The sequence below is a fragment of the Capricornis sumatraensis genome, chromosome 8 (assembly GCF_032405125.1).
Source record: "Capricornis sumatraensis isolate serow.1 chromosome 8, serow.2, whole genome shotgun sequence".
In the NCBI taxonomy this organism is placed as follows: domain Eukaryota; kingdom Metazoa; phylum Chordata; class Mammalia; order Artiodactyla; family Bovidae; genus Capricornis; species Capricornis sumatraensis.
Genome location: NC_091076.1, coordinates 93,664,776 through 93,736,092, shown reverse-complemented (window position 1 = coordinate 93,736,092; position 71,317 = coordinate 93,664,776). Strand labels below are relative to the sequence as shown.

The following is a 71,317-nucleotide window of genomic DNA, read 5'->3' as shown; positions in this document are numbered from 1 at the left end:
AATTAACACTATGACCTGCATGCTTGGCTCCCTTTACTCTGCTTTATGGCACAGCCCTTATCACCTGCAAACATACTATATATTTTTAGATGTATCATATTCACATTTTTCTGATTAGCATCCCCTACCTCCGCTAAGCATCATCCACATCAGGGCCAGGATCTTCGTCTTTGCTTCATTTTGTCTTTTGCTGGACCCCAGTCATCAAGCAACTCGCATAGCACTTGGCACACAGTAAAGGCACGATAAATATTTGTCGAATGAATGAATGAATCACTGTGCTTGGCACCAAGGCTGGCCTCTGCTAAATGTCACTGGCATCACTGCAGCTGCTGTGGTTGTGGTCACAACTTTCCAGCCTGAACTGCTCACGTCTCGAGCTGCATCCAATCCTGAAGCCACCCAAGACTTCCCTGGTAGTCCAGTGGTTAAGAATCTGCCAGCTAATGCAGGGGGCATGGGCTTGATCCTTGATCAGGGAAGATTCCACATGCTGCGGGGCAGCTAAGCCCACGTGCCACAACGACTGAAGCCGCATCCCTAGAGCCCACGCTCCGCAGCAAGAGAAGCCGCCGCAATGTGATCAAGAGGAGCCCCTGCTCGCCGCAACTAGAGAAAGTCCATGCGCAGCAATGAAGACCCAACACAGCCAAAAACTAATTAATTAAAACCAAATAAAGTCATCCAAAGTCAAGCTGCCTGTCCCTTCTTCTGAAACTTGCCTGTGTGCCCTGCTCCTCAGACCTCCCCATCCTGGACACCAGCTGGGAGAAGCGACAAAGTGTCAAGATTTCATTTGTAATTCTTGGCTGATGAAGTGTCAGAAATATTGGAAAGGCAGAGTCATAAATCTGATCCTAATATAGCATTGAGCTTATTAATGAAGAATAAATCACCGAGGGAAACCTCCCCGGAGTGCTTCGCCGGGGCCTGCGGGGAGGATGGCATATTTATGTGCAAGCGTATCAGGTCTTTTACTTTTTCAGATATATGGCCAAGGCAGATTTGTCAGGGCAGTCGCCTTAACATTCACCAATTATATTTTTTCTAGTAAAAATTAATCTCTTCTGTAGAAACCTCCTAAGCATTTATTGGATTAGGACCACATCCAAATATTAAAAATTAAACATATACACACATGGAACAGCACACACCACTGTGGGCCTTTGGCAGGTCTTGAAATAGAATGACTATACCCCGGCACCCAAGGTACTCCCCCAGCGAAAAAATCAGATTGAAGGGGCTGGAGAGGTCCACCTTCATTGCAATCAGGTGGGGAAACCAAGGCCCAGACAGGGGACATGCCTCACTCATGGTCATAGTCAGCAAAATCGGCCCAAGGCCAATAAATGAGACAAGAAACTCTGGTCTTTATTCCAACCCCTAAAAGATGTCCACATCCTAAGGACTAACCACTGGCCGTCCAGAGGTTAGGACTCCACTCTTTTACTGCCAAGGGTGCCGGTTCAATTCCTGTTGGGAAACTAAGATTATGTTGGGAAACATGCAAGCCACATCAGTTCAGTTCAGTCGCTTAGTTGCGTCTGACTGTGACCCCATGGCCTGCAGCACGCCAGGCTTCCCTGTCCATCACCAATTCCCGGAGCTCGCTCAAACTCCTGTCCCTCGAGTCGGTGATGCCATCCATCCTCTGTTGTCCCCTTCTCCTCCTGTCTTCAATCTTTCCCAGCATCAGGGTCTTTTCCAATGAGTCAGTTCTTCACATCAGGCTTCCCCATGCAAGCAGCATGGGTGGCTGAAAAAAAAAAAAAAAAAAGTTCAAAAGATGCCCTAATCCCCTCATTGCCCTAATGAGCATATGTTACTTACTACATGGGAAGAGAGACTTTCCAGGCGTGATCAAACAAAGGATGGGGAGAGTATCCTCACTGGGTGCAATATCCAAAGGATCCTTGTAAATGAAAGAGGGAGTCAGGAGAGTCAAGAGAAGTAAGAACAGAAAAGAGGTTAGAATAGTGCGGGGCCTTCTAGAAGCCAGAAAAGGTGAGGGAGTAGAGGCTTTTTCTTTTTATTTAAATAACCAAGGTTTATTTCTCACTCATGGTACGTGATCTTCGTGGGCTGATGGGATTCCATCCTATGCCTTCATCGTTCTTCCTGCGAGCTCAGTTGCTCAGTTGCTCAGTTGTGTCTGACTCTTTGCGACCCTGTGGACTGTGCCTGCCAGGCTCCTCTGTTCATGGAATTTCCCAGGCAGGAATACTGCAGTGCATTGCCATTTCCTCCTTCAGGGGATCTTCCTGACCCAGGGATTGAACTCACATCTCCTGCGTCTCCTGCACTGCAGGCAGATTCTTTACAACTGAGTGACTTGAACGACAGCAATCACAAACCGACCTCAGTCTTAGGAGAAGAAGCCACTCTCCTCCAAGGGTTATCACTACATGCCCCCCATCCCCTCCTCTTTTCTGAGAAACTAAGGAAACAGTGACTGTTTCCAGGGCATCCCCTCTCCCCTAAAACGCACCCCCCGCAGGGTCCCCTGTTCTCAGCCACCAGCCCCCGCCACCCCTCCTGGCTTCAGGAGCCACAGAGCCGGAAGGCTTCTTCTCGATGGCTCTCTCCAGCCTGGGTCCTCAGGGACAGGGAGGTGGCTCAGGGAGCTCCCAGGAGAGCTCCTGGGAAACAGACCCAAATTGAGGGGAAGAGGGAAAGTGAAAATTTGTGCAAAAGAGGTGGGCAGTGGCTGTGGCGGTCATTCTCGAAGTCTAGCTGGTGGCCTGCCTAGCCTGCCTGGCAGCTTACTGAAGCACATATTCCTGGACTTCTCTCTTTTATTAAGGAAAAGGTGTGAGCTCAGCCACTCCAGGCTGAGCCCTACCCATTTGGGGAAGTTATGCAACCTCTCCACCTGCCGTGTCCCTGCCATAAAGTGGGAGTTCTGATTTGCACATAATGGGAATACTGAGGATTTATATACATACATAAAGCACAGAGGCAGAGTCTGTGGGTACCCTGCCCATATCCCTTGGGGTCCCATCATCTTGGAACCCAAAGGACCTAACAATTTTTAGAAAACTTGAAAAAAAAAATTTATTTGTTTTCGGCTGTGCTAGGTCTTCGCTGTTGCACCGGCTAGTTGCGGTGCATGGACTGCTCATCGCCGCGGCCCCTCTTGTTTCGGAGCAGTAAGTAATCAAGGCACGAGGGCTTCAGTAGTTGCAATACGTGGGCTCTAGGCACAGGCTCAAAAGCTGTGACACACGGGCTTAGGTGTTCCAAGGCACATGGAGTCTTCCAGGACCAGGTATCGAACTCATGTCTCCTGCATCAGCAGGCTGACTCTTTATCACTGAAGCACCAGAGAAGCCCCAAAGGACCTAACTTGTGACTGTCTGAGGGCCCAGAAGTGCCACAGCATGAATGCTCCCAGCTCCCTCAGCACGCTCATCCAAGGACAGAATGGACTTGGTGTATAACTACTCCAGCTCCCTTGTCCTTCAGGCAGATCGCTCTGAGGTATGGCTCTCCCACTGGCTCCCTGAGTCCCCCAGCGAGATTAAACCCCCATCACCCACAGCGTGATAACATTCTCCAGGTTAAGCTGCCTTCCCTTCCCTGCCTCTCTTTTCCACTCTCCTGCTGGAACTGGCTATGCTGCTGTTGCTGCTAAGTCAGTCAGTCGTGTCCGACTCTGTGTGACCCCATAGACGGCGGCCCACCAGGCTCCAGTCCCTGGGATTCTCCAGGCAAGCATACTGGAATGGGTTGCCATTTCCTTCTCCAGTGCAGGAAAGTGACAAGTGGAAGTGAAGTTGCTCAGTCGTGTCCAACTCTTCACAACCCCATGGACCGTAGCCTACCAGGCTCCTCCATCCATGGGATTGGCTGTGAGTACCTCTCAAATAAGGGCTTCCCTGGTAGCTCAGACGGTAAATCTGCCTGCAACTCAGGAGACCTAGGTTCAGTCCCTGGGTTGGGAAGATTCTCTGGAGAAGGGAATGGCTACCCACTCCAGTATTCCTGCCTGGAGAATTCTATGGACAGAGGAACTTGGCAGGCTACAGTCTATGGGGTCGCAAAAGTGGGACATGACTGAGCAGCTAACATATACACACACACACAACTCTCAAATAAACAACTTGCCCTGATTCTACTGGCAAGGAGTCTCTGGGGGACTCCAGGTGGAGATAAGCCCTAGGATAGGGTCTGGCAGCCAGGAAGTGAATTCTCCTTGGCTCTCAGTGTGGAGATCAGGTTAGACCAGACCAGGAAAAGTCAGTGTAGGGCCTTGGGCTGTGCTGTGGCCTGGAAGAACAAGGAGAGGCTGGCTGGAGGAAAGCCACTGTGGTCCCCACACTTTCCTTTCTTAGATCTGAGCATCTGCCTGCAAGCGAGCTGAGCTATACTCCCAACTCCAATAATCCCTTCTCTCTGGATGCCAAACCCCTCCATCTGAAATTACCCTTAACCAGCACTGTCTCTTGCCCCATCTCCTTTCTTACTTCCTCCAACAAAGCAAACACTCCTTAGAGACGTCTCGCCTCCAAATCTTGAAACTACCACGTGAAGCCCCGGCTGCCTGGGGCCCCAGCCACATGAATCCTAGTCCCAGGGGCACTGAAGTCACCTCCCCAAGAAATCCCTATGATTTCATCTTCTACTTAATCTTTATTTCGCCTCATACTTTTTAGAACTTCAAATAATTTCTCATTTGTAGTAACTAGGAAGCCATAAATCGTCCCTTTATGTCTGAGGAAAATCAATTGTTATTTGACATTTTACCTTAATATTCCCGACTTCCTTCAACTGTAATAAAGCTTCCATCTGCCTTTTATTTTACAGGCAATTAGTAAGTCACCTTTTAAAAATTTCTCCACATTTTCTATCGAATGAATGCCAGGATCGAAAGGGGAGAGCTGTTTTATGGGATTGAACTCACCGAGCAGAAGGGGTTTATCTGTAGCCTTCGAGGTACCAACACTCGTTAATGGGTTTTATTGATTCGGGGGCTTTTTAACCCTTAGCAATAATACAGGTGTCACCCGCCTGTGGCACTCAGGAGGGGGCTGGGGAGCTGGGGCGGGCAGGGAGAAGCCGGCACTGTCCAGAGAAACCCTTTGAAATGGGATCTCTCCCGGCCCAACTACACTCTCAAAGGTAAATCACAGCCCAGACACCCTCTGTTTTCAAAAGAGAAAGTTTAGGGATTTTTTCCCTCAAATTACCCAGGGGAATGTGAGGCTGCTGCTGTCCACCACACCGCGCCCCCCCCGCCACCACCACCATGGGATCAAAGGAAAGAGACCTATCGTTGGGTCTGAGGACCTGGGCGTGGTTCCCAGGGTGCCTCTTAGAGCCTTGGCCAGGTGATGCCAGGAACTCCTGAGGCTCAGCCTCCCCAGCTGCAATGTGGGGAGAAGACTCTCCTCCCTGCCCCCTCCCGGGGCTGCCAGGGTCTGCCCACCAGACCTCGTTGTGAGAAACACTTGGAAGAGCATGGAAGGTGGAAGAAACTATACAATTAACTAACCAGAACTATGGGCACAAGTAGGAAATCTCAGTCCACAAACCCCAGAATGACACCTTCCTTGCCTTTCCAACCTCCCAGGTGGCGCTAGTGGTAAAGAATCCATCTGCCAACGCAGTAGATGCAAGAGACGCGGGGTTTGATCCCTGGGTTGGGAAGATCCCCTGGAGGAGGAAATGGCACCCCACCACCAGTATTCTTGCATGGGAAATCCCCTGGGCAGAGGAGACTGGCAGGCTACAGTCCATGGGGCTGCAAAGGGACACAAGTGAGCACATGGCTGCCTTTTGCTTTTCTAGAACTTGCCCTAATTGCTGCTGCACCTCCTTTCTACAGGGCCTTTCCCCAGAAGATTCTCCAGAACCCCCAACAGCTTCCCCTCTCACCCCCAGTGTCCTTTCCTGCAGGCCATCCTCTGACCCCGAAGTCCAAGAGGCCTTTCTTGGTCCAGACTAAAAGCTAGAAGCTTTAGCATGGTTAACAAGAAATAATGAAGCAAACAGAGGAAATGCTCTTGGTGGCAGGTTCCGAGTGTTCACTCTAAAATTATTTCAGCATTGCTAGATTCTTGAGACCTTTCCTTTAAAATGTTGCAGGGGGAGAAAGGCTCAGTCTGAGGCAAATCTTCCCCAGGTGGAGGGCCTGCCTGTGATGGGAGGAGAAAGAAATTGGTGTGAGAAGAGGAAGAGGAGGGCAAGAGCTTTCTGCATTCAAAGGAAGCTGCTTGCAGGAATCACTATGTTATTTGCAAGATCAATGCAAAATGAAAATGCAAAGTCCTTTCTTCATGCTTGACTAAGACTATCAAGACAGCAACAGAAGAACATGAAACGAGAAGTCAAGGCCCTTTAAAGGCAGGGCCCACCCGTGAAGCCCTGTCTGCTGGGATGAGAGTTGTATTTCAATCAGCTCTTTTCTACCATCTCTCTATGTCTGATATTTCTTTTACATTTTTCTTATTTTTATTTTTTATTATTTATTTAAAAAGACCCAGCTGTTCTGGGACCCAGCCCAGCTGCACGTGGGCTCTCTCTAGTTGCAGCAAGCAGGGGCCACTTGGTAGTTGCGGTGCTCGGGCTTCTCATTGCAGCGGCTTGCTTCTCGTGCTGTGGAGCACGGGCTCCAGGCGTGTGGGCTTCGCTAGTTGCAGCACGTGGGCTTAGTTGCCCCATGGCATGCGGAATCTTCCCAGACCAGGAATCAAACCCATGTCCCCTGCATTGGCAGACAGATTCTTATCCACCGTACCACCAAGGAAATCCTCCATGTCTGATCCTAAAAGAACAACACTCTGACCTAACATCTGATGCAAGTGGGTAAGCTGGGGCCTCTTCTAATAATAATAAGAGCTAATACTCTCTCAGGCCTTGCCATGTGGCAGACACTGATTCAGCACTTGGCATTGTATTAACTCATTTAATCCTCCCAACAACCAGAAGAGACTGGACTCCAATTTCACAGATGAGGAAACTGAGGCAAAGAGAGGGTAAATCTTGCTTCAGTTCTCAGAGCTGATAAGTGGTGGAGACAGACAGACTTTGGCAGCTTGGCTCCAGAGTCATGCTTTTAATAACTCCCCTCTGCTGCCTCTCTGAAAAGATACCAAGAAAATCTCAACAGTGACAACCTCCTCACTGGAGTTTTTGCTTCTCAGCATTTCTAGCCCAGTGCTTTTCAAATACAATGTCACCACACACCATCTTGAAGTATGTCATAGGTGTCATATTACTAGTTCTAAAGTTCCTAAGTCTGTGAAGAATTGAACTTGCTCTTCATAGTCCTTGAGGTAGATTCTTAGGGATGCCAGTAAATGTCATCACAAGGTGTGGCAGGGCAGGAGTAGCAAGAATTGCAGCTCTAGCTTCGTTATTACAGGATGGGAGGAGTGCTAAGAGGAAGCCGCTCTCAACACTCAAGCTATCCTAGGGACACCACTGACACCTGGTGGCCACTAGTGGAATTACAGGCCTAGTGTCCGGGAACAACAAGGCACGTTCTTTCTCCATCCACTAGCCAGGGAGAGGAACTATATTCCTAACTCCAATAATTACATCTCCCTTAATCCCAAGCCCAGTAGTCTGAAATTTTCCCCAACCATTACCTTCTTTAATCCATCTCCCTTTTTCTAGTTCCTTAAACACAAAGCAAATCCAACCGTTTCCACACTTCAGTTATCTTGCCTCTAAATCTTAAAACCACCATGTGAAAGGGCCCTAAGTACAGTCGCAGAAGGAAGCAGGCTATCAGCTCTGTTTGACTCGGAAGGAGCTCCTGGGGAGGGGACCCTTAAGGATGGGTTAAAAATTAGCCAGGAAGACAACAGGGGAAAGAAACCCCTGGCAGAGGGGACAGAAATGAGCCAGGCTTTGTAAGAAAAAGATACAAGGTATATTTTGTACCAGGATGCACACTATGATTATTATATCATTTCACCCTCAAAAACTACCTTGCTCACCTTTTAATACGAGGAAATAAAGATTCAGGGAGATAAGCTTACCCTCCCAAAGTGGTCAGATATCTAAGTGGCAGGGCGAGCTTGTCTGATGTGAGTTGTAGAGGATTTGAGCTAGTACAGATCAGGAAAAACTCCAGATCACGCAGGAAAAATAATTAACATTCAGTGTGGCTTTCAAGTGTCCTCATAGTCCTTGGTTCTGATGCCTGCCCAGTCTTCAGAGGCACTGCCAAGACCATGAGAATCCCACCAAGGCAGCTGGCACTGGCTGTGCTGTGCGTCCATGCAGGACAGAGGAGGCTGCAGACACTGAGATTTACGACGGCCACGGCCTTCGTGACTTAATGGTCAGGAGTTGAGCTATTTCATCTCATCACACCATTTTGCCTAGAAATGGCTGCAAACCTGCCTTCCAGGATGGCTTTCAGTCATGAGAGGGTGACCTGTGTATCTACTAAATCATATTAATACTCAGGGCAGCAGGGCTGCGCTTCCTTCCCTCTGCAGTAGCTTTCGCCTTCTGCCAGCCATGTTCTTCTCTGAAGGAGAGTCTCTTTGGGCCAGCAATGCTGAGAAATGCAGAGGAGGGGCAGTTCGGCCACTCTGGTGTGACCCAACCTTGGGCGGGCCGTCTGGCCTTCAACACACCCAGAGCTAGGGAAACCCTCATGGAGCAGCAAATTGCCTTGCAACCCCTCCCCCACCATCTCTAGACGCCTCAAGTCTCTGTCAAGGATTAACATAAATCCCCTCCCCCTTCCCTCCCTTTTTTCCTCCTTCTCCCCCTCTCCACCTCCCCCAGCCTCACCCAGCTACTCCCCCTCACCCTCCAGGCCCTTCCTGGGGTGGGACCACTCGTGGAGCAGTTCAAATGAAGGCATGACCCCTTCATCCCAGGGGGCTCAGTTCTTGAACAAGACCCTCCAAAAGATCTTGTGTATAAGGGGGTTCCCTGTGAAGTGAAAAAAGTGAGTCACTCAGTTGTGTCCGACTCTTTGCGACCCCATGGACTATACATTCCATGGAATTCTCCAGACCAGAATACTGAAGTGGGTAGCCCTTCCCTTCTCCAGGGGATCTTCGCAACCCAGGGATCGAACCAGGATCACCTGCATTACAGTCAGATTCTTGTCAGGGGGTTCCCTGTGTTCCCCCTTAAACTCCCTCCCAGGTACAAGCGTGAGAACTCTTCTCCACACCTGCCTAGGGGTCCGAGACTTGCTTTAGCACTCCAAGGGTCCAGGTAATGGGGTGGAGATAGAATAACTTCCCATTCTGGGTGCAGCCTTGGTGACCCAGTGGCAGGTCCCTGGGCACAGACTGTGGGGCTGTCTCTGCTGTGGGCATTGGCTGATGAGGACTCTGGTAGACAGTGTCCTCAATGACTCTTTTCACTGTCCACTCAGTAGCACTTCCTGACTCAGGAGCTTCATGAACCCCTTCCCCAGATTTGTCCCTAAATCTGGGGTCCCCTAGCATCCCCTTGCTTACTCCTCCCCTCACTCACCCCTGAGGTCCCACCTTACACTTGCTTGGTCCTTCACAGAAAAAACTTTCCTTCATTTTTCTTTCATGATATATCTTGATGGCCCATTAAAAATCAAATCTAAATCACCAGCTACAGACAGCTGTTGTTTTTGTTTAGTTTTACTCAGTTATGTCTGACCCTTTGCGACCCCATGGATCGTAACCTGCCAGGCTCCTCGGTTCTCCAGGCAAGAATACTGGAGGGAGTTGCCATTTCCTTCTCCAGGGGATCTTCCTGACCCGGGGATTGAACCCACCTTTCCTCCATCGCAGGCAGATTCTTTACTGCTGAACCACCAGGGAAGACCTGAGACAGACAGTTGCTCTTCTTCTAAAAATAGAGAGGACTGGTCTTCAAATCCTCCCTGGAAGGAGAGAAGCGTTTGTAACCAACCTTGTTGGACTCATGTCTTCCTTTCACCTTCAACCCCCAAAATAATCAGTAAATTAAAGGAAGGAAACTAAAACAGGCCAGTTTCCATAGTGAGACAGAGGATGGTTCTCCTGGTACCAGTGGGCACTTCCCACTGCTTTCTGCGGGGTTTGCACTCAGCAAAGCGGGTGATGTAGTTCTGGGATTGGTCAGCAGGGGGAGTACGGAGCCCGTGGGCGGCCGGCGGGGTCGCAGTGGGACCAGGCCTAGGCTTTCAACCCCCAGAGCCCTGGACCAACGGGACCCGCGGCTCCTCTCCCTTCAAGGCTCCTTGGAGCCAAAATTTGTGGGCAGGTGGGGGCCAAACATTGCCAGGGCGTTTCTCTTCCTCGGGGAACCTGGGAGTCCCTGGACAGCGCCACGGCGCTCAGGCCGACTGCGGAAAACGGAAAACGGGATACCTTCCCTGTGCCTGCCTCCAGAGATCTGGTCCCAGTTGGTGATGGAAAGGCTATTTCCTCTGTTTCCCGATCTGTGAAATCCCAGGGTTAGCACGCCTGAGATCCCTGAATCCCTGAAGGCGGTGTATGTGGAGGGGAGGGCACTTGTCATCAGCTGTCTCAGAAAACCCAATGGAAGAAGTTCATCTACTCTCTAGACAGTTGCCCAGAGTGACCCACGTGCCAAGGGCTGCCCACCTGGCAGACGTTGGTGCTTTCTGTGATCCCGAACTAAGAGAAAGGTCCCCAATGATCAATACAGGAGAAGAAATTAAATGCGAGTACATGCAGCTCCTTTGATAAATGTCAACTCACAGAGTCCATGGGAGCTGGGGGCGGGGGTGGGCGCTGGTGTTAGTGGTCAGCCTTCCCTTCTAGCTCTCCCAGTCCTGCTTGTGTTTCATGCCTGGCTTACTCCTCCCGCCCTAAGGAGAAATTGTCACGAGTCTCTCTTAGCCTGGTATTCTGTATCCTCCCCACTCCTCCCCCGCCAAAGCCATCAAACCTAATTACCGGAAACAGGGCTTTATTCTAAGAAGAATGAAATGGGGCTGGAGGGTGAGGCCTCATAGGTTCTGCTTCCTCTGGAAAAAAAAAAGTCAGAGTGCTTGGGACACGGTGGCAAGGGCCCCCGTGGCTGTGACTTTGACCAGCCTCCCCTGGTCAAGGAGGGACTCTTGGTGCAAACTCTCTTCAGGGCAGGGACAGGGACTCGGGCCTGGAAGAGGACAAGTGCACAGTGGTGGGAGCTGGAGGGACCACGTTGTGGCCTGGGACCTGAGCGTAGTCACTGCTGCGCTCTCCTTTGGTGAGGAAAGAGGCACAGACGTCCCCCACCGGGCCCTGGGGCAGCTCTGCACCGGCTGCCTGGGGCCTCAGAGCCTCCCTGGAGTCAGGGGGGTGGGGGAAGCCGCCTGGGAATCCTGTTCACCCCAGGGAAGCAGCAGGTCTCGAGACCTCTCACCTTGACCTTTCACCCCAATCTGACCTCTCTGAGGTAAAAATGAGTGCAGGGGGTGGGGTTCCCTGTTAGAGGACAAAGGGTTTTAAACCAGAGAAGTCAGCGCCCTGAAGGTAATGTTGGCAGCCGTCTCCTCGAATGGCGGGCTTACAGGAGCTAGGAGGCTCCGAGGTGACCCCTGTCCCAGAGCAGCAAGGGGGCAAAGCCAGGCCTCGAACCTTCTTTTCTGATCCCCAAGTGAAGAAAGAAAAGCAGACGCATTAGCTGCATCCAGAGAAGCACCAGGCAGACACTCATCCCTGGGGCGGTGGCGGAAGGAGGGTCTGCTCTGCCCTCCAGCCCCTCCTGCCTGGGGTCTGATTGCTCTGCAGTTCAGTGACCTGTTCAGTGACAAAAGGCAAGGGGGCTGGGCTGCTCCCCACAAACACAGGTGTGCCCCACCGCTGGATTTATGAGAGCCCCAGACGGGGGCGGGGGCCTGAGGCACTCATTCAAGGGGCTTTCTGCCATGCCGCAGGAGCGTTCCAGCAGCAAATCCCAGAGGTCCACTGAAGCCAGAGCTGCTTCCCGCGGGAGTGTGAAAGGACACTGGCCTCCCCGCTGCCATCCCCTCCTGCTCCTGCCACCACCCTCTGCCTGGATTCCGCCATAGCCCAGCCCCCCATCATGCCCCCTACTCTGCCACGCACACACACACACACACTGCCTGGATTCCGCCATAGCCCAGCGCCCCATCATGCCCCCTACTCTGCCACACACACACACACACACACACACACGCACACACACACACACAACTTCAGCATCTTCTGCGCCCTCTGACTCCTCCTCCCACCCCACCCCAAATTCTCCATTCTGACTCTCAGCGACTCTTCCACCATTCTCTCTCCTTGTTTTCCACCAGAACCTTCCCTTCCGGTTTGTTCCTGTTCCTTGTTGCCCTGACTGTAGGATGCCCAGTGCGTATTCTTGTTTGTTCTTTCCTGTCCCTCCTGACAGGCAGCTCCACCAATTCCTGCTCATACACTTGCCTCCCTCCTCCGAGCTTCCCGAGTCCTACATCTCCCTCCAACCCCAGTGGGCTGGGGTCCCACTCCAACCCCAGCCTCCCTTCCCCTTCCCAGGCCAGCCCTGCCCTGAGACCTCTCTCCTCTGAACAAAGGTCCTGGCACCCTTTCCTCACCCCCTTGGCTCTTCTTCCTCAAGACCTGGCTGGATCCCCCAAGAACCTTCTGCAGGAGCTCCCAGGCCAGGTTCTCTTCTCTGATCTCCTAGGGAGGTGCTCAGCACCTGTCTGTGGGTTGACAAGTCTTCTCTTATTTACAGTCTTCTCTGAGCAACACAGGGAGAATGAGCTAGATTCTTTGAAATTTTCACTCTTGAATTTTTGGAGGCACAAGTCTGCTTCGAAAGTGTGTTTCAGGAGAGGCAGGCCCTTCATCCTGAGTGTGGCCCCCAGCCCTGTCCTGCTAGGCCATTTGTCCTTCCACAAGACCCACTCTGCTCACCCATTCTCAGCAGCAAGTCTCAGTCTCCACCAGAGACTTGTGAAGGCATAATCTGCACTTAACAGAGCTGCCACCTTCCCTCCTCTGGACTATGAACATCTTCCAGGCGAGCCTCCTTACCCCCACCATAACCCCTGACCCGTCACTGTGGGCCCCATGTGTGCACCTGGCTTTGATGGTGGTGTAGCTACCATACTGCCTTAAAGTTCAGAGAGATTTGGAGACTTGCCATGGGCCACCCACTCAACAGGTGGCTCAACTCGGGAACAGGGCATGGCTCAATAAATACATGTTAAATAAATGATCAAGACACCATTGTTCCTGAAATGTGGCACATTTACTCTCGGAATGACACTTCCTATCCCCTGCCATCCTTTGCCAGGACCGTACCCGCTCCTGATTGCCCTCTTCCCTCTCCTTCATATGGCCATGCCAGGCTCATACCTCCATGATGACTTCCGGGACCGCTCCAGGACCAAATGACCTAGCAGGCATCCAAAGCCTATGGATGCCACACTGTTTAGTGTGTGTCTTATATACTTGTGTGTTTTATGTCCTTTGTTATTGTTTTAGATGTGTATGTCTCATCTCTGAAATCAGACTTTGTGGCAGGCAGTCGGAGGGACCAGACTAATCATTTTGTATCATCAGGTGTTCAGGGTGGTACTGAGTCCCTGGCAGCTTCTCCATGGAGAACACCCAGAGCAGCTTTGATTTCCATTTTGGAACAAGACAGGTCGCAATGTGTAGTGGCCTGCCCTGTGTACTCCTTCTTTCCACCAGCTATGTCCCTGACTACGTTTGTCCACCTTGCTCACTCTGTTCCACCTTCTTACCATTCCTTGAGCTCTCTCTGTGCTCCTCTGCCTCAGGGCATTTGCACAGGCTGTTCTCTTGCCCCTGATTGCTCTTCTCCTGGATTCAAAACCCTCTCTCCCCCTCTCATTTCCGTCAGGTCTCTGCTCATATGTCACCTTTTCAGAAAGGTCATCCCTACCCACCCCTTTGTAAGACAATCAGTCAGTTCAGTCACTCAGTCATGTCCAACTCTTTGCGACCCCATGGACTGCAGCACGCCAGGCCTCCCTGTCCATCACCAACTCCCAGAGCTTGCTCAAACTCATGTTCATCGAGTTGGTGATGTCATCCATCCTCTCTCATCCCCTTCTCCTCCTGCCTTCAATATTTCCCAGCATCAGGGTCTTTTCCAATGAGTCAGTTCTTTGCATCAGGTGGCCAAAGTGCTGTAAGACAATACAAGCCCTCAAATGCCTTCCCGAGTAAAAGCAGAGCAAGCCCAAAGTTTAGGACATTCCCCGTGGAATGTCAGGGACAGCTAGAGGGACACCCTGCTCAAAGCCTGTGTGGCCAGTGGGGACCACCGTGTGGCCTGTGAAATGTAGGGAGAAATTGTTAGCTTAACCCATGTCTGTACCTGTTGGTTGACAAGATCTAAGGAAAAGTCTAGTAACAAATAAACACCTTTAAAAAGGAGAAAACCTTCATAATTGTACACAGTTGGCAGAGCACTTTTCCCCACATGATCTAATCTAGGTTTTAGCCGTTATCTCCATTCACTAGACAAGAAAACTGACCTTAAATAGACTAAACCACAAACCCAAGTTCAGGTGGCTTGCCTGAGGCAGGCCAAGCATTTGCACACAGGCTGACCCGGCTCCCGGTCTGGTGGCCTGTGCACACTGCCTGCGCTACCCACACTTGCCCTGACGTGCTGACCATCTGGGTGATTAGTTATTTGATTGTTTCAGATTCTTAGTTGGATCAAGTCCTGAGAATTCCACACCCCGACACAGAACACTGGACGTGTTGGCTCACGGCAGCATGACGGTTATCATCACCTTGCTGCATGGAACCGCTCTCGGCAACAGCACCAAAAGGGGTTTGTCCAACACAGAGATCTGACCGTGCCACTCCTGTCCTTACAGCCCCTCGGTGGCTCCCTGAGTCCCGCCTGTCCCCTGCCCCACCCCACCTGGCCCTGGAACCTAGTAGGATGCGAATTCTTTGCTCCATGTTAGAGACTGCACCTGAGGCAGGTCCTGTGCCAGGCGCTTTGTTGGGCCTAGGCAGGTGAACAAGGCAGACGCAGGCCCTGAGCGCATCTGCCTCCCAGCTCTGCCACTGGAAGAGGACACTTGGGCCTGTAGAGTGGACAACTGCCCAGCCCACTGGCTTTCATATACCTTCCATTTAAAATCCAGGAAACAGAAGCTGGGACCTACACAAGCCTGGGCTGCTTTGAAGGGGAGAGGTTCGGTAACCCACGGGGAGCTCTCTTCCCATACTCTCTGTCTTTATGCAGCTGTGGGGCCACAGACACCACAGGCACGATAGGCGCTTGACATCCCAACCCTCTCGCATCAATCTAGGGTCAAAAGCAGGTCCTCACACTCTGGAAGAGTGGCTTAAGCTTGAGCTCATTGTGTAGAATGGTCTTCTCTCATAGTTCAGTCAGTAAAGAATCTGCGTGCAAGGCAGGAGACCCAGATTTAGCTCCTGGGTTGGGAAAATCCCGTGGAGAAGGAAATGCCAATCCACTCCAATATTCTTGCCTGGAGAATCCTCTGGACAGAGGAGCCTGCCAGGCTACAGTCCAGAGGGTCACAAGAGTTGGACATGACTAAACCACCACCACCATTGTAGAACGGGGCTTCCTTGGTGGCTCTGAGGTAAAGAATCTGCCTGCAATGCAGGAGGTGCGGGTTCCCTCCCTGGGTCAGGAAGATCCCCTGGAGGAGGAAATGGCAACCCACTCCAGTATTCTTGCCCAAGAAATCCCATGGACATAGGAGCCTGGCGGACTACAGCCCATAGCGTCTGACGCGACTGAGCGTACCTTGCAGAATGCACTGCAGTTCTGCTTATAACCACCAGATGGAGCCCTAATGACCAGAGTTCGTTCCTCTGCGAAAATGTTTCAACCTTACAAAGCCCTTGAAGCAGTTTTTTTTTAAACTTCCTTTCCTTGTAGGTGTAAGCTCCTCTAGAGATTATAAGGCAGGACCCTTTGACCCAAGTGTGAGATGTTTTGAAGGTCTAAGAACTGGGACATTAACTGTTTGTGTGCCGAACGTGGGAGTTGGGCCGTGGATTAAACTGACAGAGGAGATGAGTGGTGTTACTGTCTCAAAATAATACCAACGAAACTAATTCAAAGGCTGAGGACATGCATCACTGTGTGCTTGTGTGTGTGTGCATGTATATGTGTGTGTGTGTGTGTGTGTGACCAGAGAGCCCATGTACTGTGCATTGGAGTTTCAGAGCTCATCTCTGTGTCCAATCGTCTGAGAGCGTTGAGTAATAAAACTGTTCCTTAGAGGGGTCATAGAGGGCGAACATTCATATGTTCGACCCCTGGGTCGGGAAGATCCCCTGGAGAAGGAAGTGGCAACACACTCCAGTATTCTTGCTTGGAGAATCCATGGACGAAGTATCTGAATCAAGTGTTTGTGGCTGTGCTGTGTGTCTGTCCCTGCTTTGGTATTTCTGCTCAGATGACGGGGGCTCTGCCCTAAGTATGTGTGTGTGTGTGTGTTCTCAGTCCCATGTGACTCTTTTTGACCCCATGGACTATAGTCCACCAGGCTCCTCTGTCCATGGGATTTCCCAGGCAAGAATACTGGAGTGAGTTGCCATTTCCTTCTCCAGGGGATCTTCCTGACCCAGGGATCGAACCTGCATCTCTTGTGTCTCCTGCATTGGCAGGTGGATTCTTTACCACTGTGACACCTGGGAAACCCCGTAAGGGTGAGTAGGTATGTCCACTAGCTGCTCTGAGAACACCTGTCATGAGCACACATGCGCTGAGCCGCTCTAGATTGGATGTTGTGTGACGGGTGGCTGCATGTATGTGCTCCTGTCGGGACTCAGGGCCTAGGCAGGAGGTGTGCATGTGTGTCTGCATGTTCATATGTGTGGCATACCCCCTGTGACCTGCCTCTCCTGGGGCTCAGGGCAGGCCAGCTAGCTCTCTGGCCATTTGACTTCTTCATGACACCATGTCCTCCCGGGCTGCCACTGTCCTCAGTCAACATTGCACCTGCCTTTCCCCTGGGCCAAGGATTCCTTAGGGGAGATTGTTTATTTCTCCAATTAAAAGAAGAAGGGCCCTGGGAGACTACATACTCGAAATTACCAAATTTTAATATTCATAAAGCCATAAATCTCACAAGATGATGATGTCTCAGCTACCTCCCCAGCCTAGGTTACTCCCAGCCCTGAACTAAGGAGTTCACTGCCTCCCCAAACTGGGCTGGGGAGATCTGAACTTTTCTTCTCTGTGGCCAAAGAGACCTCATGTGTCTTTGTTTGCAAGTGTGATTAATCTTTCAGTTCCTATAGGTCTTTTCTGCCTCAGTGTGGTATTTGGGAAAGCCCCTTGGACTGCAAGGAGATCCAATCAGTCCATCCTAAAGGAGATCAGTCCTGGGTCTTCATTGGAAGGAGTGATGCTAAAGCTGAAACTCCAATACTTTGGCTACCTCATGCGAAGAGTTGACTCATTAGAATAGACCCTGATGCTGGGAGGGATTGGGGGCAGGAGGAGAAGGGGACGACAGAGGATGAGATGGCTGGATGGCATCACCTACTCAATGGACATGAGTTTGAGTGAACTCCAGGAGTTGGTGATGGACAGGGAGGCCTGGCGTTCTGCACGTCATGGGGTCACAAAGAGTCAGACATGACTGAGAGATTGAAATGACTGACTGACTGACTGACTGACTGAGGGCAGGAGGAGAAGGGGACAACAGAGGATAAGATGGTTGGATGGCATCACCGACTCAATGGACATGGGTTTGGGTGGACTCCGGGAGCTGGTGATGGACAGGGAGGCCTGGCGTGCTGCGGCTCATGGGGTCACAAAGAGTCGGACATGACTGAGCGACTGAACTGAGCTGAACTGAGGAAGCAGAGAAACCGGATGCCAACACCCCATCCCTGGCTGTGTGATCTTGGACAAGGCCGCTAACCTCTCTGGGTCTCAGACTCCTCCATGGTAAAATGAAACTGCTGTATCCTATGATCAGAAATGCTTTCTTGCTCCGATGCTGTGAGATCTGAGATCCTTTCAGTAGGACCTATACAGTGAGTATAGGAGTCAGTATTATCCCCATTTTATAGGTGAAGGGCAGCAAGATCCCTCATGAGTCACTGCTCTCTCCACAAAGCTGCCCTGAAATGGGCAAAGAAGGAAAGAGCAACAGGAACACAGACATATGCTCACCACCACAGGCTGCAGTCTTCTAGAACATCCCCAAATAGCCAGGAGGAAATTGATGAGAACTCATCTCACAGCCCTACACGGTAATTATTGGTGTTCGTAATGATGCCCCAAGGCATTACGTTCCCCTGAAATGCCTTTGGAATCATCAAAGAAAGATTTAACCTTGCTTGTGTAATTGCTCTCTGAAATATCTTCTGTTTTATTCGCTTGCTTGGAAAATTGATAACCTATGGATTTTCAATTAACTTTAAGTTACGAAGAATATTCCGTTTACCCAAGTATCCCGTCCATTTACTGTTCCCTTTTAGGAGTTTATTTTCTATCTCAGGCTGAATCTCCCAAATATGACAGAGTTTGGGGGTAGAAAAATCATAGAGGGGTTACTGGAGTCCTTAACTCCAGCCCTTTCTAAGACTGTTGACCTTGCAATCATTCAGCCTCTCCCAGCCTCGGTTTCCTCACCTGTAAAAGAAAATGGATTAATGCCAGCCCTGCTCCCTCATGGCCATTGCTAGAATCAAGTAGGTTATGAGTGTGTTGGTAAACCTCATGTCTGTGCAAACGAGAGATACACAGGAAGCACTTGAGAATTGCTTGTTAAGACCTCGGGCTCAGCCAACAAATCTGCTGTCTTGGGCAAGGAGCACTAGACAGGCTTCCTGGACCCATGGTTTTCCCAACAGTGACCTGTGCAGCCCTGGGCAGGTCACTAGGCCTCTCTGAGCCTCAGCTCTATCATCTGTAAAATGGAGAGCAGGCAGACTTGGAGGAGACCAGAGATTACAAATTGGCAGTTTAAGAATCAAATTGTGCCCACAGGACTTTTTGTTTGTTTGTTTTTTGACCGAATCACTCAGCTTGTGGGATCTTAGTTCCCCAGCCAGAAACTGAACCTGGATCGTGGCAGTGAAAGCGCCGAGTCCTAACCACCGGACTGCCAGGGAATTCCTGGACTAGGAGTGTTTTAAATTTATCACCAATATTTAAAAACTGAGAGATCCTACAACTATCTCATCAAAAAAAAAAAACCCGAACAACCTTCCCAAAAGTGAGAAAAGGACCTGAATAGACATTTTCCCAAAGAAGACATACAGATGGCAACAAACACATGAGAAGATGTTCAACATCATTAATCAGCAGAGAAATGCAAGTCAAAACCACAATTAGATACCACTATACACCCATCTTCCCTGGTGGTTCAGACAGTAAAGAATCCGCCTGCAATGCAGGAGACCTAGGTTCAATCCCTGGGTTGGGAAGATCCCCTGGAGAAGGAAACAGCTACTCACTCCAGTATTCTTGCCTGGAGAATTCCATGAACAGAGAAGCCTGGCAGGCTACAGTCCATGGGGTCCCAAAGAGTTGGACATGACTGAACGACTTTCACTTTACACACCTGTCAGAATGGCTCTCAACAAGAAGACAAAAAATAACAAGTGCTGGTGAGGGTATGGAGAAAAGGGAACCCTCATGAACAGTTGATGGAATTGTAAATAGGAACAGCCACTATGGAAAACATTATGGAGATTCCTCAAAAAATTAAAAAAAGGACACCCATATGATCCAGCAATTTCACTTCTGGGTATTTTCCTGAAGAAAATGAAAACACTAATTCAAAAAGATACACGCACCCCATTATTCATTGCAGCATTATTTACGATAGCCAACCTGTGGAAGCAACCAAAGTGTCCATTGATAGATGAATAGATAAAGATGTGAAACATATATATATATATATATATATATACATACACATAATATATTCATATATATAGCTCTTCCCTGGTGGCTCAGTGGTAAAAAATCTGCTTTCAGTGCATGAGACACACGTTCACTCCCTGGGTCAGGAAGATCCTGGAGAAGGAAATGGCAACCCATTCCAGTGTTCTTGCCTGCGAAATCCCATGGACAGAGGAGCCTGGCAGGCTACAGTCCATGAGGTTGGAAAGAGTTGGATACAATTTCGTGACTAAACAAGAACAACAAAAACACACATATATATGTGTGTGTGTATACACACAGAGAGAGAATATTCAGTTCAGTTCAGTCGCTCAGTCGTGTCCGACTCTTTGCAACCCCATGAATCTAACGAAGCACGCCAGACCTCCCTGTCCATCACCAACTCCCGGAGTTCACTCAGACTAACGTCCATCGAGTCTGTGATGCCATCCAGCCATCTCATCCTCTGTCGTCCCCTTCTTCTCCTGTCCCCAATCCCTCCCAGCATCAGAATCTTTTCCAATGAGTCAACTCTGCATGAGGTGGCCAAAGTACTGGAGTTTCAGCTTCAGCATCATTCCCTCCAAAGAAATCCCAGGGCTGATCTCCTTCAGAATGGACTGGTTGGATCTTCTTGCAGTCCAAGGGACTCTCAAGAGTCTTCTCCAACACTACAGTTCAAAAGCGTCAATTCTTCGGCGCTCAGCTTTCTTCACAGTCCAACTCTCACATCCACACGTGACTACTGGAAAAACCATAGCCTTGACTAGACAGACCATTCCTGGCAAAGTAATGTCTCTGCTTTTCAATATGCTATCTGTGTTGGTCATAACTTTTCTTCCAAGGAGTAAGCGTCTTTCAATTTCATGGCTGCAGTCACCATTTGCAGTGATTTTGGAGCCCCCCAAAATAAAGTCTGACACTGTTTCCACTGTTTCCCCGTCTATTTCCCATGAAGTGATGGGACCAGATGCCATGATCTTCGTTTTCTGAATGTTGAGCTTTAAGCCAGCTTTTCCACTCTCCTCTTTCACTTTCATCAAGAAGCTTTTTAGTTCCTCTTCACTTTCTGCCATAAAGGTGGTGTCATCTGCATATCTGAGGTTATTGATATTTCTCCTGGCAATATTACTCAGCCATTAAAAATGAAATCTTGTTGTTTGTGACAACACAGATGGATCTAGAGGGTATTATGCTAAGTGAAATAAGTCAGACAGAGAAAGACAAAACAGAATCTGTATGATCTCATCTATATGTAGAATCTAAAGAGCAAAACAAAGAAAACCAAATGAAAAGAGACTCATAGGTACAGAGAACAAACAGGTATTTGCCATTTGTTTGAAATAAGTACAGGGGATTAAGAGCTACAAACTTCCAATTATAAAATAATTAAGCCATGGGGATACGATGCACAGCATAAGGAATATGGTCAATAATATTGTAATAACTTTGTATGGGGCTAGATGGAGACTTATCATGATGATCATTTCAGAATATATACAAATGTCAAATCACTATGTAGTGCACCTGAAACTAACATGATATTGTACATCAACTATACTTCCATTAAAAATTAATAAATATAGGGACTTCCCTGGTCCAGTGGCTAAGACTCCTCTCTCCCAATGCAGGGGGCCCAGGTTCAATCTCTCGTCAGGGAACTATATCCTACGCGCTACAACTACAACCTGGTGCAGCCAGATAAATAAATAAGCACTTATAAATAAATAAATATCAATACAAACTGAGAAATTACCTGTAAGATTTAGAATCCTGACTTAAAAAAAAATAATGGAAAGATCTGGTAAAACAGTTCTTGCAAGGCAAAATTGGCCAGTGTCAAGCGGCTCTTCCCTGGAGAAGGAAATGGCAACCCACTCCAGTATTCTTGCCTGGAGAATCCCATGGACAGAGGAGCCTGGCAGGCCACTGTCCATGGGGTTGCAAGAGTCGGACATGACTTAGCAACTAAACTACTACTGCTAAGCAGCTCTGGGCCCCCTCTGTCTCTCACTGTAGCCTGGGTATCCCAGCTGGCTTCCCTAGCTAGTGTTTACTTGCCTGGCCCCTTGAGGGTTCATGACCCCTAGACCCAGAGGTCTCTAAGGCTTCAGGCCTTGACAGTCACGGTTCCCCCAAGGATGCTGGCGTTTGTCCTAAGGAGAGAGAGTGATCTGGAGCCTGCCCAGGGCTGCCCTTCCCACCTGGCCCCAGGCTCTGGAAGGACACATTCCTTTAGCAACTTCTAAGCCGATGCAGAGCAAAGCACCTTTGAGGAGACCCCCTCCACCCTCCTCAGCCCTCAAGGGCCTTGCAGGCAGAGCCAGTAACTCACAGCTGTGGTTACCCGCGCTGATTTCTGTCTTAAAAAATACTGCTGGATAAACAGTGAGGGAAACCCGAGCTGTTCCCACACCACATAAATCCCTGGTTTGCTGTCCTATCTGGTTAGCTGGTTTTTTCCCCAAATAATGGCCCGGCTGCCTTGCATCAGGGGCTGGAAAGGCGCGCCCAGGGAAGTGGGCCCGGGAGTCTCCCAGGCTGGCGCCCTGCCCGGGCCTCCCTCCTTCTCCCTTTCAGCACTTCCTGCCCAAGGGCACTCACCTTTGTCCTCACTCCTTCCACCTGCACGCCCTTCCTCCTCCTGCCTCCTGTCTGCTTTGTCTCATTCCCAAGGCCTCCACAGAAGAACTTCCTGGGGGACCCTGGGCTCCTCTTGCAACCAGAAAGCCCACAGACAAAGTAAAACCTGCCCGACCACCACCCCTCCCTCTGGAAGTTCCCCTTGAGAGTGTCCTGCCAGAGCCTTCTGTCAAAGTGCAGATATCCTGGCTCAGAAAGTAAGGCCAGAGTCTTCTCCATCTTGAAGATTAGTTTTGCCTTGGATGACAGTTTCCAGACTTAGCGGGGCGGGCGGGTGGGGAAAACAGACACCCAGCTGAGTGTTTATTTCAGATAAATAAAAAATTCCTTTTTAGCTTAAGTGTGTCCCCAGTATTATATCTGAGTGGCTGTATGCTAGGTCGTGTCTGACTCTTTGCAACCCCATGAACTATAACCCTCCAGGCTCCTCTATCCCTGGGATCTTCCAGGCAAGAAGACTGGAGTGGGGTGCTATCTCTTTCTCCAGAGGATCTTCCCGACCCAGGGATCGAACCCACATCTCCTGTGTCTCCTGCACTAGCAGGCAGATTCTTTACCACTGGGCCACCAATATTACACAGAGCATACTTAACTGGGCTGCCTGTATTTTTTTTCCTGGCTGCCCTAACTGAGAGCTTGCCCTTGAGATTCACATGCTTCTAGCTCCTACAGACACAGAAGCTCTAGAAAGGGCACGTTTATTGAGCACCTACTGAGTGTCTGCAGGTCGTCTATACAGAGAGCTGCTACTTTTCAGTTGAGGAGACCGAGGTCAGGTGACCTTCAGGAGCTGGAGCTCAGAATCAGGTGACTCAGTGCCTCAGATGACTGTGTTTTCCAGTCCTCTGCCCACAGTCTCAGTGCAGATAAGTGATGGCTGCACCAAAAATTTACGCACAAGAGAGGAAACTCAGCTGAGAAATTGTCTCTAATATTAACACAGTGTTTTCTGGGATTTAAAGCAAGACCCTGTCATTGGATCCTTCGCGTGGAATGTCCTGCAAACTTCCTGGGAGCATCTGTGATCGTCGTGAGGACAGTATTCTGTGGTTTACTCAACGCCAATCTGTCCATCGAATTGGTTGAGCCTCATAAAAGTCCTAGAGGTCAGTAGCGACCCTGGTACCTCAAAGCCCTCCAAGAAGCAAAGGACATATACATTCCAAATGAATCCCAGGACCAACCACAAACATTCTGGTCCAAAATGGTTTCCATCCCTGGAAGACAGACAGACAGCTTGTCGGTCTCCCCTCTCAACCCTACATGGCCTTGCTGGGGATCAGGTGTCTCATTCGACTCTTGTTCTACTACGTGAGTGAATGTTAATGGCCTTCTCCCTCTCAAGTTGCCTTTTGAAGTTGTCCTCAAGGCAAAAACCTCAGGTATTTCCATCGTCGTCATCCAGACTTTACCACTAAACATGGTACACTAAGCTATGGCACGAGATTTCCTACTATACCTCATTCACTTCTCAGCAACCCAACTGAGAAAGAAGGGAAAGAAGAAAAAACTTATTCCCATTTTACAGATGAAGAAACTGAGGCTCAGGAATTCCCTGGTGGCCCAGTGGTTAGGACTCAGCGCTTTCACTGCTGGGGCCCAGGTTCAATCCCTGATCAGGGAACTAAGATCCTACCAGCTGCGCAGCACAGCCAAAAAAGATTTACAGATTTAGCAGAGCCAAGTGTGAACCCACACTCTCCTGATTCCCAAGGCCATGACCTCGACACTCTGTTATATTACCATAGAAGAAGGTATGGGGGTCAAAGGGCAGCTGGGATGTGCTGTCTTCATACTCTATGGAGCTGTGACCTGCCCCATAGTCCAGCAGAATAAGGAAAGGGAAGATATAGTAATTCCCCACATGCATCGCCCTTTATGGTCAGCCAGCTCTTTTCGCAGACATCAGATCGTGGATCCTCTTAACAGCCACACGAGGTGAGTACTGTCATCTCTGCTTCAACAGCGAGAAAACTGAGGCCCAGAAAAGGGATGTGTCATGTCTGAACCCACGTAGCAGAAGAAGGACAAGGCCACACAGCAAACTCGAGCCTCTGTCTCCAGGCCCAGGTTCTCCCCTGACAGCCCCGCAGTTGCAGGCACAGGTCAAGGGTGGGGAGCCGTGGGGGATTCCCAAGGACACGCCCACGTGTTGAGCACAATGGAGGAAATTCCAAAAGCTCCTTGGGATGGCTCAGGTGTGGCCAAGCCCACTGTCCTCCTCAGGGACCCTCCTCCTCACGCAGGCTTTTCCTCTTCCTCCTCCAACTCCCCCAACAACAACCAGAAATGGGGTCCCCTCCCTTCCTGGAAACCCTGCTCCCCTTGGCCCTCAGGGCTTTTTTCCACAAACAGCCACGTCCATCCATCTCTGTCTTGCGGGTCTCGGGGCCTTGGCGGGGACACGCTGACTTTGAGGAGGTTAAAGGTGCCGGTGTCCGGCCTTCATCTAACAAATGGGTTGCCGTGAGGGGAGGACCGTTGTTGTTCTTTCCCGGTCTCAGAAGAGGAGCCTGTCAGGAAGATGGAGAGGCCAGCAGGCCCCCGGCCGCGCCCTGCGGGGAGGCTGACAGACGCTGGCAGCTGTGCGGCGCCAGGGTGCCAGGGGCCTGCCTCCTCAGCCCCTTCTGACCTCTCAGCCCCTTCCACGACCCAGGACCCAGCCTTCCAGGGGCAAAGGGCCAGGCCCTGGGCCTCCCTGGGATGGGGTCCCTGGCCAGATGGGGAGGACAGAGCCGGAGTCCGGTTACAGCCTGTGAGCCAGACCCTGGGAAGGTTCCTCTCCTCCCCAGCCTCCTGAGGATTCTTTCCAGAGCCCCCACAGCCTGCAGCCCCTCAAGGAACCTCCCCAGGCTGTTCTCTGTGGAATTCCCTCAGTGCCCATTCCTCAGTCCCATTTGGAATCATCCTGGTAAAGGAAAACTAGATGGACTAGGAAGGGAGCCACTTTGATCCATTACCTACTTCGCACTTCGCATAAATGATTTCATTTCGAATTCTGCAACATCCGTGGGGCGGGCATTCTGAGGCAGTGGGGCCAGGCTGCCTGGGTTTGAATCCTGGATCCTCCACTTCCCAGGGGTGTGACCTGGTGCAGGTTATGCAGTCTCTCTGTGCTTCCTCCTGTAAAAGATGGCGAAGGTGAGAACCCAGTGGGCTTCTGTAGCATCCACTGGGGAACGTGGTTGAGGCACTAAGATTAGTGGCTGAGTAGAAGCTGTAAGGACCATCCCAGGTTAGGGGAAATGGAAGCTCAGAGAGATGAAGTGACTTGTCCTGGGGCACACAGCTGGGAAGTGACAGATTCCGGATTTGAACTTTGAACTGTCTAACCCCAAAGTCTGTGCTTCCTCAGCATCAAAGTGCTCCAGACTAGACAGCTGGCCACCTGAGGGCAATGCCTGCTTCTGCCATTTCTTAGTTGTGTGATTCCGAGCAGCTCACATAATCTGTCTGAACCTCTACTTCTTCATGTGTGTAAATGTAGAGTGTAATTCTTTCTTTACCCAAAATAGGAGGGTTGTAAGCTTCAGAGGAGAGATGTATGCTCAATGGGCAAGTCCTGGACAAAGTGGAGAGGGGAGTCTGGTTTGTGGCTTTGACCCCATCTCCTCCACCAGCCTGCAACACCCTGGCTGCTGGTTCTGGAAGATGAGATGCCTGTTTAATTAACATCATGTGTGCTCCCTCCAGGCCTCAGCGCTGAGACCCAGGGCCCCTCCTCAGGGAACCTTGGGCATCTTTGGAACCAGCCAGCATATACACTGTTCTTACCATCCATTCCCATTTCAGCCCCAATCCCGCTGCATTGGACTATGTAAATAATTCAGTGGGCAAGGATCTCTGACCCTATATGCTTGGAATGTCATTCTCCAAGAAATTATATAAACCCTCCAGAGAGACAAGCAGGCCATGGTGACTGCGTAGACTGACTGGCCAGTTGAAACGGCAATGGATCCTCCTGTGATGGGCACCAGCCTATAAGACTATGAGAAAGTGAACGTCACTTGGTTGTGTCTGTCTCTTTGTGACCCCATGGACTGTAGCCCATCAGGCTCCTCTGTTCATGGAATTCTCCAGGCAAGAAAACTGGAGTGAGTTGCCATTTCCTTCTCCAGGGGATCTTCCCAACCCAGGGATTGAACCCTGGTCTCCTGCATGCATTGCAGGCGGATCCTTTACCCTCTGAGCCACCAGGGAAGCTCTTAGACAATGAGACTGTTTGTCAAAGAGAACTCTTTGGGTACTTCCCTGGTGGTCCAGTGGCTAAGACTCCACGCTCCCAATGCAGGGAGCCTGGGGTTCATTCCTTGGTCAAGGAACTAGATACCATGTGCTGCAATAAAAATCGAAGATCCCCCATGCCGCAGCTAAGATTTGGTGCAGCCAAGTAAATAAATATTTTTAAAAAGAGAGAGAGAGAGAACTCTTTGGGGAACGAGAAGCTCCTGATTCCAATTTCCATTCACAGACTCCATGGAAAACTTGGCCTCTGGGGGTGGGGAAGACAAAGCAGGTGGGCGAAGGTTACAGGGCCAGAGAGCAGGTGGGGGAAGCCAGGAGAAACTTCAAGGAACCTACCTAAGTGTCTTTCCTTTGCCTTGGAGAAAAATGACTTGAAACCCCACTAGACAAGAGTGTGGCTAATTGGCATGTAAGTTGGGGGTTAAAGAGCGGAAGGAAGAATCTGATTGTTTTTTTAAGTTACTGAGAAAGTGAGAATGTCACTGTGGGCTGAGAGAAATAATTTTTTTTCTGGAGTGTGTCTCTCTTTCTACTACAGACCGTAGTGGGCCACTGAGACTTGCAAAAAAAGATTGCTTTTAATCCACCTTCCTTTTTGCAAGCAGCAGTAGAAGGGCCTTTAAATCAAATGCAATCAGCAAACTTGTCTCTTGCACTTATTCCCCGCTTCACTCCCTGGAATTTGGCACTTGATGGTTTCTGGATCTGACTTAAGGCTTTTTTCAAATCCAAGACTTGGGGAATTTTGTTAACAGTGCAATAAAATAACTTCATAGTGTTATAGGAGGCACATTAAAGAAAGTGTGTGTGTGCTGCTCTCTTTCCTTAAAAAAAAATACAGACAATGTTTCTTTAAAAGACTCCATCTGCAAATCCCATTAGATGTGCATATAAGGTTTCTGATGATTAATAGTTGCCTGCTCGGGTTTTGGTTGGAGGGGATCGTGTGTGTGCTGGTTAACCCCTCCCTCTCCTCTCTCACATTTCACTTCAGAAATTTGTCACTCTCTCCCCACCGCAGGATTTAAAAGTGTGTCTCAGCAGCCCTGGACCAGCTCTTTGCAGGCATTTGCTGCGGGCTCCAGGACAAGCCCTCGTCAGCCGGTGCGTCTGGGCTGGGACAGTGAAAATGTTTAGTGTCATCAGCGACAAATACACGTATAGGGGACCCCACTAGGCAGGCTGGTGGGTCAGGGGGAACAGGAAGCCAGGAGCCAAATCCAACATAGGTGCGGGCACACATATGTGTGGCCACCCACACGTGTGCGTACTCTGAGGAGCAACTTTCGTTTTGGTTTTTGTTTTGGTTCCTGGGGCAAATTTTCTATTGAACACTTTTGCCCTCCTGTTCATTAAAAAAAAAAAAAAATTTTTTTTTGGTTGCATTTTTAACAATTTGAATATAAAAAGTGTAAGAATCCAACCTTTGAAAGGATTGAGGCGGGCAGCAGACGCAGATGGATCCAGCGGCCAGCAGCTGCATGAGGGGTCCCCACCCCCCGGCCCCTGTCTGGGGCTGCCTTCGAAACCCCCACTTGGAAGGCACTGGAGCCTCAGGGCTCCCCCACTACCCGCCAACCCCATTCTCCTTCCACCAGAAACCAGACTTCCCAGCGACAGCGACAACTGCATACCCCGACTTCTCAGCTTCATGCCTGGCAGCCACCCCACACAGCCTGCCCCGGGAGGAGCGAGGCTTCACTGAGCAGCACCCTGCCTTCCCACAGCCCCCCGATTGGCACTTCCCTGTGTCAGAGGCCCGGCGTAGGCTCAACCCAGGCCCCGTGGGGGGCTCCAAGGAGATAGGGGCCAACAGCCCAGGCCTGGTGGACACGACAGGAGGCCCAGGAGAGGACTATGAGGTCCTTGGGAGCACTGCCAATGAGACGGAGAAGAAGTCAACCAGACGGAAAAAGGAGAATTCAGGTAGGTGGCTGAGGAACAGATGACTGTTCCTTTACTGTGTGACTTTGAGGAAGTTGCTTGCCCTCTCTGAGCCTAGGTAGCCTGATGTGAATGGGGGATAATATAATCTAACCTCCCCAAAGGCCAGAGACTTAAACCAGTTACCTTTGGGGGTATTTCTGCTCAAAATTCTAGGATTCTCTGGTGATGGGGGCTATGTCTGTGTCCTCACCTCTCCTGGGTTCCGAGAAGGATGTGCTGGAAAGAGAATGAAACAGGATCCACAAAGATTGGAGGGCAGGTGGGATGGAGCCTCTGGGTACAGGTTGGCAAAGGCTGGAGGGAGCTTTTCTGAACTGGACTGTGTCTGGGTCACAGTTCTCACCAGTATGCCCCAGCCGGTTCCAAATGGCCCCGAGAGCCCCAGGGCTTACTCCCCAGGAGAGTTAGCTCACTCCCCAAGGCTCAGAGGGCTAGGACCAAGGCTGGGACCCTGGGCAATCAAACAGAACCAGGACTCTGTGTCTCTGAAGTCTAGAGGCAGCAAAGCAGACATAGGGCAGGGATGCGAGAGGCAAACGCTAGGGTTTGGGGCAGACTGCCCATGAGGAATGCACTGCCCTGCTGGGCGTGTGCACAGGCCAAGGGGCAGCACAACCTGCTAAGGTCTGGGTGATCTCCCAAAGGCCACTCCTCAGAGGAGCCTTTCTGAGGAGTCACTGATCTTGGGGTGAGTCAGAGAGGCAAGCAGCAGAGGGTAAGCCCTGGTGGAGTATCAGAGGCCAGAGGATGGAGCTGACCTGCTTGTTCAGACCCCATTAATGTCCATCTGCTCCTGGTGGTGGGGACTGTTGTTTCCTCATCTCCCCATGGGATCTCCCAGCTTCTCTCACCACCCATTCACCTTTTGTCTCGTTCCCGTCTCTATCTCGACCAGAACAAGACAGTGCCCTTGCCTCCTGCACCCACTGCCCGACTATGTCCTCCTAACGACTGCCCTCAGGGTACATCTATCTGTCTGAACCTACAGAAGAGTTTCCATGGGGCTAATGAGGAGCAGGCAGCAAATGAGAAGACCAACCAAAGAGAACACTCTCTGCTTTAGTTTACAAAGTGCTTTCAAAGTAGCCCAGATTTCCCGAGCATCTTTTGTTTGCTGAGTTTTGGCAGAGGCCCTGGGGCTGCAGGGATGAATAAGGTGTTCTCACTCCTAAACAGCTCAAACTGAGAGGGAGGGGAGGCCAGCAGAAGCCACTGGCAGTGGATATGCTATGACTGAGGGGGTTCAAGGTGCTGTAAGAAACATATGATAGTTCTGAGTCGCACAGGTTCAAGTTTGGTCTATCAGGTCTTATCAAGTGCCTCGATTCTTTATGCGTGGAAAAGAAGAGACCGAAAAGCTTGAGAGGAGTTCTGCTAACATGGAGTTAACAGAGAGTGACCCACTCATCCCAATGTACCCAGCACTTTCCTGGTTTTAGCACTGAAAGTCCAGTGTCCCCAGGACAGTTGGTCACCCTAGAAGAAAGCTCAAACCTCAGACTTCAGACCCCAAACCCCACACCCTTCAATAGATCTCAAACACAATTCTCATTTTGAAATATCTGGTCTCCATGCTTGAAGAAGTCCCTCAGTGTGCTCACAGTGGATGATAAAAACCACAGTCCCTGGTGGTCCAGTGGTTAAGACCCTGTGCTTCCCCTGCAGGGGGCAAGGGTTCAATACCTGGTCAAGGAACCTTTAAGATTCCAGGTGCCATGCTTCAAGACCAATAAATAAAATAATAATTTCTTTGAGTTAAAAGCAAAGCAAAACAAAACATAGCCCTCTTGGATGCTATGAATAGAAGGGCTCTTTAAATTCTCACCCGGTTAAACCCTGAACTGTTCCTAGGCCTGGCTGGAAATTTGCTGAGAATGGGACACTTTCTGCTTCTCCTCTCCAAGGAACTCTCAGCTCCTTGGCTCTGCGCCTAGTTGAAGTGTTCGCCCCTTTACAGCGCCTGCCACTGTAACTCCTCAATCTCCGCCCACACCCACCTCAGCTGCATCCAGCCACTTTCCAGGGAGCTGTGAGCCAAGGGTACTGGGAAGGCATGGACACAGCCAAGGGCCAGGCTTAGACAAGGTCATTCCACGTTTCAGCTGGACCCAAATGCACCATCTTTCCTTTTGATGAGTGGCCCATGGATGGTGCTTCTCACATGCCAAGCATCTGGCCACCCCAGGGCACCCTCTTCATAGGGTCAATTTCTGGTCAGGAGAGGTTCCCACCCAGGAGGGGCCCTGAGCTTTCCCTCAAGGTCCTCTCAGAAGCAGCACTGGCAGCAGCAGTCACACAAGGCAGGGCACAGCTAGCTGACTCTCATTCATTCTCTGGGGTTCCAGATACTCTCTGATCAACATGGAAATCTTTATCCCCCAGTGGCTTGCATCGTCCTTTGGGATTTAATTAAAGAGGCAGGAAAGATCAGCTTTGTAAGAACCTAAAGAAAAGGGAACGCGATGGGCAGAGCTCACAACTAACTCCAGGAGTCTGGAATTCAGATCACAAGAGACAAATCCACAAAGAATCACCACCCTGGGACTTCCCTGGTGGTGCAGTGGCTAAGACTCCACACTCTCAATGCAAGGGACTGGGGTTCGATCTCTGGTCAGGGAACTGGATCCTGCATGTCCCAACTAAGACCTGGCACAGCCAGAATAAATATTGAAAAACAAAACAAAGAACCCCCACCCACCCTGTCAATCCTGATCCACTGGTTGGACTGTCTGTTTTAAACTTTGATATCCTGTTCATCTTGGACTTTTTGTAAGAATTTTGATTTTTTTAAACATTGCGTTAAAATATTCTTTCTCTTCATTACTGTGGTTTTTGGCACCCCTTGCATGTTGTACTCAATGTGAGTGTCTCGCCCCAGCCCCTGCTAGGCCATCTCTGGACGGTTAACCAGCACTGAACAGAAGTGTGTTTTCCATCATGCTTCACCATCAGGCAGACAGGTTGCGGGTTGGCACTGCCACTTCCCACTGCTTGACGTTGGGAAAGTCCTTAAGTTCTTGGAGCTTCTGTCTCCCCAGCTGTAAAATGGGACTATAACAGTATCATCCTCCCCATAGAGTCTCTGCGAAGGTTAAACGCTGTGATCCGTGAGATGAACCCTGTGCCTGGCACATGAGTTCGATAAATAGTGGTTGTGAATGGTATCAGGCCCGTCTTTACAGAGCTAGTCTCCAAAACATAGAATCTGACAAATAGTCCTTTGTTTTGGGGGAGAGTGGAATTGAACATTTCAAACATGCTGTCTCAGAAATTCCTGAGCCTGGGGTATAAAATGCGGAAACTTCTCAAAATCATTGTTGGTCCTGAAATCCAGTTGCCATCAATTAGGAGCCTGAAGCTCAGAGAGCCACCAGAAAAGCTGGGGGAGGGAGTGAGTCGTGCCTGGTAAATGCGTCCCAAGCTGGTTGGCCTGGCCAGGAAGGGTCCAGTAACAGAAAGTTACTGAAATTTCGTTTTGAAAGGAACGTTCTCTGCTCCCCAGTCTCCTTCAAAGCTCTGCCAGTCCCAGTTGCTTTCCCATCACTTGACATCACTGGAAGTGAAGCTGATTGGCTCAAATAAATGGTCAGGAAAGAAGAGCTCCCTGGACCCTACTCTGAAACTTTCTGTTGGTTCACAGCACAAAGCTGATTTAGGAGTTGGCTGTGATGTTAACATGCCCTAACCACCCCCACTCCGGGGGGGCCAGGGAGCGTTAAAGACCCCTGCTGGCAAGGACAGCTGCCACTCCTGTTTGCCCCCCAATCTGTCACGGCTACCATGGTTGTCTTTAATTTATGGGAATGAAGGATTTCACGGTGATTTCCTGACGGGGTTCAAGGGAAGGTCGCGTGTGATCAACCCGGTGGCAACAGGTGAATCTGATCAGCCGCCTGGGAGGGCCTCCGTGCCTGGGATCCCCGCTGCTGGCTGATGCTCTCACATAGTCATTCTGTCTTCATCAGACTTGCTTTGTCCTCCACCCCATACTCCTGAAGCTCCGACATGTGTGCCTCCCAGGGTTCCTCCTTCCCTGTTTTCTCCCCTGTAAGATCTGATGTCCACCTGCCCTGCCCCTGCCCAGCTATGCACACTCTCAATTTCCCCTGAGGTTGAGGCCACAAAGTGGCCTCTTTCCCACCTGATTTCCTTCTACAGCCCACCCATTCCACTTCTATCACCATGCAACAAGACACCAAGCGAATTTAGTTGCCTTGAAAAGGCACCCTGCTTTTTCTCCCCACCACTCCGATTTGTTCAGTGCTTCCCCTTGCTTCCCCTTGCCTCAAACACCCTTCTCTTCTCACACCCTTCTGCCTTATTTTAACATCCAGCTTGAAAGCCATCTAGTCCAAGCATCCTTCACTCCTTCCATCCTTCCTTCATGATTCCACTTGTACATGGCATCATTTCAGTGAAAGTTATAGTTTAGAAGTTTCAAATGACAGTATCACTAGAACCTGTGGCTGATTTTATAAATACAGTTTGTAACTTCATAAAGGAGCTCTCCTAAGGTTTCTTACCATCAAATATCTAATATTTGAAATCTGTTTTTTCTTTAATATGATCAAAAACACATCATGTAAGCTTGACCATCATAACCACTTTTAAGTGTGCGGTTCAGTAGCATTAACTATATATATATAATTGTGCAACAGATCTCTAGAACTTTTTCATCTTACACAATGAAATTCTACATCCGTTGAAAAACAGTTCCTTTTACCCTGTTGCCTGCACCACCCCGCCCCCCAGGCCCTGGCAACCAGCATTCTACTTTCTGTTTCTAAGAATTTGATTACTTTCAGTTCAGTTCAGCTCAGTCGCTCAGTCGTGTCCGACTTTTTGCAGCCCCATGAATTGCAGCAAGCCAGGCCTCCCTGTCCATCACCAACTCCTGGAGTTCACTCGAACTCACGTCCATCGCGTCGGTGATGCCATCCAGCCATCTCATCCTCTGTCATCCCCTCTTCCTCCTGCCCCCAATCCCTCCCAGCATCAGAGTCTTTTCCAATGAGTCAATTCTTTGCATGAAGTGGCCAAAGTACTGGAGTTTCAGCTTTTTACCTCATATATGTGGAATCAAGCAGTATCTGTCTTTTCATGATAGATTTAGTTTACTTAGCCCAATGTCCTCAAGCCTTATCTGTGCTGTAGCATATGACAGAATGTCTTTATTTTGTTTAAGGCTGAATAATATTCTGCTGTGCGTATATGCACCTTTTCTTTATTCATTCATCTGTAATGGCCACTTGGTTTGTTTCCACCTCTTGATTATTATGAATGATTCTGCAATGGACCTGGATGTGCAAATCTCTTTAAGATCCTGCTGTGAATTCTTTTGGATATATACTCAGAAGTAGAACTGTTGGATCATATGGTAACTATTTTAATCTTTTGAGGAACCACTATACTGTTTTCCCTATGGAATGCTTTTGTTGACCATACTTTTGGGGTCATATCCAAGAAATCATTGCCAAATCCATTCTCTCCATGTTTTTTCTAGGAGTTTTCTAGTTTTAGGTCTTGCATTTTTAGGCCTTTAATGTATTTTTGAGTTAATTTTTATGTGTGGTGTACAGAAAAGATCCAACTTTATCCTTTTGCTTGTGGAGATCCTGGTTTCCCAGCACCGTTTGTTTAAGATTGTTCCTTCCCCACTGTGTAGCCTTGGCACCTTTGTTGAATATCGTCTGATCATTTATGTAAAGGCTTACTTCTGGGCTCTCTATTCTGTTCCATTGATGTATGTGTCTCCTCTTATGCCGGTATCACATTGTTTTGATTACTGTCACTTTGTAATGTGTTTTAAAATCAGGAAGCAGGAAGCCTGCAGCTTTGTTTTTCTTTCTCAAGATTGTTTTGGCTATTCAGGGTTCTTAGAGATTTCCTATGAATTTTAGGATGATTTTTTTCTATTTTTGCAAAAAATAATGCCATTGGGATTTTCTTAGGGATTGCATTGAGTTTGTAGATCACTTTGTGTAGTATGGACATTTTAACAATATTGCCTTTCAAAATCTATGAACACAGGATGTCTTTCTTTTCATTTGTGTCTTTAATTTCTTTTAGCAATGTTTTGTAATTCTCATTGTACAAGTTTTTTGCCTCCTTAGTTAAGTTTATTCCTAAGTATTTTATTCTTTTTGATGGTATTGTGAATGGGATTATTTTCTTAATTTCCCTTTTGAATTGTTTATTGTTAGTGTATAGAAACACAACTGAGTTGTGCATGTTGATTCTGTATCCTGCAACCTTGATGAATGTATTACTTCTAAAAGGCTTTTGTGGAATCTTTGGGGTTTTCCACATACAAGATTGCACTATCTACAAAGAGAGATCATTTTACTTCTTTCTTTCTGACTTAGATGCCTCTTAACTTCTTTTTCTTGTCTGATTGCTCTGGCTAGGACTTCCAGCATTATATCAACTGGAAATAGTAAGAATGGGCATCCTTGCCTAGTTTCTGATGTTAGAGAAAACTATTTTAGTTTTTCACCACTGAGTATGATATTAGCTACAGGCTTTTCATATATGGCCTTTATTATGTTGAGGTAATTTCGTTTTCTTCCTGGTTTGTTGAGTATCCAAGAATCCTTTGGTGACCTCTCTCTCCACACACGTGGAGCATGCCCTGTTGACAACTCTATTTTAGCATCAAACCACAGTTGGCTTATATCCAGAGTTATAGATGCATACAGCGGCCTTCTTCCTTAAAACGGAAGTGTCTAGATGGCTGGAATGCTATCTGATTCACCTGTGCAGTATCACTAGCACCTACGGTAACATTTGTACACAGAAGCTGTGTGTCTGGCCAATAGCCTCTACTGTAATCTGGCATTCACTCATTCATTTTCTCAGTTTCTGAGAGTGCCTCCACTGCCTGGTATGGGGTTTTCACCATGTGTGCTGTGCTTCTGTAAAATGCATCAGGACTTTTATAGTCTCAGTCATGAAAAAGTGTGCAGAGAGCCAGACTTCGATCATAAAACCAGTGCAGGGTCAGGGTGAGTGCTGGGGTCAGAAAGATGTGTAAACATCCACATGCAGGCTGGGCTGACTCACAGGAATCCCCTACAGGGCACTGGGGTTGGGTCCAGCAGGGGGAGCTGCTATGGCTGAGCAGTAAAGGGGACCCACCATGGTCAGGCACTTAGGGGGGCTCCTGGCTGGGCAGTTAAAGGGCCCAACTGCCACGTGAACAAGTGGCTGTGCTCGCCAGTCTAGAGGAAAGCACACCTTTTTCTAATTTGCAGAGAGATCCCTATGGTCTTGCATCAGCTTTGTACCCATCATGGCCTTGTTCCCTCTCTCTCCTCAGTGGTAAGCACAGCTGTAGGGAGTTAGGTGGGGGGCATCTTGGCTCACTTGGGTATAACAAATACCATAGACTGGGTAGCTTAAACAACAGACATTTATTTTCCCACAGTTCTGGAAACTGGAAGTCAAAGATCAAGATGTTGGCAGTTCGGTTTCTCCTGAGGCTTCTCTCTTTGGCTGGCAAATGGCCTCCTTCTCGTCATGTCTTCACTTGGTCATTCTTCTGGGGGTGGTCATTCTCTGTATCCTCATCTCTTCTTATGAAGACACAAGTCAGATTGGATTAGGGCTCACACTAACAGCCTTCCTGGAGAAGGGAATGGCTACCCACTCCAGTATTCTGGCCTGGAGAACCTCATGGACTGTATAGAACATGGGGTCGCAAAGAGTTGGACACGACTGAGCTAAAGTATTTAAAGTACTTTCATACTCTGTACTTAAAGTACAGAAAGTACTTCTGTGAAAGTACTTAACAGCCTCATTTTAACTTCATCACCTCTTGAAAGACCCTATCTCAAAACAGTCACATTTGGAGGTACTGAAGGTTAGAATGTCAACATATTAATTGGTAGAGGGGACACGATTCAGCCCATAAACAGAGGAAACGGGGACAAGATTCTAGCAGTGGCACAAATGTTCCAGTTATAAATCCCTTTCAGAGCTTCCCTAGCCCGGAGTCCAGGGTCTGTTGGCCACTAGAGCTTTTCCATTCCTATAAGGTGTTGCTTCTGGCCACAAGGAGATCCTGTATTCTTTTTTAAGTTTTTTTTTTTTTTTTTCTGATGTGGACCGTTATTTAAAGTCTTTATTAAATTTGTTACAATATTGCTTCTGTTTTATGTTTTGGTCTTTTGATCACAAGGCATGTGGGACGCTAGTGCCCCGGGGGATCAAACCTCCATCTCTTGCATTGGGAGGTGAAGCGCTGACTACTAGACCACCAGGGAAGTCCCCATCCTGGCATTCTTATCTTTTCCCCACAAACAGAGAAGAAAAAGTGGAGACTGTTTAGGAATGAATCCCTAGAGAAGCAGGGTGTTTGACAGACAAAGAAGGAAAGGACGTGATAACAAAATAAATGGACAACCTCAGTAAGTGCCACCTGGGTCATGAGCATGGCTCCTGAGTATCACACCCAGTGACTGCAAATCCATACCCACCTCTGAGGGGCAAGACTCGAGGCCCCTGGAGACCCCTAGAGCCAGCTTCCTCAGTGCCCACTCTGCCCATTGAATCAGGCTGCCCTGGCCTCTCCCAGCTCCCACCCCTATTCTAGCCTTTTCTATTTCATGTTTTCCCATCTTCCTTGAATTCAATGATGAAGGAACCATGTGAGCAGTGGGGCCTGGGTCCTAAAGCCTACGCTTCCTTTGGTGACAGCTGAGGGTGACATCTGGAACTTATAAACACAAAGCTCAACGGTGCCTGCGCCTTCCCCAGCCATCTCAGAAGCTCACTGCTGCTCCTACCTCTCATTTCCACTGCCCCTCCCCACTCCAATTCTCTGCTGCAAACCTCCATGGTCCCCACACCCGACTCCTCACTCAGTCCATTCCACTTTCCCTCATCAGAGCCCACCATCACTGACTGCCCCACCACCAACACCTGGGACTCTCTGCAAACATGACTCTAGCCCTAGGCATTCCCATCCCAGAGAACATAACCTAAATTCCCCAGGCCCACTGCTGGGCTCCTCAAAGAAGCTGAGAGCCCTACCATATCTCCTCAGGCCCCCATGGGAGAGGAAAAGGGTCTAGACACTGAGGTGGGGTGGGGCCCAGAGAGAGAGGGTGGCCAGTCCTAGGAAGACAGAGAGGTCTGGATGCAAACGCATCTGGGGAATGGTTCCATCCAGGTCTTGTCTATTTTGAGGGCTTTGACTCCTCTCTCTGAAGCTGAAAGTATCAAAACTAATGAGCAGGGGATTTCCCCGGTGGTCCAGTGGTTAAGACTCCATGCTTCCAATGCAGGGGGCATGGGTTCAATCCGTGGTCAAGGAACTAAGATCCCACATGCTGCACAGTGTGGTCAAATTAAACACACACACACACACACACACACACACACACACAGAGCTAATGAGCACATTAAAGGTCTAGTCTGTAGCCCAGGAAACTACAGGCACCATTTTCAGAGGATATGCTGAGGTCTCACCTATGGAGAAGGCAATGGCACCCCACTCCAGTACTCTTGCCTGGAAAATCCTATGGACGGAGGAGCCTGGTAGGTTGCAGTCCATGGAGTCGCTAAGAGTCCAATACGACTAAGCGACTTCACTTTCACTTTCCACTTTCATGCACTGGAGAAGGAAATGGCAACCCACTCCAGTGTTCTTGCCTGGAGAATCCCAGGGTCGCACAGAGTCGGATACGACTGAAGTGACTTAGCAGCAGCAGCAGCACCTGGGGAAGTCCCTGGGAGGCCAACCTGGACACAGATTCAGATTGCCATCCTTGGAGTAACCACATCTCCATACTCACTGTCCCGCAGCCCAGGGTGACCTAGACTGGATGGGTCCTGGGGGACTTTGGGCAAGCCATTTAACCTCTGGATCTCAATTTCCTCATTTGTTCTATGGTCTAATGTGTACCTTACCTACCTCACAGAAAAATTAAGAGGATCTAATAGGAAGCAACCTAATAGCAAGGAAATAGCTTCCTCTCAAGGAAATCTGGGTTCTCAGCCCACTTCTGCCACTAACTTGCTGTATGTCTTTAGGCAAGTTTCTTACCTTAACCTGTAAGGTAAAAAGGCCACATCAGATCATCTCTAAGTCCCCTTCTAGGTCTGCTATTCTATGATTCCGTAGTACAGAGGAAAGCCCAACAGAAGTTTATCTCTGGGGGAAAGAAACCCATTGTCAATCATCAATTGCAATGTGCTATTTGAACATGGGGCATGTGACCATCTATCTGGTCTTGGATAGAAATTTATGTTAAATGGCTGTAAGAGTTGGGGAATAGGAATACAGGACTCCAAAAAAGGCACATTCCCCAAGGTCTGTCTGAGCCTCCCTCTAGTCCAGATAAAGCTGTCTGCTGACTATAAGAAGGCCTGCCAAACGTGACAGCTATTTATGAAATAATTTACCTTGGATGGTGTGAAAGCTCATGGTGGAAACTGCAATATCACACACACACATCCTGTTTGCATTTCTCTGGGCACTCTGGACCATTCCATCATGGCCCTGCTCCCTCTGAGGGTGTGCAGAGGATGGGGTGGGGTCACATGGCTCCTCCATAGACACAGAGGCAGCCTGCTAAACGCCAGCCTCCTCCCTCTGCTGTCATGGAAGGGCACCCTTTGGCCCTGAGGAAGAATCAGGACCAGGAGGATTGATGTGTATCCTCATGCAGATCAATTCTAGTTACTGTGCCTGGAAGCAATAGTGATACAGATTCAAGCACAGATACGCAAAAGTACTGGGAGAAGGGAAAACAGTTACAAGGCCAGACGTTGAAAAGGCGTCCTTTTCGCACAGTTCTTGAGATGTGGTGCCCCGAGAAGCATCGTGTTTTACCTCTGCCTGCGCTCCCTCTCCAGCATCATCCCCAGGAGAACCTTTTCTGGTGGTTCTTTCAAAGGAGTCTCAGCTGAATGCCACGCACTGTGCTGGGTTAACACACGTTTCCCATCTCATTTTACCTTCGAAGCAGCTTTTTGATCACAGCGGTTGCGATAGCTACCTTGATATACTTCTAGTCCTTTTGTCATTTCTAACATTTCTTAATGCCTGTGGGAAGCTGATGAGGGACAAAGGTCCTCCCAGTGCCACCCTGTTTAGCCAAATGTTGCCTTGAGGTTCACATACAGGTTCAGACACTGGGTTCCCAGCTTATCCTGAGGCCCCAGTGCCCAAATCAGGATAATAAGAGATGAGAGAGGAGAGTGGATAGGGAGGGGTTACCCTGGTTGTTGCCCCACCACAACCAGTCCAAGACCAGCTACAAAGGGCTCATTTTCCAATCTCCCCTCTTCTCTCTAGAAAAGAAGATGTGCAGGACTCTGTATGTGTGTGTAGGATGGGTATAACTGTGGGGAGAGGTGTCCATAGGGCACCTATGCACACCTAAGCAGGCCTGGGAGAAGGGGAGGGTGGGGTGTGAGCATCAACCCAGGACAAAGCTTCTGGGAGCCCTGGAGGTGGAGATGCACAGAGCTGCCCCCAGCCAGCCAGCCAGACACCAGGGCTGCTGATGGCCACAGCCCTGATCAGCAGGATCTGGATTCAAATCTCAGTTCCGCTGACCCAAAGCTGCCCGGCCAAGTTCCCGGGCCTCTCTGAGGTTGCTTCTGCCTCTGCATACTGAGAAGGATTTAGCAAACATTTAGCAAGTACCTCCTATGTGCCGGGTTCAGTAGCAAGTGAGAAAAGCAGTTACATCCCTGGGGACAGAGAGCTATGAATCAAATTATCACACAAATCCACATGACAAAGATAAAGGGATAATAATACTGCCTACTCCTTCCGGTGTTATGTGGGGACGATTAAAGCCGTGTCTGCATCTTAGCACAGGGAAGACTTTAAGAAGTGACAGCTGCTATTACCCCAAGCCCTCAGATGGCATCTCAAGGAACTGAAGAATCAGCGCTTTGAAGTTTTAAAAGCATCTTCCACCTACAGCAGCTTGTCCAGGCTTCCCAATAACGCTGGGAGGTAGATTTCTGGATGAGGAGTCTGAAGCCCAGGGAGGTTAAGCGACTTCCTGAGAGGCTCCAGCAAGAAGATCGAGGATGCACACCTCGGCGCAAGTCCTCTGGGTTTGACACACCCGCTGCTGTGAAAGGAAAGGACTGGGAAACACTGAGCCCCAGGGCAGGAGCGGATGGGAACCGCGCCAGGTTTCGCGGCCTCGCTCCTCCTCCGCGGCGTGACCGTGACCGCCCCTCCCTTCCTGGGCCGCGACGGCCAAGGCTAAGGACTCCTGGGGGACCCCGGCCGGGCGGCGCGTCCTTCCCCTCCAGCCCCCGCTCTGCTTCCGGAGAGGTCTGGGCAGGCAGCCCGGCTGGAGAACTCGCCCCCTTCCTTCCCGGCCCCCGGGCGCGGGTGCGCGCCCCACCCGGACCCGGCGCGGACAGCCGGGCATCGGGGCTGCAGGGAGCCCAGGAACCGGGGCTGTGGGGATCCCTGGGGGCGGCCCTCCTCCGCCTTCTCCGCTTCCCCCGGACGCCCGGCCGGGGGCGGGAGGCGCCCCCATCTCTGTCCCGCGCGCCTCCCCACTTCTGAGCCGCCTCTCCCCGCCCTTCTCCCGGGCTCCCGGCGGGGGACTAGCCGACTGAAATACAAGGGACTGCGTGGAAAGAGCTAGAAAGAACCTGCAGGCTGAAGTTCCCAACGGAACGCGGAGTGGACGAGGGGGCTCTGTATCCCGACCCCGCTTGGCAGTCTGGCGGTTTGGCCAGCTTCCCAGTCTGTAAAACAAGGACAGTGAGTTGAAAGACTTCTTATTTTTAGAGCCCTGCGTAAAACGAGCTTCCTGAAGCCCTTTCCCGGCCACGTGGCACGCCTTGGTAGTTCATTGTGCGGGTGTGTGGGTCTCCTTCCTTTACGCCTCTCCATCCACCACCGTCTCTTACCCTGCTCCGGGAGGTCACGACACAGTCCCTTCTGTGTATACAGCACTTAACAGTCTGTAAAGCCCTCCTCCATGTATTTCATTAGAACAGTATGTTAGTCAAACTGCCTGAGTGGATTCCAGCCCCTCCACTCACTGGCCAAGAGAACAATTTACTTCATTTCTCTGTGCTTAGTTTTCTGTTCTGTAAAATGGGTTTCGTCCTAGAACTCACCTGGCTGAATTACTGTGAAGATTAAGTGGCTGATACACCTGAAGTGCTTGGTCCCTGCACCCCTGTTAGCAGCTGTGATTGAGCCCCTGCTATGTCTAACTCAGAGCCTCCTTCATAAATGAACTTTCCAGACTGGGAACCTCCTGGTGTCAAAGGTAAAGGCTAGGGTAGCCAGGTCTTGGAAGCCAGGAAGAAACTTAAAGCAGCGCTTCTCAATTTACATGTGCACACAACTCCTAAGGTAGTAACTCCTAAGGTAATAACAGACTCTTTGCAACCTCATGAACTGTAGCCTGCCAGGCTCTTCTGTCCATGGCATTCTCCAGGCAAGAATACTGGAGTGGGTTGCCATGACCTTCTCCAGGGGATCTTCCCCATCCAGGGATCGAACCTGGGTCTCCAGCATTGCAGGCTGCTGCTGCTGCTACTGCTAAGTTGCTTCAGTTTTGTCCGACTCTGTGCGACCCCATAGACGGCAGCCCACCAGGCTCCCCCGTCCCTGGGATTCTCCAGGCAAGAACACTGGAGTGGGTTGCCATTTCCTTCTCCAGTGCATGAAAGTGAAAAGTGAAAATGAAGTCGCTCAGTCGTGTCCAACTCCCAGCGACCCCATGGACTGCAGCCCACCAGGCTCCTCCATCCATGGGATTTCCCAGACAAGAGTACTGGAATGGAGCAGTCTTTACCATCTGAGCCACAAGGGAAGCCCTAACTCCTAAGGGGATCGTGCTAAAATGCAGATTCTGATTCAGGATATCTGAGGATGGGGGGTGGGCAGCAGGAGATCATGCAAGTCTGGTCAGTGCCCAGGCTCTGCTGCTACTGCCACCAGATCATCCTTTAAGAAGCCAGGTCTTAGAGCAGTGGTTTGTAACCCTGACTGCATGTCTGAATCATCAGAAGCCTTGTTAAAACAGATCACTGGGTCCCACTGCCAGAGTTTTTCATTCAGCAGGTGTGTGTGTGGTGATGCCCAAGGATTTGCATTCATAATGAGTTCCTAGATGGGGCTGATCTCCCCGAGGACAGAGAACCTCAGTTTTAAAGCATCTTGCCCCACAAGCTCACAGCCACTACCAGTGTCAAGTTGAGGGTGGCTCAGGTGGTAGAGGTCATTCAGCAGCCAAGGGCAGCTTCTTGTGCTCTGGATATTAAAAATAGTTGTTTGAGGGGCAGGGCACTTGAGGTTGGGATCCTGAATTCTTTCCATTTCTCTTAGGTTAAGACATTAGAAGGAATGATAAAGGGACACGGTGGGATCTTTCTCAGCATCCTTTAGAAATAAGAGTGACAGGGAAAGGCTGCGCCTCTGCTTGAAGACAAAAGAAAGGAAACCAAGGTCCCTATGGTTCATGTCTTCCTGTTTGGGGTCCTCTCTCCCCAGACAACCAGGAGAATCGAGCGAAGCCAGAGGGCGCCAGCAAGGCCCGCAAGGAGCGGACAGCCTTCACCAAGGAGCAGCTGCGGGAGCTCGAGGCTGAGTTTGCTCATCACAACTACCTGACCCGGCTCCGCAGATATGAGATCGCGGTAAACCTGGACCTCTCCGAGCGGCAGGTGCAACATGGAGGAGCCCCTCCTCTTCCGGCCATCCCTCCTTTTCTGTGCTCTCTCATCCCCCCCTTCCCTGCCCCCTTCTCCTGGAATCTTCTCCTTCCTCCTCTCCCTCCGCCCAATCCAGACATTCTGGTTGTACCTGACAATCACCTGCGGAGATTCTAACAAGGCCGATGTATGGAGCTCACCCCTAAAGATTGTTTTCACTGGTCTGGGGTGGAGTCCAGGCATCAGAATTCTTCAAAGGTCCCCCAGGTTGGGACTTCCCTTGTGGTCCAGTGGTTAAGACTTCTGCTCCCAATGCAGGTGACGGGGTTCAATTTCTGGTCAGGGAACTAGAGCTCATATGAGGCAACTAAGACTGGTGCAGCCAAATAAATAAATATTTAAAAAAAGTAAAAAGTCCGCCAGGTGATTCTCACATGCAGCCAGGGTTGAAACCTCTGCTCTGCTTATCCCCAAACGTTAGTGTGCAGTGGAATCACCCAGGCCCTTGTTTAAAATGCAGATTTCAGGGTTCCACAGTGTGATAGTGCAATAATAGAGGGAATCTGCATTTCTAGTAGGTTCTCCAGGTGATTCAGACATGCAGCTGGTTCCTGAGCACATTCTGAGAAAAACTTCCCCACCCTTTGTTTTGGCCTTTTCTTCAGAGCATTCCACCCATGCTCTTGCTCTGATGTGGTGTAAAATTTAATAATAACTGATAGCAGCTTTCAGTTGAGAAAGTGATCTGTTGGAGTGCTGGATTTAGAATCAGAGGACTTAGATTCAAATCTTGCTTGTACCACTTCATAGCTCTGGGACCTCGATCACATCTCCTAACTTCTCCGGTCTCCAACTGGGTCATAATCCCACCCTAAAGGTTTACATGCAGGTAAATGCTGAAGCTCAGAAAAGAAAATGCCCACACCAGAGCTACCTAAGCTGAAAAATGCTTTCCAAATGTTCCTAAGGGAGAGGCTGGTGATTCTGTGTTCCCAGATCCTTGGGTAATAGAAGCTTAAGGGAGGGGTGTCCACATAAGAGGGGCGGGGCTTGTGAAGGGGGTGGGGCCAATGCAAAGTGACATTTAGTACCAGTTCTTCTGTCTGTGAGGTTTTCTTTATCTGGGGACATAAGACAGGTCTTTGAGCAGATTGATGAGTCTTACCTTTGGTCTCAATACCTGGAGCCTTTGGAGGCATGGGGAGGGGCAAGCAGAGTTTCGAGCTGGGCTCCCTGGAGCTGCACCCCAGGTACCTTGAGCATCAGTATTGGTGAGGTGGTCACGCCTGCCCTGAAGTGACCAGGCTCCTCTGCTTCCTTCATCAGGTCAAAGTGTGGTTCCAGAACCGAAGGATGAAGTGGAAGCGCGTGAAGGGGGGTCAACCCATCTCCCCCCATGGGCAGGACCTCGAGGATGGGGACTCTGCCGCCTCTCCAAGTTCAGAGTGAGATTCTCCAGGGAGAAAAAAAAAGACTGAGGACTGAGCCCCCTACCAATGACCCCCACCCCAATCCCACCTTAACCTCCTCCCACTCTCCCAGGGCAGCCTCTCCACACTTCACAGTGATTCCTGGATAGAAAGCTGCCCAGGGTTCCTGGAAGCCTTGAAGTTTCTAGAAAGTTCTGTCCAGCATTACTCTGTCTTTAGCAGCCCCTTCCCCAGGGCCTTCGCTTCCCACAATTCTCATGGGGTCAATCATATAGCGCCCAGATCTGACCCAAGTGAATTTGGAGAATAGCTCCAGGGACACTGTTTCTTCGGGTCTAAGCTGCCACCCACGCCTCCTTCTCACAACGTTCCTCCCACACCGGCCAGACCGCCTCCAGTTCTGGACACCTGGCCTGATGGGAGAGGAGCCTTGAGACCAGCTGTGAGTCACTAAAGCAGATGCCCCCAAAGAAAGGCAAGGAGACACACACACACACACCCTAGACCAACCACCTCTCCTTCTGGGTTTTGTTCTGAGGCTTTGGGGGACCTCAGTTGTCCCAAACCCCAGGAAAAATCAATGTGAGGAAGTCTGAAGACAGAAACTTAGCTGCTACAAATCATAAGCCATCCATGAATCCAAATTGGCTGGCTCCATGGGCAAGTTCATGAGCGCTGGCTGGAAGCAGACAGTCAGGAGGACAGATTGGTACAGGTCTCTGTGGTCCCCACACAGGCTTTTCATGCTGGCTTGACTAGGTGGGTGAGAAGGGACCCAGGACAGCACCTGCTTCTTCAAAATCAATTCAGGGACATACCTGGGATTGTTGAGCTGGACTCCAAGTCTCTGGAACAGCTATTCCTTTTAAATCAGTAATTTCTGGATGGAAAAACTATCCAGATGCTCACATTATTGAAGTGAGGGCTGGAGAGGGTCCCTGTGTTCCAAGGATGGAGCAGCCATACTAGGGCTGCTTACTGGGCGAGGGCCTAGAAATGTGGGACCCTGGCATGGTTTCTTTCTCCAGCTGCAGGGTCTTGTGCTTTCAAAGAACTCTGGCTGCAAAAGGACCAAGAAAATGTCCTACTTTCTCCATGGGATGCATCTGAGCCCCTCCGAAGTGTGCATTCCACAAATGCTGTTATGATGGGAGGAGCTGCCACATTTATGTGTGGACTGCCCAACCCCCACCCCAGGACTGTTGGCCCAGCAACCTGGGGCTACTGACACCTTGAGAGAGGCCCCTGCCTGCCCCAGTGCTCTGTCCCCCAACACCCGCTGGTGTTGCAGAGGGAGGTCAGCAAGAGTTTGAGTTCCTGTACGTAGATGTAATCATTCATGTGTAAAAAAAATACAAAAACAAAAAGCCCACCTCCCTATCTTGAAAGGACAGACTCTGTGGAAAATGATTGCCAAGTGAGATGGCTGGTTATAGCATGTGTAATTTTTTCTAAAGTATACTTCATCTATTTTCTTTAGATTACATCAAGTTAACTGTGTAAGATCAATTCACTTAGTAAGAAAAATCTTCAAGAAAGAAAATCAATAAAAAGAAAAAAAAAAAGAGCAGAGTTTCCAGGTCTTTTTTCCTGGAAGAGCTAGGAACCACATGTCTGTATGTGGTCTTCTGATACTCATGTGAGCATCAGCCAGACAAGATCTAGAAAGAACAAGAAAACAGAAATCCTCTAAACCAAGGTATCCCTTGGTTCTCCAAAACGTAGGGGTGCAGATATAATGGATGTTTTTTTTAAAAAAAGTCTTGTCTTCCTTGACTGTATTGTCTTCATTTCCCATTGGAGAATTTTAGCTTTCAGTTTCCCTAACCTGTGGCTTATCAAATAAACAAAGTTCTGTAAACAAAAGGTGAACTCTTTTGTTAATAAAGGAAACTTGACCATGAAACTAACCATCCCTAATTTTTAAATTCAACGTTTGGAGGTTTTTGTTTTTCAGGGTGCAACAGTATACACCAACAGTAATAAAAATGACACGAGAAAATGTGTCCCCAGTTCTGTGTCTTTTTAATTTCAAGGGATTTGTCTCACCAAGATGTCAGCAATGGACAAGATAGGCCTGGCTGGACAGAGAGGAGGGAGGGAGCTCAGAGGAGAGTCCTGGCCAGGATTTGGCTCTGAGGCCATTTGGCCCCAGTGTGGGTGGTAACCAGAAATGACATCATCAGGGGCTGGCAGAAGAAAGCAGACCCACCAAAATCAAGGTGCCAAAGGGAAGGTTCAGGTTCAAAGCCAAGCAAAGCAGACACCCCAAACATTCCAACACCCGCTGCTAACTCAATTCCTGTGGCTTCAGAGGACATCAGCCTCTCTGTTGGTTTTCTTGTCTGTCTAGAATGTTCCTTCTCTGTTTCCCATGCAGACTTAATCTCCCTTTCTCAATGCTTTTGCCAGCATTCCTAGTTACAAGATTTTTATCTTTCTGTCCATTGCCCTTTTCTCCCTCTTCTTACCTTCCCCAGATGATCCCATTTACCTACATTTGTTTAAATTGTGGTAAAATGCCCCCAACCTAAATTTTAAACCATTTTCAGGTGTACAGTTCTGTGGCATTAAGTACTTTCACACTGTTGTGCAACCATTGCCACTATCTCCAGAGCTTTTTCATCTTCCCAAACTGAACTGCTACCCATTAAACGGTAACCCTACCTTCCCTCTTCCTTCCATCCGCCTACATTTATACAGCATTTACTCTCTGTCAGACACTGTTCTTTTTATTTCCTTCTCTCCTTTGTAAAATACTTGTTTATTTAATTGGCTGTGCTGGATCTCAGCTGTGGCACATGGGGTCTAGTTCCTCGATCAGGGATTGAACCCAGGCCCCCTGCATTGGGAGCTCGGAGTCTTAGCCACTGGACCATAAGGGAAGTCACTTGGGCACCGTTCTAAGTGCTTTACATGGACAAATTAAATTATTAATTAATAATTCTCTTAATAATCCTGAGAGGTAGTACTTCTGTTCCTGTCTTACAGATAAGGTAAGCAAAACAGAGAAGTTGAATAAGTCCCCCAGGGTTTACAGCCCATTAGTGGTCATCACAGATCATATGTGTGCTGGGCTTAGTCACTCAGTCGTGTCTGACTTTTTACAACCCTGTGGACTGTAGCCCGCCAGGTTCCTGTCCATGGGGATTCTCCAGGCAAGAATACTAGAGTGGGTTACCATGCTCTCCTCCAACAGATCTTCCCAAGCCAGAGGTCGAACCCAGGTCTCCCACATTGCAGGTGGATTCTTTACCCTCTGAGCCACCAGGGAAGCTCATTATCATATGAAAGTGAATGTGGCTCAGTCGTGTTCGACTCGGCAACCCCCTGGACTATTCCTTGGAATTCTCCAGGCCAGAATATTGGAGTGGGTAGCCGTTACCCTCTCCAGGGGATCTTCCCAACCCAGGGATCGAACCCAGGTCTCCCACATTGGAGGCAGACTCTTTACCAACTGAGCCACCAGGGAAGCCCCCATAATCATATGGTTGGGTCCCAATTGTTTTTTCCTCCCCTGTAGATGAATATGTCTCCCTAACCATTGCCATGAGCTGTACTCTTGTGGAAGCAGTGTATGGCCCCTCCCCATTGACTTCAGTCTTGTGCATGTCACCTGCTCCAGCTAATAGAATGTTCCCTGCTAGGTGCCCTGTTGATGCAGAAATTTGAGAGTCATCCTGTGGCTCTGACATTGCTATTTTCCTTCTGCTTGAGGCTGAGATGGAGGTTCCACCATTACCTTGGGTTCCAGAATGAGAAAGCCAGAGCGAAACCAAAGCCAGCCCATAACCTTCATCTCTTGTCAGTGAGGTTATGAATATTGGCTGTTGTAAGCCGCTGGGATTTGAGGGTCATTTGTCACTGGGGCACCACCACATGGAGACCAACCACTCCACTGATGACACTGAGATTTGCATCCTGGCATTCTGGCACCAAATCAACATTCTCCACCCCTGCTCTGGGAGCTTCATGTTTCATATTCTGCTGTCAACTGCCCTTTGCCACATACAGGTACCTCAGACTCAAAATACCCAAAGGAGAACCCTCCATTCTCTGGATTAGGCTGGCTTCTCTGCCTACATTCTGAATCATGTATTTTAGTTGGCAACACCACAACCTATCCATTCACTCATGCTACATACCTGCGACACATCCTTGAAAATAACGTCTTTACTCTGCAGAATCAATCAATGACCTGATCCTGTTGATTTCAGTTCACATGTAGTTTCTCTTACACCTGTGCATGCTTTGCCTTCCAGCCACCATTGCCTTTGTTCAGGCTGTCAAAGCCTCTTGAAAGTGAAAGAGGAGAGTGAAAAAGTTGGCTTAAAGCTCAACATTCAGAAAACGAAGATCGTGGGATCCGGTCCCATCACTTCATGGGAAATAGATGGGGAAACAGTAGAAACAGTGTCAGCCTTTATTTTGGGGGGCTCCAAAATCACTGCAGATGGTGACTGCAGCCATGAAATTAAAAGACGCTTACTCCTTGCAAGGAAAGCTATGATCAACCTAGATAGCATATTCAAAAGCAGAGACATTACTTTGCCGACTAAGGTCCGTCTAGTCAAGGCTATGGTTTTTCCAGTGGTCATGTATGGATGTGAGAGTTGGACTGTGAAGAAGGCAGAGCGCCGAAGAATTGATGCTTTTGAACTGTGGTGTTGGAGGAGACTCTTGAGAGTCCCTTGAACTGCAAGGAGATCCAACCAGTCCATTCTGAAGGAGATCAGCCCTGGGATTTCTTTGGAAGGAATGATGCTAAAGCTGAAACTCCAGTACTTTGGCCACCTCATGCGAAGAGTTGACTCATTGGAAAAGACTCTGATGCTGGGAGTGATTGGGGGCAGGAGGAGAAGGGGATGACAGAGGATGAGATGGCTGGATGACATCACGGACTCGATGGACGTGAGTCTGAGTGAACTCCGGGAGATGGTGATGGACAGGGAGGCCTGGCGTGCTGCGATTCATGGGGTCGCAAAGAGTCGGACACGACTGAGCAATTGAACTGAACTGAACTGAACTGAATAGCTCTCAAAGTCCATCCCCTAAGGAACTGCACACACAGAAATTCAACCTTGTCACCTCTGATTTAAAATCTATCAATGACTTCCTATCACCGACAAAATAATTCAAAATCTTTTGTATGCCTTCCGGGTTCCTGTGCTCTGGCCCCTGCATGTCTCTACAATCTCATCGTACCCCGTGCCATAGAACCCGTGCTCTAGCAATACCAAACCACTGATTATTCCATATGCGTGCACATACAGTGTGATTTCTTGCCTATATCCACTGCTCATTCTTTTCTGTTTGGAAAGATCTCCCGGACTTGGACCCCATAAGGACTTAGGTATTCTACTAGCACTTAACAGCACAGCTTGAAAGGAAGACAGAGGAAGTTTTAATTGGACAGTATGGCCCGATTTTCAGCAGGAGGCTGGTGCTTGACATCAGGCAGCAACATTATCCAATTTCTAAAGTCAATAGAAGAAAATCTCTTTCGATATGAGAATTTTAATTTCTTTAATAATAGTTAATCAATCCATTGAAGAGACTCTGATCATGAAATTAAATGTGCAGACACACATCAGAATATTCATTGGAAGGACTGATGCTGAAGCTGAAGCCACCTGATGAGAAGAGCCAACTCATTGAAAAAGACCCTGCTGCTTGGAAAGATTGAAGGCAAGAGAAGGGGGCAACAGAGGATGAGATGGTTGGATGGCATCACTGGCTCAATGGATATGAGTTTGAGCAAACTCCAGGAGATAGGGAAGGACAGGGAAGCCTGGTGTGCTGCAGGCCATGGAATCGCAAAGAGTTGAAGACAACTGAGCAACTGAACAACAACAACCACACACAACAGTCAAGTTTTCTGGTTTCTTTTGAATACCCCCTGACTCCTCCCACTCTTCAGTACTGGCATTTGATTGGCCAGTGCTGGATGAACAGTAGCTGGGACCAACTGTTCCTCAAGTTGGTAAACACCTTCTGCTTTTTTCTCGAGTGCAAAGCTATATGAGGGAAGCAAGGCCACCCACTGGCGACTCCCTGATGGGAACCAGTGACTGTGACCAGAGTTGGTGGCTTGGTAGGAATCCAAACAACCAAGAATTCTCCAAGAGTAACTCTTCAGTAATGGGTTTCTCCACCCTTCAGAGAGCATCAAGGACAAGCAAGTGTGTGACTGCCCTTTGGAGAGAGGGAGAGAGAAGAAAGCAAGATAAAAGAATCCATTTCCAAAAGAAAGAGCTTGGAAGGACTCAGGGCTTCAGAAATCTACCCACCTGCCTGGCACAAACCCTGTGATGGATGCATTCCTAACAGTTCTTCTATTCAAAGAGGAGAACCAGTATCAGGCAGGAATCCCTTCTTTTCTGTCTGGAACCCTAAAGTGCCACAGCTCCAGTAAACAAGAAAGCCCATGGTGGGTGAATTTCTTTCCTTACATTGAGTAGAAATATCTTCCACTAAGAGCTATATATTCCCCAGCCAGGCAGAGGGGCCTGTGCCAACTAATCCCATACAACTACCAAGGTAGCAATTGCAAATGGTGTCCTCTCTTTGCCACTGTAGCACTGGGCTCTTGTCACGTTCTTTCTCTCACAGTTGTGACTTCTCAGTTCCATTTGCTACAAACCCTGAATATAACTTCAAAAAATATCTCACATCCATGCCCTTCTCTGATGCCACTATCATCTCTGGCCACCACTGTCCTTTGATCTGTCTTCTCACCTTATGTGTGTACCTTTATAGCTGTTACCACAATTTATAATTCTTTCACTTGTTGTTTGCTTAATCACTTGTGGTCTGTATTCCAAGCTGGAGGAAAGAAAATGAATTATGTTTCTCTGATCACTTATTCCCACCTACTAGCATGATGCCTGAAACATAATAAATGTTCAAGAGATACTGCATGAGTGGACAAGATGGATGGATGGATGCAGGGATGGATGGATGGATGCAGAGATGCAGGGATGGATGGATGGATGCAGGAATGGATGGATGTATGACTGGATGGACAGAGGGCTCACTGGCTAGCTGGATGGGTGAATGGATGGATGGATGGGTGAACTGTTAAATTAGTGGTGTCAACTGGCTTCTCAGTTCACTAGTGCCCATTGCTGGCCACATGGACCACATAGCAGAATCTCTGGCCAAGAGGCTGATTAAATCAGCTGGCTTGATGCAACCCAGACCTTTAGCACCCACCAAGTCTGGCAGGCAATACCCTTTCCCAAAAGGGGGACAGTAGACACCCACCTTGTTCCTGCAGCTCAAGGGAACTGATCTGGCCACAGGACCAGATCCTCTGTCACTCACTCCCCTACTCCCTGCCCGGAGCCCTGAGATCTAAAAGACCCGCTTCCTTTGACCTGCAGTGGACCAAAGAAATAGTGTCCAGGGCCAACCACTGACAACAGCAAGACTCAGAAGCACGCCTGATAAGAGGTCTGTGAGCAGCTAATGTGAGCCTCTGAGTGTGATGCTTAATAGCTTGAAGGTGACATCAGGGTCGGGACTAATATCCGATTGAAAAGAAAGAGACATGACCTAACTCGTCTCTCACCATGGGCCTGGCTGCAAGAGATTCTCTTTCTTTTTTAATTTCCTAACTGGAGCTGCTGGCTCGGGACTCCAGCCTAGTCCCCAGAGTTGGGGCCTGCGGCTGGGCTGAACTCCGGCATCACTGGGAAAGGAGCAGGCTCGGCTGGGTCTGAGAGCCCTCCTGAAGGGCGTCTACCATCCAGCCTGTGCTCATCTGGCCCAGAGCCTGATGCTGGGTTTTCTCTCCCATCCAGCATGTTTACCATGCTTTGAGAAAAGCCAGTCAAGCAATTTTAAGTCTCTGAAGAATTCCTGATGGTACTGAAGGAAACGTGGCTGCAGCCTCCTAGCAAGCTGCAGGCTTCCCCAGCGCCTGTAAAGGATGGTTTTTATTTGCTTTTTTAAAAAATGATTTAAAACCAGTTTTCCAGGAACACAAATCCTTTCTAAGGCACCCAGCACACCTGGCCAGGGAGCTACAGACCTGTGTCTGAGCTGGCCAGCTGCCTGTCTGGTGAGACCAGGCTTTCGTCAGACTGTTTTCTTCTAATATGCTCTGCACTGCAGGAGGAGAAATCTCTTACTCCTTACCACCTTCCTTCCCCCAGCTTCACCTCCCCTCCCCAACATATAAAACACACACACACACACACACCATGTTCTAGACAGAGTTTTCTTCTATTTCTGCAGGGATGCTGCAACCCGGCAACAATAAAAGCACAGAGCAAGGAGAAGGAGGCCTGGGGTTTAGCATCTGCTGTCCTACTCATTTGCTGTGTGACTTTAAGCAAGCCACTTACCCACTCTGGGCCAATTTCCAGGTTTGAAAAAACAAAACAATCTTACACCTTGCTTTGAGTACAAAAGATAAACAGATACCACAGGCAGAAAGTTTTCAAAGCACCAAGCTGTCCAGATAAGAAGCACTGCTGAGAGGCAGTAGGGGATAGCAATGAAGGTCAAGGGTTTACAGGATGTTGAGTCTTGCTTCTGATACTCTGGCCCAGAGCAGAACCCCTACTCACTACCATGCTATGGCCACACACATCAGCTTCCAGCAAACCCTGTGATAGCAATTTAGTTATTAAAGCATCCTTCCCCTCCCCTCCCCTCACCAGTAGAGGCATCATTGAGATCTTGATCCAGTAGCCTGGTACCTGGGGATAAGCAGCTTCTTCAGAGGTTCTTTTGAGGGAATTAGACAATGGATGTCCCGTGCCCTGCTGGACAGCATTCTCCTGGGAAACCTCTTCTTTTCTTTTTCTTTTTTCTTTTTGGCCAAGCCCACAGCGTGTAGAATGCTAGATCTTAGTTCCCTGACCAGGGATTGAACCCGTGCCCCTTGCAGTGAAAGCATGGAGTTCTAACCACTGAACTGCCAGAGAAGTCCTTCTCCTGGGAAGTCTTGCAAAGGCTCTTGGCCTCACCATCCTCTCTCACCAGCCCACTCTCCCTTCATTCTGTCTTCCCTTGACACTGCCCACAAGGACCCACTTTCCCTCCCCAGAATGTCCAACCCATGGGAGGTATAGAGCAGGAAAAAACCAGGCACAGCTGCCTCTTCCCAGATGGCCTGGCCTTCTCTTCACTGAGAAGGGAGACCAAAGGCTAAGGACATTTTTTCTGGGAGAAGATGGTGTTCCAGCCCCTTTAAATGCCTTTTCATCCTCAGTCACCACTCCTTTAGTGTTTTCCTTGCCCACCTCTTCCCTGAAAGGCCTGAGGAGCAGCTATTCCAGAGGCTTGTGGGGAAGCATGAGGCGGAGGGGTGCCTGGGAGGATGCTGCAGAGGCTGAGGCCTGTGAGGCTAGGGGACCTCTCAGCCAGGACTAGGTTCTCTCTGCCCAAGAATTTGTGGCTGGACTTCTCTGGTGATCCAGTGGTTAAAAACACGCTTGCCAGTGTGGGGGACATGGGTTCCATCCCTGATCCAGGAAGATTCTACCTGCCGTGGAGCAACTGAGCCCATGAGCCACAACTACTGAAGCCTGAGCACCCTACAGCCCATTCTCTGCAACAAGAGAAGCCACCGCAATGAGACACCTCACACCACAACTAGAGAGTAGCCCCTGATCACTGCAACAAGAGAAAGGCTTACGCACAGCAACGAAGACTCAGGGGAGCCAAAAATATAAATAAAAAGCTTAAAAAAAATTTGTGGCCCTTCTGTGGACTGCAGCTCAGGATGCAGTGCCTTCATCCCGAAAATCCCCTCTGAGCAACCCCCTCCCCACGTCGGATCTCTGCAGAGCAGATGCCAGGGGTGGGAGGACGATACAATGGCCCTCTTTGTGGGGGGATCTGGGCCAGCAGGCAGGGGAGGAAATTAGACAGCGCTCCTGACAGCGGGCTCTGTCTGGGGTGTCTGTGAAATATGGGCCAGAGGGGCTCCTTCCCCGAGGCCAGTTCAAGGCTGCCGACCACCCCACCCCCACTTCGGGCAGAGGACACTGCCTGCTCAGAGAGAAAAGATATACGACACCCAGCTTCCTTCCCTCCGCCCCTGAGGGGTTTAAGGGAGCCCCGCGGTCTCTCCCGGGAGGTGTGGATGTGCATGTGTGTACACATGTGTATGCGTGCACGTGTGTAGGGGTGCATAAGTGTGTGCATTGTTTGTATGTTTTCTCTATATGTGTGTGTGTGTCTACTCACTCCATGGCCAGAGGAAAAAGAGTTCAAAATGCTGCCACCTATCCCTACCTCCAGGCCAAAAAAAACTAGCCAACCAACATCCTGGCCAAGATGGCACCCTAATTTAGCATGCCTGCCTTTGCCCAGGCCAGAATGAGAGCCCTTAGGAACAAGCCTTTTTCTTTTGGCTGAGCTGCAAGGCATGTGGGATTTTAGTTCCCCTACCAGGGATTGAACCTGTGACCCCTGTGAGCGGAAGGGCAGGCAGCTGGGCCCCTGCCCTCTGAGTTCATCCTCCAAGTAGCCACCTCACATATAGGAACTCTTTTCAGGATAAGCACAGTGCCCACCTCACGAGGGCTCCGGGGAGGCTCCCAAGGCAGCCATAGCCGACAGGGCCTCCATGGCCCCTGAGCCATTTGTCTTCAGGGGGAGGAAATGGGAGGGTGTCCCCACCCACACACCTTCTTTGTGGCCAGCCAGGCCTCCACATCTGGGCCACAGCTGGCTGCCCTTACAGGTCCACTCTCCAGATGACAAGAAGACAGAGCGCTGTCAGCAGAGGGCTCTGAGAGTCACTGCAACTCCTCAGCCAGCTGGGAGCCATAGATGGGCAGCCCCGGTTTCCCCACCTGTAAACTGGGGCCAAGGGCAAAGGCAGCCCTGCCCTTTGGAAGGTCGGTTGAGAAAATTAAAGAAGTTAAGGTGTGGGGACTTCCCTGGCAGTCCAGAGATTAAGCCTCCGCACTCCCAATGCAGGGGGCGTGGGTTTGGGGGAACTCATGTCCCACGTGATGCATGGCATGGCCAAAAAAATAAGTGAAATAAAGAATATAAGGTGTGGAAATATTCAGCAAACTTCAAACATTTTCCAAACAATGGTGACTCATTTCCACCCAAAAGATAACCTGCCAGGCTTGGGCTACAGGTGTCCTTGTGATGGGGGTTGTGAGAGAGGAAGAAAGATGGTATATTTTACATCAGAGCCACTGAGGTGGCTCTTTTCGTGATGCTGCCGGTGGAGGTGGGTGGGGGATCTTATGCCCACTATGCAGATGAGGAAACCAAAGTTCTGATTGTTGGAAGAATTCACCCCAGGTCGCATAGCTACTTTGTTGGGAAAGATGGTACCTGGCCTTGTGTCATTTGGGGTTGTTGTGTGGCACTCATTCTAGAGCCTTCTCTGGCAAGCCAAATTGGTCAGTGAAGCTGGCCATGACCTGAGATGGGGAATGAAACAGGTGTAAAGTCACATGTAGAGAGCCCGAGGCTCAAGTTCACCACTGTCACAGTCCCAACTGTTTCTGAGACTTGAGCACATCCCTTCCCCTTCAACTGTGTGCCAGGGACTTAGGTCTTCAAAGCAAAGTGCCATGTCTGCCTGTTCTGCCATTCTGCCTCACTGTCCTCAAGGCACCTGGAACCTCACCCAGGAAGGACCCAGATGGCTAAGTGACACAAGGAGGTGTCATATGGGACTTCTCTGGTGGTCTAGTGGTTAAAAATCTGTCTGCCAATGCAGGGAACATGGGTTCTACTGCTGGTCCAGGAAGATTCCACATGCCCCGGGGGCAACAGAGCTGGTACAGCCCTAGAGCCCATTCTCCCAGCAAGAGAAGCCACCACAATGAGAGACCCATGCACCTCAACAAAGAGTAGCTCCCACTCACCTCAGCTGGAGAAAGCCTGCATGCAGCAATAAAGACACAGCACAGCCGAAAATAAATACTCTCTTTTAAAAAGAGAAAGAGTTGTATGGTGCAGTGGAGAGAATCTGGCCTTTTGCGTCAAACACACCTGGTCTGAATCCTGGCTCCACCTCTTTCTGGGTGGGAGCTTGCCAAGTCATGGTTTCTTTTTTTTTTTTAATAGTTATTTTTGTTTATTTATTTGTCTGTGCCAGGTCTTGGTTGCAGTGTGCGGGATCTTCAATCTTCATTGCAGCATGTGGGATCTAGTTCCCTAACCAAGGATCAAACTCAGTCCCCCTGCAGTGGGAACACTTAGTCTTAGCCACTACATGACCAGGGAAATCCCCCAAGCCATAGTTTCTAAGCCTCAGTTTCCTCATCTGAAATGAGACTCATCCATGGCTCTGAGCTGCTGTGAAAATTAAATGAGCTAATGTGTGAAAGAGCCCAGCCCAGCTTAGTCAGTGCTTAGGAAGAATGGATAGCGCTCTCTTTCCCCAGGGAAAAAGTGGCAAAAGAGAGACAAGACTCGTGAGTTCAGGGGAGGAGACAGGTGAGACCTCATTAGTTCTGCCAACCAGAGGGAGAGGGCCAGAGAAAGGAAGAGGAGTGATGCTTCAGTGAAAAGGTGGCAGAGAAGGCTTCTGACTGACGCCGTGAGTCACTGGGAGAAACAGAGTATATGTTTCCTTTCTATTGGAGGAATCCTATGAACAAACAGCACCATATGGCAGGGTCGACAAGGACTCGGAGACTAGTTCTTCCAGCTCCTTTGATCCACAAGGAAACTGAGGTCCAGAGAGAAAGGACTAGTTCGGGGTCATGAGAGCCTTTCGTGACAAACTCCTGACTCCCTCCGGTGCTCAGCTCACTTCCCAGGAGACCTGGGTGAGGCCTGGGGCGAAACCTGCTGTTGTGAGTTGGCAGTCAAGAAGGACAGGAGGAAGCGTTAGACCAGAGACAAGAGCCAAAGCCTGGGCTCCTGCCTCTCTGTCCAGGGCCTGATGTCCTCTCCACGGGTCAGATCTGCCCATGGAACCTGGCTGGCCAACCCTGGAGGTCCCTATCTGTCTAGACTGCCTGCTGGCCCATCCTACCGAGAAACTTGACTCAAGGCAGGCTGGAGCGGGTGGGATGGCCTTGGAGGTCCCCGACAGCTCCGGAAGTCTGCACACAGAGTCTCTGGAAGACTGAGAGGTGTTGTCTCTGCAGAAAAGCCGTCGGACATTTCTGTGTGACGGTGACACAAACCATTCCTTCCTCCGTAATCACCCTCGCTGCAGTGCTGGCTCAGGGCAGACAGCCTGCCGTGCACGGGCTTTATTTTCAAATCCCTCTTGCTTTTTTTTAAATCCCTGTGAATGCCTGAACGCCCAGGCAGAGGAAAGCACTCAAATCTGTCCTTGAGTGTGCTGGTGGTGATGTGATGGTTCAGACGGGACCCTCCGAGCTCTGCGGCAGGAACAAACCCCCTGCTGATGTAATTTAAAAGAATAACCTCCCAATTTTCTCATCTCCCTTGGCTGGATACACCTTATCAAATGACAAGAGAAGCCAATGTTTGGTTAAATGGTTCAGAGGTTAATACTCAACAGATGGAAAACTTTTTTTTTTCTTTCTTTTCCCCTCTTCCAGGAGATCTGGTCTGCTCCTCTTGCTGGATATATGAGGCTGGGAGGGACCCAGGGGCATTCCTCCCATCATGCCCTTCAAGGGACCCCATCTCCTCCCAGCTGCTGCTTGTCCTCTGAGCATCAGTCTGTGTCCACAGCCTCCACAGGGTCTCACCCAGAGGCAGGGCCAGCCCGAAGCTGAACTGTCTACACTGAGAGGCAGCAAGATGGGACACAGGACAAGAAATAAACCCAGATCCCCACCATCATGGGAACACTGTTCTCCTTGTTTAACATAGATAAATAAAAAAGTCCAGGGTGGGTTGAAGCAGGCAGGGGAGAACAGTTATCTCCTGCACTAGGTTCTGCTCCGGGCCTGCTGGGGGACTGTCGGCAAGCCTCAGGCAAGCTTTGCACCCCAACATCCCTTCTATGGAATGGGAAGAAAAGCACCTTCTTTCCTTCCTGGCTTCGCTAAAGCGGAGAATGAAAGAAGCCCCTGTCTGGGGCCTTGTCCTGCCAGGAGCAGACCCTAGACCAAGGCTTTAAGGGCAAATGGTTTATTTGGGAAGTAAGGCCAGGAAGTACCAGTAGGGGAGAGAAGACTGAGCTAGGGAAGAGAAAGGGGTCCCTGAAGGATGTGTCACACACAATATGTTGCCCACTGGGGGCAACTGAGATCCACTCATACAAGGGACACAGGGAGGCTTGTTTAGATCATAGCAACAAAGTGGTATAAAATGTGTTAGTCGCTCAGTCATGTCTGATTCTTTGTGACCCCATAGACTGTAGCCCGCCAGGCTCCTCTGTCTGTGGATTTTTCCAGGCAAGAATAGTGGAGTGGGGTGTCATTCCCTTCTCCAGGGGGATCTCCCCTACCCAAGGATTAAATCTGGGTCTCCCGCATTGCAGGCGGATTCTTTACTTCTGAGCCACCAGGGAATCCCAGCAACAAAGCCATTCCTTTGGCCATTGTGACTACTGGGGACCTGAAACGTGGCTAGTCTGAATCAGGAGGTGCAGCATCAAATACACACCAATTCAGAGGCTAAGGAGAGAGAAAGGATACCTAATATCTTATTAATAATTTATTTTTTTGTTTACACATTGAAATAATAATACTTTAAATCTATTGGGTTCAATAAAATATCTTATTCAAATTAATTTCACCAGTTTAGTCTTACTTTTTTCATGTGGCTACTATAAAACTTACAAAAGCCATTTGGCAGGCTGCTATTTCCCTGTCGGTTACCACAGAAACAGTGATGGCTGAGTTGGGAGGGTGGACATTAGATAATAGGAAGTTTGTGATGCACTGGAGGTTTAGATGCCAAAAGCCTTACTTTCTAGAAAATTACCCATGCATAAGTGCTATCCTTTATCAGCTGAATCCTGAAGATGTGAGGGGCTTCCCTGGTGGCTCAGTCAGTAAAGAATCTGCCTGCAAGGCAGGAGACCTGGATTCAGTCCTTGAGTTGAGAAGATCCTCTGGAGGAGAACATGGCAGCCCACTCCAGCATTCTTGACTTGGAGAATTCCCATGAACGGAGCAGCCTGGCGGGCTGCAGTCCATGGGGTTGCAAAGAGTTGGACATGACCAAGCGACTAAGCACTTGGTCAGAGCTGGTACAGAACAGGCCTCAGAACATAACCTCAGAACAGGTTATCTCCCATGGACTCCAACTCAGAGCTCTGATTCTAAAAATAGTGATAAATCTAAAAATAAGAGTATGAAAATGTACAAGTTTATAACTAGAGTTAATACCGCTGTGTGATATTTTTGAATATTGCTGAGAGAACAGAGCCTAAAAGTTCTCATCACAAGGATTAAACAATTTTTCTTTTTTGTGGGGTGGGATATCTATACAAGATATGTGCTTGTGTTCAGTCACTTCAGTAGTGTCCAACTCTTTGCAACACTATGGACCATAGCCCACCAGGCTCCTCTGTCCATGGGACTTCCCCAGACAAGAATACTGGAGTAGGTTGCCATGCCCTTCTCCATGCCCTGGATCTTCTTGACCCAGGGATGGAACCCACATCTCCTGCATGTCCTGCCTTGCAGGTGGCTTTTTTACCACTGAGCTACCGGGGAGGCCCAAAGTTAAACATACACTTACCATATGATCAGTCTGACAACTGCACCCTAGCTTCTACTCTAGGTTTCTACCCTAGAGAAAGGAAATTTTTTGTTCACAAGTAAACCTTTACAAGATGTTTCTAGCAGCTCCATTCCTGATTGCCAAACCCTAGAAACAACCCAAATATCCTTCAAGAGGTGAATGAATAAACAAAGTGTGGTACATCCATACAATGGAGGACTATTCAGCAATAAAAAGGAAAAAACTATTGATATACTCAAACACTTGGATAAGCTCAAAGATATTATGCTGAGTGCCAGGAGCCAGTTTCAAAAAGTCACGTAGTGCATGTTTCCATTGACACAATATTCTCAAAAAGACAAAGCTGTACGGATGAATCAGTGACTGCCAGAGGTTATCAATGGAAGAAGGGGATATCTATTCAGGGGTAATGCCGGGGGGTGGGGGGTGGGGGGTGGGGTGGGGGTGGGGTTGAGGTGATGGAACTGTTGTGTATCCTGATTGCAATGTGGTTGCACAAATCAATATATGTGCTAAAACTCATAGAACTGTACACCAAAATTATTTAAAAATCTATCTAGCTATCTAGAGATGGGTTTCCCTGGTGGCTCAGTGGGAAAGAATCAGCCTCAATGCAGGAGACTCAGGTTCAATCCCTGCATCAGGAAGATCCCCTGGAGAAGGAAATGGCAACCCAGTCCAGTATTCTTGCCTGGAGAATCCCAAAGACAGAGGAGCCTGGGAGACTACAGTCCATGGGGTCACAAAAGAGTTGGATACAACTTGGCAGCTCAAGAACAACAAGCTATCTAGAGAGAGAGAGAAAAAAGACAGTGAATGTGGCAAAATGCTGACTGCTGTCAGGTCCAAGTGGTGGGATACTAGTTGTATTGTACAAGTCTTTCCATTTTTCTGTGCGTTTGTTATTTTTCATGAAACAGAGGAAGAAGAGGTGGAAAGTTCTCTCTGAAGAGCCAGGTTGGCTGGATCTGGCTCTCTGAAGCACTGTTTTCCTCTCCCCCTGGAACACAGGGCAGGCAGCCACTCTGCCCAGGACATGAGGTCTCACCCTCACCTCCCTAACCCCGACTCAGGGCATAGCCCACATTCGAGGTGAGAAAGTAAGCTTTTCTGTCAAGGGCCAGATAGTAAATACTGTAGGCTTATGAGCCACAGAGTCTTTGGTGCAACTGCTCTGCCCTCCTAGCACAGAAAGCAGCTCTAGACAATTATATAAACAAATGACTGGTTGTATGCCAATAAAACTTTATTGATGAACATTAAAATTTGAATCCATGTAATTTTCGCATGTCAGGAAATCTTTTTTGACTTAAAGAAAAAACCCTTTAAAATGTAAAAACCATTCTTAATAGGGACAGAAAGTAGACTAGTGATAGCTTAGGACTAGGGAAATGGGAGAGTTGGGGGGAAGGGAGTGACAGTCAAAGAGTATAAGGTTTCTTTTTATAGTGACGCAAATATTCCAAAGTCGACCGTGGTGATGGCTGCAAGTATCTCTGACTATACATACACTTCAAATGGGTGAATTATATGGTGTATGAATGATACCCCAATAAAGCTGCTAAAGTGTTAGTTGTTCAGTCTTGTTGGACTCTTTGCAACCCCACAAACTGTAGCCCATGAGGCTCCTCAGTCCATGGAATTCTCCAGGCAAGAATACTGGAGTAGGTAGCGATTCCCTTCTCCAACGGATCTTCCTGACCCAGGGAATGAACCCAGGTCTCCTGTATTGCAGGCAGATTATTTCCTGTCTGAGCCACCCAGAAAGCCCCCTCCCCAAAAAAGCTGTTAAAATACACATCTATTTTTAGCTCCTAGACTGTACAGTAACAGATAGCAGGTTAGATTTGTCTCCTGATGTAGCTTGCTGATAGATAGGAAAAATTGAACCTAACAAGATTTAAATGCTGTGAATAATAAGAAAACACTTCAGGATGGGGTCCTGGGGGTAGGTGGAGAGGATGCGAGGAAAGGTCTGGAAGAGACAACTTGAAGACAGACCAATGTCTGCACCTGGAAGTAGTGAGGGAGGCAGGGAATGCTGATGTATGTCTAGGCCAGGGTCACAACCTGTGGTCCCTGAGCCAAACCTCACCTACCATCTGTATTTGTAAGGCTTGTGAGCTAAAACTGTTTTTCACGGATGCTCATTTGCAGTCAATTTGATGATAAGGAACGCTAACTTTGAACCAACTAAGCAAAATGTTATAGCTCCCAAAATAATTCCATTTGTCTCCTTGTGTGCGTGCATGCTAAGTCACTTCAGTCATGTCCCTTTGAGACCCTATGGACTGTAGTCTGCCAGGCTCCTCGGTCCATGGGATTCTCCATGGGCAAAAATACTGGAGTAGGTTGCCATGCCCTCCTCTAGGTGATCTTCCTGACCCAGGGATCAAACCTGCATCTCTTTAAGTCTCCTGAATGGCAGGTGGATGTTTTTACCACCAGCACCACCTGGGAAGCCCCTCTGTCTCCTTAGTAAAGCTGTATTACAAAGAAATGTATTCTATTATTACTACACTTTGAATTTCATTAGTGAAAAATTTATGGAACTTTGTTTCCTCTGTTGTTAATATAAGCATATATATAAAATATGCTTGAGTTTGCTTGTTGGTCCACAAGCCTCAAATATTTATTATTTGGCCCTTAACAGAGAAAGTTTGTTGACACCTGGTCTAGCAATAGATAATTTTCAATTTCAAGTGGCTACCTGTCTGGAAACCCCATATTAACTTAAACCTGGAGTGAAAATCTGTAAAACACACACAAGCCTACGTTAGGGGAGCTCTGATGACTGGCAACAAGTTGTACAAGGCTCCAAGTTCATGGAGGGCAAGTTCATGGAGGTAGAGCCAGGTAAAAGCTGAGACGGAAAATACACAGAGAACTAAATGACCCAGGACCCAAAGGAGACAGCACTCTCTCCCTGAATATTCTAGAATATTCTAGAGGAAGGTGGTTCTGGAGAGAGGAGAGGAAAGGAAAGGGCTAGATCCTTCTGTTACCTGAATGAAAAAAGACAGTTAATTACTTTCCTACCAGGAGGTCAGTCCCCTGAGGGTAAGAACTGTGTCTTACTCATCTTTATTTCTACCCTACACCCAGACTAGCATTTAATAAACATTTGATAAATAAATGAATGATCAGACTTAGTTGGCCTGAGTGAAGAGGTTGCTTGAAGGGTGACTTGCACTAACCTCTGATATGCGCTCCTATCACCAACCAGTGGCACTCCATGACCTTCCTCAATCAATAGAAACTGGCTAGAGGCCAGACAGGAAGTTCAAGCAAGGCTTTATGGGAGGCCCTGCTGCAGCAGGGGAGGAATGAAAACAAGCAACAAGACCTCTTGCTCACTCCCAGAAGGGATGTGGGGAGCTGGTTCCTTATATGGGGTGAGAGTAGGGTTGTATCAGCCTAGAGTGTGAAGTCAAGTGGGCCTTAGGAAGCATTCTTTACTATGAACAAAACTAATGGAGATGATGGAATTGCAGCTAAGCTATTTCAAATCCTAAAAGATGATGTTGATAAAGTGCTGCACTCAACATGCCAGCAAATTTGGAAAATTCAGCAGTGACCGCAAGACTGAAAAATGTCCATTTTCATTCCAATCCCCAAAAAAGCAGTGCTGAAGAATGTTCAAACTACCGTACAATTGCACTCATTTCACATGCTAGCAAGGTAATGCTCAAAATCCTTCAAGATAGGTTTTAGCAGTATGTGAATCAAGTACGTCTAGATGCACAAGCTGAATTTAGAAAAGGCAGAGGAACCAGGTATCAAATTGCCAATATCCATTGGATCATAGAGAAAAGCAAGAGAATTCCAGAAAAACATCTATTTCCGCTTCATTGACTATGCTAAAGCCTTGGACTCACAACAAACTGGAAAATTCTTAAAGAGATGGGAATACCAGACCACCTTACCTGCCTCCTGAGAAACCTGTGAGCAGGACAAGAAGCAAAAGTTAGAACTGGACATGGAACAATTGATTGGTTCAAAATTGGGAACGGAATATGACAAGATTGTGTATTGTCACCTTGCTTATTTAACTTATATGCAGAGTACATCATGCAAAATGCTGGGCTGGATGAAGCACAGCTGGAATCAAGATTGCTGGGAGAAATTTCAACAACCTTAGATATGCAGATGATACCACTCTAATGGCAGAAAGTGAAAAGGAACTAAAAAGCCTCTTGTTGAGGGTGGAAGAGGAGAATAAAAAAGCTGGCTTAAAACTCAACATTCAAAAAAACTAATATCATGGCATCTGGTCCCATCACTTCATGGCAAACAGATGGCGGAAAAGTGGAAACAGTGACAGATTTTCTTTTCTTGGGCTCCAAAATCACTGCAAATGGTGACTGCAGCCATGAAATCAAAAGATGCTTGCTCCTTGAAAGAAAAGCTGTGGCAAACCTAGACAGCATGTTAAAATGCAGAGACGTCATTTTGCTGACAAAGATCCATATAAAAGCTATGGTTTTTCCAGTAGTCATGTACAGATGTGAAAGTTGGACCATAAAGAAGGCTGAGTGCCAAAGAATTGATGCTTTTGAACTGTATTGCTGGAGAAGACTCTTCAGAGTCCCTTGGATGGCAAGGAGATCAAACCCGTCAATTATAAAGGAAATCAGTCCTGAATATTTATTGGAAGGACTGATGCTGAAGCTGAAGCTCCAATACTTTGGCTACTTGATGCAAACAGCCAACACATTGGAAAAGACCCTGATACTGGGGAAGATTGAGGGCAGGAGGAGAAGGGGGTGACAGAGGATGAGATGGTTCGATGGCATTACTGACTCAACAGACATGAGTTTGAGCAAACTCCAGGAAATTGTGAAGGACAGGAAAGCCTGGCATGCCACAGTGCTAGGGTCATAAAGAGTGAGACATGACTTACTGACTGAACGACAACAACAAAAGTTGATATGCGTGTATTAATTTGCCTTTTTTTTTTTCTTTTACCACATAGCCCAGCTTGAGGGATCTTAATTCCCTGACCAGGGGTCAAACTTGGGTCCTGGCAATGAAAGCACCAAGTCCTAACCACTGGATCACCATGGAATTTCCTTGTTTGCCATCTTCAAAGAGAAGAAGAGAAGGGCTCTGCTGTAGGGTCATGTCAGGCAGCAAGAAAAGACAGTTCAGTTCAGTTCAGTCGCTCAGTCATGTCCGACTCTTTGCAATCCCATGAATTGCAGCACGCCAGGCCTCCTTGTCCATCACCAACTCCGGGAGTTTACCCAAACTCATGTCCATCGAGTCAGTGATGCCATCCAGCCATCTCATCCTCTGTCGTCTCCTTCTCCTGCCCCCAATCCCTCCCAGCCTGAGTCTTTTCCAATGAGACAACTCTTCGCATGAGGTGGCCAAAGTATTGGAGTTTCAGCTTCAGCATCATTCCTTCCAAAGAAATCCCAGGGCTGATCTCCTTCAGAATGGACTGGTTGGATCTCCTTGCAGTCCAAGGGACTCTCAAGAGTCTTCTCCAACACCACAGTTCAAAATCATCAAGTCTTTGGCGCTCAGCCTTCTTCACAGTCCAACTCTCACATCCATACGTGACTACTAGAAAAACCATAGCCTTGACTAGACAGACCTTTGTTGGCAAAGTAATGTCTCTGCTTTTGAATATGCTATCTAGGTTGGTCACAGGTAAATGAGAGACAGGATTTGGGAGTAGAGAACTTGCCTGGCTTCCTTGAATGAGAGGATAAGGCTGACTGGCCAAGAGCTTTGCTAGGGTCTGGGAAAGCAAAAACTTAAAAATACAGAGAAGATCCTTTCTTCAAGAGACTTAGTGAGTGAGAGATAAGTAGATGACTTAAAAAAAGAAAAAGGTGGTAAGACACTGTGACAGCTGAGGCTGGAGAGGATTCAGGGGATAGGAGGTCTCTTTGTTAGTATCACTTGAGAGCTTGGGCTTTATCCTGGGAGTCATATGGAGCCTCTGAGGCTCACTTGGGCAGCTGACTAGAGGATGGACCCAAGGCAGACGGCACTGGAATCTGGGAGGCTACTCAAGCAGATGTTGCAAAATCTGGTAAGGAAGGATGAGGCTCATGCTCAGGCAGGGAGCAAGTTCGTGATGGATCGCTGGGGACAGAGTCAAGGAGGTGAACTCAGTGGCTCATGTGCTGGGGCGGAGGGAAGGGGAGGGTGACCTCCTGGAAGTCTCCCAGGTTTCCAGCTTTTGTTGGCAGCTGGGGGAGGGGATGAACTATCCCTTCCAGCTTCCCTCCCTCCTGCCCAAAGCCCAGAATGTTCCCCCCAGACCATGAAAAGAGTGTTGGCTCCCCTCCCTGCCCCACCTTCCCTCCCCCAACTGTTTGCCTGGAGTCCCCAGGGAGGAGAGAGAGAGAGGGAGATGAAATCATGGAACAAAGAGGATTAGAGACGCATTTCTTCCCTTCTCCACAATGGAAAACTCTCGGTGAGTTGGGAGAGGGGAGACTTTAGGGGGGCGGAGGGGGAGCCTGATGAGGTTATGGTTTTGAAATAGGAGCTGCCGGGGACCTGCCAATCTGACAGGCAACAAGGTTCTCATTTTTCTTTCTTCTAAGTAGGCACTCCAGTTGCTTGACCCCAGTTTACAGCTTCCTCTGCTGGGGTGAGTCTGGAGCCTCCAAGTGCCCCCTTCCACCTGGCTCACCACGGCCTGGGCACCCACTGAGGAGCAAGACACAACCTCCTAAAGGAGAAGAGGCTCCCCATGGCAGGAAGGGGGTTCAGGGAGTAGGAAGAGCCAGACATGGGGTTGAGGGGTTTGATTTCATGTCTAGGTTCTGCTGCTTTCCAGCTATGCAGACTCAAGCTGGTGTCTTAGTTTCCTTGAGCCTCAGAGTCTTCATTTGGAAGTGAAAATGATCAGCCCCAGCTCACAGGCTAGGAGGGGACCAGAGGTGCTTTGGGAACCAGGCCCCCCCACAGCTATGGTGGGGCCTGGGGCCACAGTACTGATGCTGGCTCATCTGCATGTGTCTAAATCCTTGAGTTAAAAATCAAGTCTAACAAACTCTTAAATGAAATATGTTTTATCGTCCAACCTTGACAAATATTTCATCCTAACATTTAATATAATATCGTAACCTGGAAAGCTGGGTCTGCATTCAAAATTCTTGGACTCCTTGGAGTAGAACTTGGAACACCACAGCATGGGGAAGCCAGCCACAGTCCACAGCCCACAGCCCACAGCCCCTTTCCTTTCCCACCGAGGCTCCATCCTTGGTGAAGCGCAGTGAGAGCTTCATGAAGATGCTTGAGGACAGCCTAGTGCCAACCTCTAACCTACACACACACACACACACACACACACACACACACACACACAGCAAATAGCTAGGGACAGAGAGGTTCACACTGAGAGAGTCTGGGGAGAATGGATTTGAGGAAAAAGCCTGTGCAGATCCTGGCTGGACTCAGGTCCCAGGTACACCCACCGTGGTGTAGAAGGGGAGCATTGACACCAATGGGCACATCCCCTTGGCCCTGCCCACTGCTCGCCCCCATGGAGAAGAGTGTGGCTGGAGGAAGCTGAGCACACAGATCAGGGGCCCCTTTTGCCTGATCTAAGGTGCTAGGTGCTTCTCTAAACTCTAAAGCAATCACAAGTTAGGAGAAATGATCTTTCCCCCAGGTCTTCCTCTGTCTCTGTCTGATTCCCTATAGCTTGCTTTTCTATTGTCCTTGGGAAGAACTGGGGGATAATTTACACACCAGCTGGTCAGAGAAGTGGGAGAGTAGATGCCTTAGGCGACAGATGAACCAGGATGCCAGGAACTCTTGGGTAAGGTCCAAAGCTTCCTCTGGCCTTGGTGTTGCTGAGTTTCTCCCTTCCCACATCTCTGGACGACTTAGACGCTTGTAATTTATTGTCTGAAAACAGAGAATCTTTAGAGCCTTAGAAAAGAGTATGGCCAAAAACCTGGGGGAGAAAAACTGCTCCAAGCACTCACCAAGCACCATAAAACATGGAGTGTTGAATGAGGACGTTTGGAGAGACTCTCTGACGCCCACCTGGACAGGAGATCCAGCGGGGAGGCTAAAGGTCAAAGCCTTCCTGTCTCTGTTCTCACATTGGGTGAGCCGGTGCACCCAGGCCCTGGGGAGCCTGGAGAGGAAAAAGCCACAGGGAGCAACACAGGAAGAACTGGAATCTGGAACTAGAGTCAAGAACCAGGTGCTTGGATTGATGAAGGGTTGGTGGGTGTTCTAGGGAAGAAGAACACAGACCCCTAAGACCCTAGACCTATAGCAGCCCTGCTAATCCCAATGACCAGCAAAGTCTCTTCCCTCTTTGAACCTCAAGTTCCTCATCTGTAAAATGGGGTTAAGGGTATTTTCATCACAGAGTAGTAATGAGGATTTAATTAAAGCCTGAGATATGCTTAGCTCTGTGCTGGGAATGGAGAAAGGATCAGCACATGATAACCATGTGATTGTTACTATGATCACGGTGCCTGGAAAACATCATTCAAAATGCTAGTTGAGAACTTCCCTGGTGGCTCAGGGGCTAAGACTCTGTGCTCCCAATGCAGGGGGCCCAGGTTCAAACCTAGTCAGGGAAATAGATCAGACCCCACTTGTTGCAACTGGGATCCAATGCAGTCAAATAAATAAATATATACATTTTTCAAAAAATGCTAGTTGAACTGATGTGACTTTCAGCAGATCATGTCCCGTTTACAGGCCACAGTTTCCTCAACTGAAGAATTTCTTTTCTTCTCTAGAAACATTTCACTGTTAAAGCCCAGAGCCCCGTTGACACCAAGAATAGCTACACTTGCAGAGCACTTGCTGAGGGCCTGCCACTGTCTAAAGCTCTTCACATGTGTGACATCATTTCATTCCCACAATCCCCTTTGAGGGGGGTCTTCCATTATTTTCCATTTGGCAAATGAGGAATCCAGGACATAGGAGGGTTGGGGAATTTCACCCAGTAAGATCCAGGCTGACTGGCCATACGGTCAATCCTCTGGATGGCTCCCTGGCCAGATGGGGGCCGTGCCCCTGCTGGAGCCAACAGACGGCGCATTTTGACTGATCCTGCCAGTCAATCCAGCCAGCTCACTGGTTTGGCTGGTCTTCCCCACACCGCGCTATTTATGAGGCCAAATTAGTCATGTTGGCCCTTGAGTCAGTGATCATGCTTCAGCGTGTTTAGACTTTCTGAGAGTGACATGGACCTCTGCCTCGGTTTAAGAGAAGCAGTGGTAGGAAATACAGATTTTGACTAAAAATGGGAAGATGGCCATAGGATCATTTACAGCCTATCCAAAGATAATGAGCCATTGTCTCTTGGGGGACTCCCATCATTTGGTGAGATACACAGGTTGGGACTGTCACCCCATCGCACTGGTGAGAAAACCCAGCTGGGGCAGAGGGGTGCAGTTGCCTGGTGCACAGCCTGCTGGCAGTGGGGGCAGATATGGGATTTGAACCCATGTCTCCTGATGCACCATCCAGCATATACCCTGCTGCCTGGACATTCCACTGGTAACACTCTCTGCAGGCTCCAGTGCCCCCAGCCATTTGCGGCATCACCCTGAAGGGTGGGAATGACCGCAGACCATTTGGCCGGGCCTCTCCCATTTGCTCTACCTTTTGGCAGTGATCTGTAGGGCTACATTAAGCGTTCTTTTCTGAGTTGTTTGTGGGCAGGAGAAGCCTGGAAATTACAAGGAACGAAGGCACCTGGCTCTCTGGGGACGATTTTGGAGTCCATCTCCTCACCTTGTTTATTTGTAAAATGGGAATGCAGACACAACGGGTGTATGTTTTACATTAGACCTAAGAGGAGCTTGTGGCACTCCTGTCTGCACTTGAGACATGTTTATACTGCTGGGTCCATTATGAATCTGTTTAATATCCTCCGAATTCTCCGAGTCCTTCCATCCCTGCAGCCAGGAAGTGGGTATAATGTGCACATAGAGAAGAAATTTCCAGGCGCTCAGGCCTTTAGGTAAGGACTCTCTCTCTCTCTCTTTTTAAGGAGGAAAAGCCTGGTACAGAAGAATTAAATTCTTCCTGTTCAAAATGATTTTTCCAATGATCCTTTCCTTGTAGGAAATCACTGAGGTCCTGAAGACATGCCAGGGGAGCCACCGGCTAGGGGAGTCTATGGCCCACGCTGGTTAGAGCAGCATGCTTTTGGCCTGGAGAGCCAGGGATGGGGACCCAGAAATAAATGACCTCCCCCAGGACCGAGAAAGATAGCAGGGATTTGCACCCAGAAGCTCAAGGTCGCCTGAGGGCTGCCTTACCTGCTGGGGGGCTCCTAGGATGCCAGCATCAGACTAATCCTGCCGGACTGGGAACAGGCTTCCCACAGGACTGCTGGCAGGAGCAGTTCCCTGCTTGCTGGCAGAACAGAGAGGTATTATTTTAGGGAGAAAAATGAGAATCCTGTTATTGCTTTATTCCTCCTGAAGAAATGTTGGTGTGGCTCATCCAGGGCCAACATGGGATGCAAGTCAGTGCCAACAAAAAGGTGAGCTCATCGCATGCGGGGATGCGAGGTGTTTCCAGCAAGGCACAGTGTGGAAAAAAAGGCTCCCTGCCTAGAATCCCAAGTCCCTTGTCAAAGCAGAACCCTTTGACCCTCCCATCACCTCCCTCCTCCGTCATTAGCCTGTCACCTTCCCTCTCCATCAACTCCCTCCCCCACTGTCTGAGTCCACTCCCATTCTATTCCTCTATCTTTCTGCATACGTGATCGAATACCCCTCAACAGCCTTGAGCATCTGTGCACACTCTTGTTTGCTCCATGAGGGAAGAGCCCAGGCTTTGGAATCTGAGAGACCTCAGCTCAAATCCCATGGTGATGTGGTGCTGGACAAGGGCCTGTCTGGGCCTCCGCGATCTCATCTGTTGCCATGCTACATGGGAACGTACCTAGCACCCAGTAGATGTTCATTTATTTCTTTCCTCCCTCCTTCCTGTGGATGCAAAGGATATTGTATAATTAAAGTAAGACTCGGGGGTTGACAAATGTCAAATTTCCACAACTC

General features: G+C 49.0%; 1 protein-coding gene and 1 non-coding gene across 2 annotated transcripts; both read left to right on the top strand.

Annotated features, from left to right (window-relative positions):
- Window positions 1-23,974: 23,974 nt before the first annotated feature.
- Window positions 23,975-24,046, top strand: TRNAE-UUC (transfer RNA glutamic acid (anticodon UUC)). Its single transcript has one exon. It is a non-coding gene; the product is annotated as a tRNA-Glu (tRNA).
- A 4,078-nt stretch (window positions 24,047-28,124) lies between these two features.
- On the top strand, window positions 28,125-44,715 carry MEOX1 (mesenchyme homeobox 1). The gene is made up of 3 exons (XM_068978843.1): window positions 28,125-28,593; window positions 43,106-43,278; window positions 44,593-44,715. Exons 1-3 carry the CDS (start codon window positions 28,125-28,127, stop codon window positions 44,713-44,715), a joined length of 765 nt encoding a protein of 254 aa, XP_068834944.1.
- Window positions 44,716-71,317: the final 26,602 nt, after the last annotated feature.

Coding starts and splice junctions, on each gene's coding strand:
- MEOX1 (XM_068978843.1), top strand. CDS start 28,125: ATGGATCCAGCGGCCAGCAGCTGCATGAGGGGTCCCCACCCCCCGGCC. Junction 28,594..43,105: donor ACGGAAAAAGGAGAATTCAG/GTAGGTGGCTGA, acceptor CTCTCTCCCCAG/ACAACCAGGAGAATCGAGCG. Junction 43,279..44,592: donor TGGACCTCTCCGAGCGGCAG/GTGCAACATGGA, acceptor TTCCTTCATCAG/GTCAAAGTGTGGTTCCAGAA.